General features: G+C 40.7%; 1 long non-coding RNA gene across 1 annotated transcript; it reads right to left on the reverse strand.

Annotated features, from left to right (window-relative positions):
* Positions 1-27,736: 27,736 nt before the first annotated feature.
* LOC118722871 lies at positions 27,737-48,335 on the reverse strand. Its single transcript, XR_004989156.1, has 3 exons — positions 48,324-48,335; positions 40,959-40,966; positions 27,737-27,836 (listed from the first exon to the last, which is right to left on the reverse strand). It is a non-coding gene; the product is annotated as an uncharacterized LOC118722871 (long non-coding RNA).
* Between the last annotated feature and the right edge of the window lie 23,754 nt (positions 48,336-72,089).

A 72,089-nucleotide genomic window follows, 5' to 3' on the forward strand; every position in this document is an offset into this window, starting at 1 on the left:
TTGTCTTAACTGATTTAGTTTCATATTCTATGGACTTGGTTATTCACTTTCTATTTGGCCAGGAGAAGAAACAGATCATTTTGTATCTTGCCAAGGTACAAAAAGTGTGAGTAATGATGATTCCAATAAGCTTATGTCATTCTCTGCTGCTAATATATTTGAAAGCACCTTTTCTGCACCTGCAAATGTGGATTGGTTTCTGTTTACTGTTGCAAGAGACACCTTTTATTAAGATGTAAGCAGAGTGGAAATAAAATTATAGACGGAGTCTTCAGTTTTGACCCTCTTGACTTTGTTGCTAATAAACTGTCAAGATAACACATTACCTTATACAGAACACCTTAAAATATTCAAGACTTGAATGGTCAGATTCCTTAACCAAAGGAAAGATAAATCTATGTATAAACAGGTAGATTACCAATTTATATTGTCTGTTTCTTGTTTATCAGTCTTTGAAGTTCAAGGCCACAGTAGCTTGAATTTTTCTTGTCTAAAAGGCTAACTTGGTGTTTTAGGATAAGGACACTTAGCTTTTCAGTCTTCTGACCTTGGAATGTCATTCAAACTATAGAGTTTCCCTCTAATGTGGCCTCAATTATTGAAAATGCCTTTAATCTTACAAATTAACCAAGTCCCTTCTACTGCCCTTGCCCAGAGGCTCAGGGTAGACCTTTATCAATTAATGAAATTTGACTTGAAAAATTTTGAAGTTTTTATCATTTATGTTTAATTTTAAACTTCCCCCTCACCCCCTTTATTACAGGAATTAAAGCTACAATGAAGAGCAGTCTTCCCCAGAAGTCTGGCAGCATTATTTTAAAAACAATGGATTTTATTCAAATCCTAAGGAATAGAATAAAATGGTTCTATCACACTTAGGCTGGCTTGGATATAGCATTTATTCTTCTGGTATTTGACCTTAATTTAGAAGCTCTGTCTCCTCTCTCCCTTTTCCTCCCTTCTTTCCCACCCCCCTCTCTCTCCTTGCTTTCCTCTCCCACCTACTTCCTTTCTCCTGGACCAGTGGTCGGCAAACTCATTAGTCAACAGAGTCAAATATCAACAGTACAACGATTGAAATTTCTTTTGAGAGCCAAATTTTTTTAAACTTAAACTTCTTCTAATGCCACTTCTTCAAAATAGAGTTGCCCAGGCCGTGGTATTTTGTGGAAGAGCCACACTCAAGGGGCCAAAGAGCTGCATGTGGTTTGAGAGCTGCAGTTTGCCAACCATGGTCCTGGGCTATAAGGCAGACTTTTGTCCTTCTCAGCCAGCATTGCTTGATTAAGGGCCTGCTCCACAGGTTACTGGCTACCATGTAATTTTACTCATGAGACAAACTTTGCTATCCTGCGTTTTATGACTTAGATGGGCTTGGGGGCTGGGGCATAGCACTCACTCCCATTCCCTGCATCATAGCCTCAAATCCACATAATGCCTTCACCCCCCTCTTCTGACTTTACTTAGAGCTGTAATTTATCTTTGGGGTTCACATTAAGCCCTTCTGGAACTTCTCTCCCTGCTGCCACACAATAGTGAAACCTTTAGGATTGGTCTTTACTGAAGCATTGGGGCTGCCTGGTGTGGCCAAGTATAAACAGGTGATGTTAAAGGTCATCCCACCCTTCCCTTCCCTACCTTCACCCCCTTCTTCCTGGAAGCTCTCATTTCTTAAAGACGCCACCAGATTTCTTTAAAAATCACTCCAGGCTTGCCGAGACCAGTTTGGCTCAGTGGATAGAGCGCCGGCCTGTGGACTGAAAGGTCCCAGGTTCGATTCCGGTCAAGGGCATGTACCTTGGTTGTGGGCACATCCCCAGTAGGGAGTGTGCAAGAGGCAGCTGGTCAATGATTCTCTCTCCTCAATGTTTCTAACTCTCTATCCCTCTCTCTTTCTCTCTGTAAAAAATCAATAAAATATATTTTTTTAAAAATCACTCAGGGCTGGTCAGTTTTGGCCATCAAATTCCAACCTGGAGAAATCTCTTTTCCATGATTTAATTACTACCCAGGAGCTTTTGCCTCTGGATTGCCAAGGGCTGCTGCAACCAGGCAGGCTTCCATCAGGGTGCCCATGGCCTGATGTGACTGTGGCCTTGACCTCCACTGCTGGCCTTGAGCTGCATACTCCCGCTCTGCAGGAGGCCTTGGCCAAGGACCTAGAAGGAACCTCTTGTCCTGGACATCGGCACAGAGAATACCACGGTCTCCCTAGGTGCTGGCATACATCCCTCTGGCCACTGCCACTCAGCTCGACTAGGTGGGTCCCTGGACAGGATTTCTAGTTCTTTTTCTGTCTCAGGCAGAACTTGCAAATTGAAATGAAAGGATTATGCTTGTTAAACTGACCCCAGGAGGGGCAATTGATGGTTGCAGCATTCATAACCTACCTTCCCACTGAGCTTTGCTGGCTCACGGTTAACCTGCCCTCTGCTCCTCTATTACATCTGTGTTCCCAGAGCGGGCAATATTTTCTGTGCTCAGACTGTCTGTGTTCAGATTCTGGCCTTCTATCAGTGTGCCTGAGTCAAGTGGTTAGTTTTCCTGGTCTTTAGTTTCTTAGGTTATAAAGCTGAGTCTAAACTGGTATCTATCTCATAGGGCTCCTAGAATGGGTAGACACCCTAATGTCTCTGAAGCACTTAGTCTAAGGCCTGGCATATTGTAAGTGCTCAATAAACCCCAGTACTAGTTATAATCAGACCTTGGAGTATCTGTCAGTGTTTTCACAATTATCTAACTACCCCCCCCACCCCCAGCAATTCTGGGAAGCAGGAATTATTGTATCTCTTTTACATATGCAGAAACCAGGGCCCTGGGGGATGAAGCATCTGTCCACAGTCATGCAGCTAAACATGAGAACCTGGCTCATTTGGACATTGTTCTGTGTAAATTCCAGAGCATCCACTCTTCTAGCTGTTCCCTAGATGAGGTGGCTCAGCCAAGTTCCTAGTGTCACCTCCAGACACTTCTCCCTTAGGAAGGCCCTACACCTGTCTACCCATCTTAACTTGGCATCTCCCATTTCTGAGAGACCTCCTTCCCCTAGGTAAGGGACTGCTGGGCACTAATAACCATCCCCTCCCCTTCTTCCTGGTGGGCAGCCACTCCCAGTCATCCCTGGGCTGTCTGCTCCCATTCACTACTTCCTCTTGGCCATGCCAGGGGGTTCTTCTTGCCAGAGCACAGGGGCCCTCCTGTGCAGGCTGTGGCCTCATAGTAGGAAAGGGCAGCTGAGCAGGGCAGGGCTCCTGAAAGCCAGGTTCAGGCTTAGGAGCTCTGGCACCTGAGCCTGAAAAATACCTAACCTCAGCATTGCTTCCTGTTATCTTCCCTTGGGGACAGTGAAATGCCTTCAAAGTGAGCCCTGCCAGCTGCTTAAAAAGTCATTTAAAGGTTTCCAAATGTGGATAAACATGGCAAAGGCACCAAGACTTGTGTGAATATATGAAAAATTCAGATGTAACCTTTGAATTGGGATTAACTTACCCCTCTCTCTCCTATAGCTCATGCTTTGTATGAGGCCTGGGGGTACTAATAGGTGTTACAAAGTTCTGTGGGATGGTGAAACTCTAGATCAACTATGTTTGAGAAATGCTGGGTTAGATAGGTTTCTCTGATGGAAGGCTTTTCATGGCCTTAATATAACGTGCACTACAACTCTCTAGAGAGAATGTTGCTTGCAGGATTTCCAAACATGTTGGACCCTAGAGCTGCTTTTTGTCCTCTTCCCCAATCCCCCTCAGAGTGCCCACTGAACCAAGTATCTCAATGCACTAGGAGGTAGGAGACTGGGGCTTAATCCCCATTGCCACCAGCAAGCCTGTGACCTGAATAAGTAACTTCCCCTGCATGGCCTGCAGCATCCTCAGCCACATAATAAGAAGTGTGGCCACTAAATGATTTCCTCCAAATATACCATTCTATCCTTGGGTTACATGTGTTTGATGGGAGATGGAGAGGTGGAAGGGTCATGAAAAGAAAGGAAAATGGGCCCAGTGTGATCATTTTTAGGCAAAGGCAGCCTGCTTATTATCTTTTACTAGAGGCCCGGTGCACGAATTTGTGCACAGGTGGGGTTCCTCAGCCTGGCAGGTGATCTAGGCCTATGGGAAGAGGGCCAGGTGGCAGAGGGGGAGAGACCTTGGGAGGTTGGCTGGCCAAGGGGAGGAGCTACAGGAGGTTGGCTGTGGGAGCACACTAACCACCAGGAGGCAGCTTCTGCATTGAGCATCTGCCCCTGGTGGTCAGTGAATGTCATAGTGACTGGTCTACCAGTCGTTCCTGTTGTTTGGTCATAATCGTCACTTAGGCTTTTATATATATAGATTGTATTGTTTGCTTTACTTGGCACCCAGTATATTTGTGAATCCAAATTTCACCTGTGTTATTCCTTTCCTAATGACTCATTTGTACCTCACACCATTCCATCTACAACCAGTCACAAGTCTTGTTGGCTCAGTCTCTAAAATCCATTCTTCAATTAACTCCTTTTCCCACTGCTTTCAGTTTAGTTCCTGCCATCATCTCTCCTGGGCCCCATCTGGTGTTCCAGCTTCTGTCCTTCTCCCTAAAATCCAGTCTTTACTCCTAATCCAGTTTAGAACTCCTTCATTGGATACAAAAGTCATGGAAGAGTTTTCTTTTTAAAAAATATTTACTTAAAAATTTTTTAAAATTTTATTTGAGAAAGGAGAGAGAGAGAGAGAGAGAGAGAGAGAGAGAGAGAGAGAGAGAGAGAGAGGAGTCTGATTTGTTGTTATACTTATTCATTGGTTGATTCTTGTATGTGCCCTGACCAGGGATCAAATCTGAAACTTGGCCAGAGCTTTCATGTGAGAGTTCCCTTTCAAATAGAACTTTTGCTACTGTTCTAGTGGCTGTAGGTTGGGATTCTGGTTGGGACATGGGAATTGTTTTAGCCATATGTGACTTAATTTATCAATAGATAAATACTTAAAAACTTTACCAGATGTCTACTACTAGTTATGCACTATTCTAGTGCAGGGAACACAATGTCAGACAAGACACACCTGATCTCTTCTCCCCTGTGGTCACGGTCCAGGGTAGTGGTTCTCAGCCTTCAGCACCCAACAATTCATGGGAAGAGCTGCTAACATGGTCTAGACTGTTCCCTCAGTGTTTCTCAGGAGATGTTGTGCAGCTTTTCCACACTTTGAGGACTCAAGGTATAATGGAAGAGAAAGAAAAGTACATTGAGTAAACAAGTGAATCAACTGCCAGCTATAATGCATATAAAGGAACAACGGGAGGCCAGAGAGGGACACATATAAGGTGAGGTGGGCAGAGAGTTCTCTCTCTGAGAAGCTGATAGTTAGGCCTAGACCTAAAGGAGGAGTGGGTCTGTATGGAAAAGAAAATTCAACAAGAAGTGAGCATGAGAGAGCTTGGTATGTTTAAGAAACACAGAGAAGGCCAGTGCAGCTGGAGCACAGAGAGGAAAAGATGGGGTTCAAGAGGGACGGAGGGGTGAGATCACATAGGGCATTTCAGGCTTCATTGTTCTGAATGCAGTGTGGAGCTTCTGAAGGAGTTTTAGGCCAACTGTGGAAGAGGGAAGAATGCCAGGGAGCTGGATGGTAGTTGAGACATCAGCTGGGATACTTGTTCTAGCCCAGGTGAGAGAAGCTAGAGGGTGGGACTGTGATGTAGCAGTGGAAAAGGAGAGAAGGAGATGGATGAGGATGGATCTTAGAGGCTGAGCTGGTAGGACTTGGAAACTGGACTGGAGAGAAGGGTGTGAAGGAAAGTGCAGAGTTAAAGATGAGTCTCCAAATGGTTCCATTGGCTAGGAGACTAATGGAATTTTTAAAAATCTGCTCAGGAAGATGTAGCCCTTAGGGTGACTGTGCCTGCCCTAAAGCATGTAGTCTGTGTCCCAAAGAGAGAGATCCTGGCCCTGTTTCCTGTTGGTAGACTCACTGCTAAACTCCTGGGTGACAGCCACTTCCTACCTCCTCGCACTACTCTTGATTCTGACAGTCAACCTGCTGTCATATAGTCATTTCTATAGAGAACTCCATGTTACAAATTATCGTACTTTGTCTGACTTGTGGCAGAGTAGGCATAAAAATCAACAGGGGAGTTTGATAAACATGCAAATTAGCAGGCATCATCCCTGGAGATGTGTGTGTGGGTAGGTGCTTCTGAGCTATATCTAGGTACTGAATGATGTTGATGCAGGTGAGAAAAACACTGCTTTCCATTCCATGGTCCCTGGAACAAAGCATCAGCCTCACTTCAGAGCTAAAAATGCACATCATCAGGCCCACCCAGACCTTCTAAATTGCCATCTGTATTTTCATAAGGTCCCCTGGGGTTCAGTTGCCATGGCTGATTCCAGAAGCCCTGTTCTTAGTAGTTGCCACTATCTCTCACAACGAACTTTAGAGAATCCAGGGCCTGTCGCTGCTCCTTGAGGACTCTGGCTGTTCTTCCTTAAAATTTTTTTTTAAATTGATTTTATAGAGGAAGGGAGAGGGAGAGATAGATAGAAACATCAACAGTGGGAGAGAATCATGGATTGGCTGCCTTCTGCATGCCCCCCCCCCCCCCCCCACACACACACACACTCACACACACTGGGGACTGAGCCTGCAATCCAGACCTGTGCTCTGACCAGAAATCAAACTGTGACCTCCAAGTTCATAGGTTGATGCTCAACCACTGAGCCATGCTGGCTGGGCCTGGCTATTCCCCTTTTAATAACTGTTCAGTCTTACTCACGTAAGCCAGCCAGACTCTGCCTCTACTCTCTGCTGTGCTCCTGGCAGCATGAGGCACTTTCTGGCCCTGGGGGAGTGGCTGTGGGCCGGGACCTGGCCGTGGCCTGAGGATGAACTTGTTGGACTTCTCTTCCTCTGGGTGGTGAGTACATTTCTGCATGTCTCTACTTCTCTCTGCCCCTGAGGAGACCCCTCCGCCTGCCGCAGTTTTATTGCTTTTAAAATCTATTTTATATTCCATTATGTGATTCCACTGTCCTCCCTCTCATTCAGCTGTAGTACATGCTCCATTCTAATCTGGGTTCCGACCATTTCATCAGATGGGCTCCGATTAAAATCCAATAAAATTTAAAGCAGGGGAAAGTCCAGAATAAAGGAGATGCCATATAACAAATGTGGTTGGAGTGAAACTCCACTGCAACCTTCGGAACACGTTTTGGGGACTGCCTCTTTGGCCTGTATTAAAAAGGAAACAAAACAACAATGAAAACTCCCTCCCGGGCCTCCTGCCACACAACCTGCTTTGTGTCTTTAACCTTAGGAACCAGATACTGTCTCTGAGGACCTTGAGGTGTTAGTATATTTATTAGGCTCTTGTAGGCGAGGGGTGGGCACCAAATAGTTTTCTTTCTATCTGTGTATTTATCTAAGCAGTTGTTTGCATATCTATCAATTGTCTGTCTTTCTGTTTATCTGCCTGTCTGTCCATCCAGGCAGTGGAAAAGGAGAGAAGGAGATGGACGAGGATGTTCTCTTATGATGCTTAGTGCAAATAATTTTTTGCTTTATGCAGCAATTTCCCCCCTAAGAACTTAAGGAATTGTCCCTCCCTCCCTCCCTCCCTCCATCCATCCATCCATCCATCCATCCATCCATCCATCCATCCATCCATCCATCTTCATCATCATCAATCTTTTGTTTTCTATCACAGCTGCAGTTCCAGGCCCTTGGAGCCAGCCTTCCCGGGCCATATACTGTCTGTACTCCAACCACCTTTCCCCCGGCCTGATCTGCTCAGGGCGCCCTCCTTCCCACACGTGACTTTTGGCCTCCTTAGATGGTGCTTTCTCTGAGCAGCACCATTTGCCTCCTCCCAAAGGCAGCATTTCCTTTCAGGGCAAAAGCTGACAGTAGGAAGTGAGAAGAACTCTACTCCCTTTATCCCCAACCAAGTGCCTATTATAGAAAATGGATTCTCAACCCATTTCCAGTATATGTTTTCTTGTCACGTTTCTCAAAATATGTAATTAGATGCACCCAACTTTGTATTTACTCTCTGCCCCTCCATAATGATGCTCCTTCCTATTCTGCAAAAGGAAATGTTTCCTCTGCATAATTCCCCTCACTAAATAGCAAAGCTGCAGCCAGATCCGTAGCAATGCACATGCTGACATCACTCACCACCTCCCTTATGATGCTTAGTGTAAATATTTTTTTTTTGCTTTATGCAGCAATTTTCCCCCTAGGAACTTAAGGAATTGTCATAATTGCCCAGGACAAGGCATGGGCAATGTGATGGGAGAGACAGAGTGCAATTAATTTTGTCATTGATTTGGAGATGGTCCCTCTGACCTGGTAAAACAGGCTCACTCCTACCTCGGTTTTGCTCTAACAAGCATTAAGAGATGGGGTGCGGGAGGGAAGGAGGAGGGGGTGGGGAGAGGGACTGTGTGCTCATGAATATGATCTTATTGTTGATGTGTAATTATTTTCCATTAGAATACCAGAGTGGGAGTGAGAGAAGGGAGCTGAGCTAAAACTCAAGTCAGTTGTTTTGTTGTTAAACTGGGGGAGGAAAAGAACTTCAGGGAGGTTCTGTATTATCTTTTATTCAGTTTTAAATATTTCAATTATGCTTCTCCATTGGTATGGAAAATTGAGAGTTGGCTATAAAAAATGCTTGTAAAAATAACCATACTTGAAGCAGTTTAATTACTTTAATGAAATGGAGACAAATATTTGTAAGTGAAGAGCGTACTCATAGATAATGCAAGTAGAGTATATGTATTATTCAGCAAATGACTTAATTAGTTTTTAATTAGTAGAAATTGCAATAATGTTTCAGCATATCTTTTATTGGAATGTTTTTAATAATAAAATAGCATGTGGATATCCCTTGTAGAAAGCCATTTACTGTAAAGCAGGATAACAGATTTGTTGTTTCAACCAGAAGAATTTCGGTTCTATTATAAGCTAATTATGGCTCAATTGTCTTAGCAATGCTCAACATAGTGCTTCTGGTGTGTCATCTGCTGTAATAGGCATTGAAATATGAGAAGCAACTTGAGGAGGACTTCCTTTCTACATTGTTTCACCTTTTGAAAATCTGTGGGTTTCTAACCTGTCTCTCATCCACCCACCCATTCATTCATCTATCCATCCACCCACCCACCCACCCACCCACCCGTCCTTCCTTCCATTCTTCCATTTATCGTTCATTCATCCATATATTTAATATTTATGACATGCCAGGAATGGCACTAGATATTAGAGATTTAAAGGTTTCTAAGACCTAGGACCTTTGAAATGTTCAAAGTTCAACAGAGGATACAGACAAATAAATGAATAATTAGAATTAAATTGGTAAATGGCTTCCTATGACCAAGCACCCAGTGGTTTTAAAATAAAGATACAGGAGAAACTAATTCTCACAGAGAATGTCATGAGAAGTGACTTTCAAATTCTTATAAGGATTTGCAAGCACTAGGGACTTCAGAGAAGAAAGCAGGGATTGTGGAAATGCCTGCTGTGTTTAAGAAGCAATCAAGGCTAGGTGAAGGAGCTGGAACAGACTCTTTCCAAGGCCTTGAGTGCAAGCTATGGCATATACTTATTTATTTTTCTTATTTCTTTTAATGAAATTTATTAGGGCAACAATGGTTATTAACATTATAAAAATTTCTGGTGAACAACTTTATAACACGACATATATACTCTATTGTGTGCTTGCCACCCAAGTCTAGTCTCCTTCCATCACCTTGTATTTGACCACTTTAAATATTTTCTCTGCCTGGATGGTGTGGTTCAGGGGTTGAGCATCAATCTATGAACCCGGAGGTCATGGTTAGACTCCCAGTCAGGGCACAAGCCTGGGTTTTGGGCTCCATCCCCCTAGGGGGGCGAACAGGAGGCAGCTGATCAATGATTCTCTCTCATCATTGATGCTTCTATATCTCCCTCTCCATTCCTCTCTGAAATAAATAAAAATATATTTTAAAAACAAACATTTTCTCTAATTGTTTAAGTATTACATGTTCACTCTAGAAAATTTGGAAGAAACAAAGAAGTATCATAGGAATAAAATAGAAATAACTTGTAATCTTACACATTGTTCATGCTTTGGTACTTTCTTTTTTTCTGCATACAAATGTATTTTAAAAAACAATGATGGAATTATGCTATATGAACAGCTTTATATACTGTTTCTTTCACTTTGTGCATTGTATTTCCCCACGTTGTTCAAAAATTCTTTTTAAATGTAATTTTTAATGGTTGTGTAACAATTCACAATATGGATGTTTGTATGGCCTGCAATTTATTTTAGCAGGCCTCTAATGTTGGGCATTTTTTATCAATCCCATTTATTACTGTAATAAATAATGCTATAATAAACATATATGCACATAAATTTGTCTATATTTCTAATTATTTCCTTAGGGTTGTTATCTAGAATGAAATTACTAGGTCAAAAGCTATAACAATTTTGGGACTTTTGATGCATATTTTCTTAGCATTTTCATAATGGAAGAGAATTAGCAGTATGAAAGGTATAAGTCCTACTGGACAGTAGGGAGTTTTTATAATGTTTTTAATCTTTTCTAGCTCAATAGAGAGAAAATAGTATCTTGTTGCTGAGGCAATTTACATTTCCTTATTTATAGTTATTTTTATTTACATATATTTTAAACAGCTGATGGGCTCCATAGTATTAGCAGTCATTAATGCTTTCTCTTGGAACTGCATAATCCTTTGCCTATTTTTCTATACTGCTTTAATATTTTTATTATTGATTTGTTGTTTTATTGCTAGGTAAAATATAGGCCAATCTATCAAAAATATCCTCAAGATTTTTTCCATTCCTTAATGATATCATTTGGCCTGTTCTCGGGGATCCCCAGGCAACCTGCTGCCACATGCCAATGGTTTCTCTGAAAATGCACCCTTCATCTGCGAACAGTGTGGTCTAGTTATTATCATGTTATTTATAATGGAAAAGAGAATAAACACTTAAGGTATTCGTTGTTTGCTGCTTTATAATATATTTTTTAGAGCATGGGAAGCTCACTTCTTGGAGTTTTGATGAAAAAAGGAAAGTTGTAATTGGATGTCATTATTGTCAATCATGCTTGGTTATAATATAAAAGGCTGTGACCTACAGACTGATTCATTTGTCACTCAGCACAACCATTATGGCTTGTTGAAGTTTAGGTTCTTACAAGGGTATTTCTTGGATCACATGATCTCACACATCTAGAGGAAATAATGAACAATATAAACAGACCCAGAGAAAGAGAACCAGCGATCAGACTCTCAAACCTCAGAGGGAAAGTAAGGGGGGATGGGGGTAAGGGGAAGAGATCAACCAAAGGACTTGTGTGCATACATATGGGCCTAGCCAGTGGCCATGGACAACTGGGGTTGGGGGGGGGCATATCTAGGGAGGGGTTTGGGATGGGAATGGGGGAATAAGGACAATTATGTGAGACCATAATCAATAAAATAATAATAATAATAAAAAAAGGTTGTGACCTCTTAAGGGAGAGAAAGCGGAACCACGTCTTAACTGGGATTAACCTAAGCCCGTGGTTGGCAAACAGCGGCTCTCGAGCCACATGCGGCTCTTTGGCCCCTTGCGTGTGGCTCTTCCACAAAATACTATGGCCTGGGCGAGTTTATTTTGAAGAAGTGGCGTTAGAAGAAGTTTAAGATTAAAAATTTGGCTCTCAAAAGAAATTTCAATTGTTGTTCTGTTGATATTTGGCTCTGTTGACTAATGAGTTTGCCTACCACTGACCTAAGCCAGTGAATGTGGTGTCCGTGTGTCCAGCTTGGCTCAGGCCTTGGAAACATTTCAAGGAGAATTGGTATCTGGTAATTTCTTAATGTTAACTGGAGTAGAAAATAAAGGGACTTTGTTAAAAAAAAAATCTGTTTGATATCTGGTCTACTCACCCACAGCCTTTAAAAAGAAAACTATTAATTAACTTGGCACTAAGTAAGGAGAGAAAAAAAATACTTACCTTTGGTCAAAAATTCTTCTAAATCTTCTAATTCTTGTAATCTATTTCAAATAACGCCATCATCTAATTAAAAGGCAAACAGAAGAAAAAGGGAAAATACCTGAAATAATATAATATACTGGTGAGAGTTTCCCATTCCTATTTTTAAGGTATTTAAAAATTATATTCTTGTCTGTTCATTTTCCCAAATGGACTTTAGAATAACTTTGTCAAGCTCTGTGCCTCTCTATTCCAAAAATATCCAATAAAAATAATTAGAAATGCAGACACAGATTAATGTATACACATTGTGGTAGCATGTTTATTCACAGACTTGATGAATTGGCATTTGAGATAAATAAGTTTAATCCTGAACACACATATGACCAAATGAATCATAACATTATACAGAAATAAGAAATCAAGTAAACCCCCTTCCAGAAGGGACAGGTGAACACTCCACCCCAACACAGGCCCCACTAAGCATAGTCCAAAAAAGATGACTGCTGTGTGCCTTGCTAAGTGGAGTTTCTTGGCTCAATCCAAACAGATGGATGATGTTCAGTGGACAAGAAAGAATGAGCAGGTTTTGGATCACTTGGAGATGGTTTGGTTAAGAAGATGTAATTATTTTGACAGCGGTTTGATGAAGCCAGCTTGGTAGAAATGTCTTTCCATGTGAGGATGTTGACCCTGAAGGACTTCAGTGATGGACCAGCACATGGGGCTGCCCAGCGTTCCAGCTAATTAGGGCTGCTTATTCCAGGGAGCATTTGTTGCCGTGGTTCTGTTCATTTTTCAGACTTGTGGAAGGCATCTTTGCTGAGAAATCAGCTCTTTAGAAGTCATCTAAAAGTGAACGGAACATTTACTTCACTGAGTCTTTTTTCAGCTTTTTTAGTTCCTATGTAGGCTTATTCACTTCTTAGTTATCTCTGGAAGCTTCACAAATAACTTCACAGCGAATGCAACACAAATTAACCTCAATTTCCTCAGCTGTAAAAAGGGATAAATATATTGTCTGCCTAGCTCACTATTGTTTTGATAATAAAATAAACATTATGCATGGGAAAGTGCTATATAAATGTGTGAGGTATTACCATATCTCAACATTAGGGCTTAGCATTCATCAGTAGATTCTCATGATATGTATGAAGATAGATATCTTTGAAAATATAAGGACTAACCTTGTTTTGAATTTTGCCCTATCTGGGATAAAACAAGATTTCCACTAAGCAGGATATTTGGTCAAAGAGCTGTCATCACGTAGTGAGTGAAATTCTGGAGCCCTGTGTTTTGTATCCAACATTGTTTTAACCCCATAGCTAAATGAAGCATGTTTTATTAGTTCAGAACAGGTAGAACCTTGCGAGTTCTTCCTCTTCACCACAAGGTGGTGCTAGTGTATCCAATAAAAACAGTTTACCCAGCAATTGAATAAAAAAACCTCTTCTTTCAGTCCTAATTTATGATCAAGATTTACAACCCCTTGTCATGCCTTTACCTGTCCTAAGCCATCAATTCTTGTTTCTCTTTTAAGAATTCTCCTCCTATGAAATTACAATGTTTTCGGGTTTTTTTTTTTGTGTGTGTGTGTGTGTGTGTGTGTGTGTTTTTGAGAGTTGTTTGCTTTTGTGATAAATCCATGTTTCCATTTTGAATTATTGACTAGATTTCCTTAGGGGCCAGTGCTGGTCTTTCTTCAGTAGGATACTGCGAGACCCAGTCTTGGGCTTATTTGCAGAATGTCACCTTCATGTTCTGACTTTAAATGTTTGATGATGGATAGTCAAATAGGAGGAAGGAGTGAAGGCATTTTGTGTGTTGCTGAGATGGTGCTCTGTGAGGGAGCTTTGCTTTCCATCCACATTGGAGACCTGTGTGACCCATGCGCAAGCTACTTGACCTTTCTGAGTCTCAGTTTGTCTTCTCGAAAATGGTAATAATGTAACAGCAATAACTTTGGGTTGTTATGAGGAATATAGGTAGATGACAAAGTAGTTTTCAATTTTTCTGTAAAATGAGGGTTGTCATTTACTTAGGGTTGTAAGTAAATTAGAGGAAACTTAAAATTCATAAGCACAGTGCTTGGGACTTCGAGGATGGGGTTCACAATGGAGTGAACATTAGTGATGGTCATGATCGTTGAGGATGCCATAGAGTCTGTGCACCGGGCTGGGGGTTGGGCCGGAGGACCCTGCTCTCCCATTCCTTGACTCTTCACGATGGCTCATTACTGTTGCTCGGCTCATTACTGTTGCTCGGCTCATGCACTACATTTGAAGTGGTAGGTTGTTGCTCCTTTCCTTTTTCTACCCCTTTTTGTTTTCCATTTTAGTTAAAGGGAGAATAAATTATTTCCATTTAAATCTTCCGTCCCCCCACCTTTAGGGTTTGCATTTGCGTTTCTATAAAAAGACCAGGATAAGAAGATAGGAGACCTAGTTTTCCTCCTCACAATGCTGGGAAGGAGCCACATGAGATTAAAGAGAGCTGGCCTGGAAGCCAGGGGACTCTAGATCTAGAGACTTGGAAATATAATTTCTTAAAATTTAGTTCTCTGATGTGGTGACTCTTTAAAAATGGGAATGATAGCATTTTTTTCCCTTTCGATCAGACAAGGTTATGAAGGTAAAAGTGAATATGAATAATAGGAATGAACACGTGTTCCAGATGTCAATATTAAAAACAGAGGTTATTAGGTAGATGATGATGCTTATGAGTATATTGGGTGGAAAAGAATGCTGGTTGGATAAAATATGATTGACCTAGCAGTTTTCAACTATAAAATCAGGAAGCGAGGGTATGATATGTTTCTCTCATATTCTCTCTCACTCACACACGTGCATACTGCCCCCATCACACACACCCTAGTTCCAGTTTAAAATATAGGACAATTATTTGTCCCAGTGGAGTTGAAAATGGAACAAACAGTAAAATATGGGTCACTCCCAACTGTGTTTGGGATATCTAGTGATTTTGCCTTTGGGGGAACACGAACATCATTTTCTAGGGCAGGGTCCAACCCCTGGCCTCTCCTTAAAAACTCTAGTGGAGCTAAACCTGCCTGTACATCAGTGGGGACAGGGCCTATGCAGGGAAGAAGGTAAAGAGCATGACACTGAACATGCAAGGAGGGGGGAAAGAGAGAAAGAGAAGAGAAAGGCAGAGAAGGGATAAAGAAGGAGTCCTCCGTTGTTGAGAGGGAAGGCAATTACCAGCTATGTGTTTAGAGAAAAAATTGGAAGTCTTGGGGAGTTAGGAAAACCAGGGCTGGAATTCCAGCTGTACTGCTAGCTGACTCTGTATCCCTAAATCATTGATTTAACTACTGTCAGTTTCCTTAATTCTAAGGTGGGGTTAACTTTATATTTCTGTGCATGGTTGTAGTTAATTGAGCAGGACAAAATGTGTGTGTGTGTGTGTGTGTGTGTGTGTGTGTGTTCCTTTTTTAATGGAAAACTTTAATGCTGACATTATTACAGGTGTCCTCCCCCCCTCCCCACTTTGCCCACCCTGCACCCACTCCTACATCCCCCCTCCCTTGGCTCTCACTAAACTGTTGTCCTAGTCCATGAGGTATGCATACATGTTCTTTAGCTAATCCCTTCACCTTCTTTATTCAGCCACCCCTTCCCTAAGGAGATGCCTGCCTGCCCCTTCAAAGCCTTCTCTGTTAAGGCCTAGCTGATTGCTCCGTGTTGTCATATGCAAACATTCCATTGAGAGCATTCATCATTGTCAAAACTGTGTAACAGAATGGCTCCAAGGACAATATTCTTCAGACCCCCTTTCAAGCTAACTTTGAAACATAATCAATACTACCTGAGGGAAGGTTTTCAAGCAGACACAAATAGAATCACATACCCATTAGTCCCCATTTCACCATCCAGATCTCAGGAAGGTTGAAATCAAAGCATACCAGGTTTGCAATATCCCTAAAGTTTTTCAGCTTGGTAAGTAATTCTAAAACATACATTGTGTTATAAATATTTAAAGTATTTTGTTATAAAATATGTTCTAAGTTTTTAAAGAATTGACAGGGAATGTGTTGGTCTGTGGCTGGCCTAGGAACTCTTCTTTTTCCTCCTTTAAAAAGTCCCATGCTCAGTCTCCTAAGGCAGTCTATTTTTTCCGACTTTGTCAGGCTAGCATAGTGTAACCCTGAGATATAGATGCAATTCCTACAGTACCTGAGATATAATTAATCTGAGTTCTGCTACATTTTTTTTCTTTTAAAAATAAAATAACTCTGTTTTAGGTCAGGTTCCTATAACAGAATACTGTAGACTGAGGGGCTTAAAAAACAGAAACTTATTTCTCTCAGTTCTGGAGGTTGGGAAGTCCATAATGAAGGCACCCACAATTTCTGTGTGTGGCAAGAGTCCACTTCCTGTTTTACAGATAACCATCTTCTCACTGACCTCACCTGGATGAAGGGAGCTCTGTGGAGTCACTTTTATATTGCCACTGACCTGGTACATGAGGGTCCCCACTTTTATGACCTAATCACCTCCCCAAAGTCTTGCCTCCAAATACTATCACATTGGAGATGAGGTTTCAACATATGAATTTGGGGACACAAACATTCAGTTTATAACATGACTAGAGGCCCAGAGCATGAATTTGTGCACAGGTGGGGTCCTTCTGGGTGGCCTTCAGTCCATAGTCCAACTCTGCCTGCAGCTCCTATCTGTTGCTCCTGCTCATCCCAGCCCCACTGTGCCTGCCCTGGGCACGTGCTCAATCGGGGCCAATCAGTTCCAATCATGAGAGGCTTGTGCTGCCATAGCAGCTGCCAGACATGAGCCCTGTGTCTGGCGCCCTCCCAAGGGGAGTGGCCTGCAGGATGGGGCTAAAACCAGCTCTCAGACATCCTCTGAGAGGTCCTGGATTGCAAAAGGGCCAGGCTGAGGGACCCCACTGGTGCATGATCAGGTCGAGGAGAGACTGCAGGAAGGCTGCAGGGGGTGTCTGGCCCATCTTGCTCAGTCCTGATGGGCCTGGACCCCAGGAGCAAGCTAACCTACCATGGTGCATCTGCCCCCTGGTGGTCAGTGCACATCATAGAGATCAGTTGAGCAGCCTTAGCATATCATTAGCATATTACTCTTTGATTGGTTGTTTGGCTGTTCTGTTGTTTGGTCTGTTTGCATATTACACTTTTATTAAATGGGATTCTTTATTAGTACTGGAATAACAATAGCTAAATTCAGGTGTCACCTTAGAAATTTGAAAGTACTTCTACATGCATTATCTTAAGTGATCATTATAACCACTTGAGAGGTTGGTAGGACAGGTGTCATTATTATACCCATATGAAAGATGAGGAAACTGAGGCTCAAAAGATTAAAAAACTTGTTCAAAATCCCAATGTCATCTCTTTGCAGAGGTTGGTTCTACAAAGCATGGAATTTCTAGCTTGATTCTTTAATGTCTTGTTATATATGTTTTCTATTGTATATATGCTATCTTTGGAAGAAAGTAAGCTACAAATAAGAATACACACATATCTACATATGTAATGCAGACATAGAACATTTTCATTATCACAGAATATTCTATTGGACTATATATACAAGGTGTCCCCAAAATATATATACATTTGAGTAACTAAAAAGTCGGTGTTTATTAACATACAGTTCATTTTAAAAATTGAAAAAGAATCAATGGGAATGAATAATTTTTTTTTTTTAATCAATGCCTGTTTTCAAATTGATGACCATTCTGTTCCAGACACTGCTGATAACACAAAGCAAGGAATCTCCAATATCAAGAATCATTTTCTTTGGTATTCATGCGCCCTCAATTCAAACTTTATCTTTTCTGTATCCCCATAAAAAAGTCTAGTGGCACTTTAGGATTAATTTTCTTTGTTCAAAGCTTAGTCTGGCTTCACCCATTATTTCAAATCAGTTAAACTTGAAAAGGAGTGAAAATTAAATGAGTAATCGGCTGTTAAATTGTGTGTACATTTTTGGGGATACCTTCTGTGTGTGTGGGGGTGTGTACTGTCTAATAGAATATTTTGTGACAATAGAAATGTTCTATATTTGTACTACCTGAGTCTGGTAGCTATTAACCACAGATGTCTGTGGAAAACTTAAAACGTGGCAAGTTTATCAATAATATAAAACTTAAATTTAAAAAAGTGGCACCGAAACCGGTTTGGCTCAATGGATAGAGCGTCGGCTTGTGGATTGTAGGGTCCCGGGTTTAATTCCAGTCAGCGGCATGTATCTTGGTTGTGAGTATATCCCCACTAGGGGGTGTGCAGGAGGCAGCTGATCGATGTTTCTAAATCTCTATCCCTCTCTCTTCCTCTTCGTAAAAAGTCAATAAAATATTTTTTTAAAAGTGGCAAGTTTGAGTGAGAAACTGAATCTTTAAATTTATTTATTTTTTGAAATAGCCACACGCCAGGTGGAGGGGGACAGGACCCCAGAAGCTTTCCCAGGGCTGGGCAGTGGGGAAGTCGCCCTCTGTGGACTCTAATGGGGTGAATCCTGAATGTGCTGACACCAAGGAGACTGTCTCAGCCACAGGGGATCGCCTGGAAACCTGGTAGGGGCAGGCAAAGCGGGTGAGGGCTCCAGAGCATGGGAATTAAAACTCCATTTCTGCACATCTGAGTCTTAGTGTGTAAATATTAATTCGCTTCCTGACCAGCGTCAGGCCCCTTGGGCTTTTGCCTATTGAATTATTCTCACAGGTCATGCCTTCCTGTGTGTGAGGCTTTGCTTATCTGTGCCGCTTTTTAATTCTGTGCATTTCAAAGTGTGGCTCTCCACATTGGTAACTGGTCATGTTGGTTTTGATCCTGTGCAGCAAGAACAGGGCATCCGCTGACCACCTCCCTCGGAGCCCCGCAGCAGGGGCCTCTGAGCAGAGGATACATCGTTTAGAGTGTGGACCGTGGCGCAAACCTGCCCAGGTTTGGATTCCTGCTGAGCCACTTCTTAGCTGCATGCGTGACCCTAGACCAGCACTTAAGTACTCTGTGCCTCAGGCTCCTCATCTGTGAAGAGGAGGTGATAACAATGGTGCCTACTTCCTAAGACCATGTTTAACAGTGTGTGCCATATTGGTGTTTGTAGTTGATACTCCTGTAGGCTCAGCCCCACTCTGGTCTCAGTGTCAGTTGAGACCCAGGAGAGTCTGCCAGGGGTCCTCAGACTTTTTAAAGTGGGGGCCAGATCACGGTCCCTCAGAGAGCTGGAGGGCCGGACTATATGAACTACTAATTCCTACTGTAACACCTCGGCTGCGCTCACTGCCCCAAAAACCTGGCGGACCGGATCAGACTCCTCTGCGGGCCGCATGTGGCCCGCGGGCCGTAGTTTGAAGACGCCTGGTAGACAACTGAGACAGATTTAAGGAACACCAGGCTTCCTTTCAGCAGCTGAGCAATGAGAGCTTTCCCGCTGACTTTGCATAAACAGTGGGTGCTTAGCTAGTTCCTAGAGGTCCTACCTGTGATCCCCAGACCCCCAAAATCAGTCTCATCTGCAGCTAAACTTTCCTAGGGCTGAACCCTGTCAGCCTGTAGGTGGCCTTTTACTTCGGATGTTCAGACCACGTGGCTATACTTGTGCTGACAAATCCTAAAGCTGGAGGGACCGCTGCCCTGCGCTGGTGGATTTGTCCATTTCCCAGGTTCCAACCCCTCAGTTGCCTGGCCCCTTCTGCTTCTTATCATGTCTCTTGTTTTTTATTTCCTATCAGACATTGTTTTGGGGGTCAACTAAAACTTTTTGATTTTTTTTCTTTTGTAATTTCCTACTTCTATCTTTTTTTGAGCAATGGACTAAACTAACCTTTTTGGTTAAAATTTGAAATCTTTTTTACAATCTAAGCCAAGTGATCATTCAGTCATTCATTCATTCAACAAACTTTATTTACTGAGTCTCTTCTATGCACATGGCACTGTGCTAAGTGCTGGAGAGACAAAGTTTTGCATGATTCGAGGCCTATAGGAGGGTCTTCAAGGGATGGTTGCCTAATTACAATAACATCATAACTAAGTCATTCTGTTCTGTGGCTTTGTCCACCTGAGGAGACAAATCCCTAATCTTGTCTACAGCAGTCCACCCATGGAAATGGCAAGATGTATCAGCACCTCCACATTTTGGAGAGGGGATTGGGCCTGTAAATTTGAATTCACAGGTTACATCTTGCTTCAGATCGAGACTCTGCTGGTCCCAGATCTAATCAGTTATTCAGGAGAAATTTACAGAGCAGAGTGCTGAGACGCAGACTCACAAACATGCCATTTTGGTTTATTTGTTTTTTCAAGTACAAGCAGTTTAACCTGGGCGCTGTTTACCGGGGACTGTCATAGAGGAAAGAGATGTAAGTCTTCTGTCATGTTTATCGGCTCAGGAAGTCAGGTCCCTCCTGGAGGAGCCCAGGAGGGCTCCCCCGGCAGCGGCAGAGGCTCGAGGTTGGAAGGTGGTGGTGAGTGCAAGAACATGTAAACTCGACGTGATATTAGGCAAGCAAGGCATGACCGATGCTTGGAACTGAGAAGAGAAACAGCGCAGAGGCGCAAGAATAAGAAAAACCCTGCTTGTTACTATGCATATTTTACATGGCATCTTTGAAGATGGAGCTGCTGCTTATGCTACTTTACTCCAATTCAGTGAGTTTTACAAGACCACAGGGGGACGCGTTCCAGTGTGAGCAAGCCGAAAACGTCTCAGGGCTGACAGAATAATGAGTGTTTTTTCTTTGTTTAATATTTTTGATCCAGATCGGATAACTGCGATTTCTGTCACTTCTACCCAGCTAAACTTCTTTCACTTACTGGAGGACTTTCTTTCTCGTGTGTATAATAAGAAAGCCCAATCAAGGCAATCGTTTCTAGTTATTGTGAAGAATTTTGTGAAATTATGTAATGAGTGTTTGATTCTCTGGTTAGCTAGCTAATTTTAAAACCAATGGTTTTGACAGATGTGTTGTTTTATCTTTTGTTCTAGTTGTTGCATTTCTATGCTTGACTTGGTAATTAAATTGTGACTTGAGTTTGGCTTTCTATTCCTGGATAATCGGGAAGGGATAGAAGGGGAATTTTATAGGACGAAGGTGTATTATCCAGGTAAGCCCACCTGGGGTTAGATTTATAATTGGCAGGTGAATAAATGCTTAGAAGAAAAACTTGGTACTGGCCCTGAGATTGACTGTTTCTCAGAGAGAGCTTAATTAACATCTGTCTTGAAAATATTATTACTCAGGGCTCTGATGGACTGATTTCCTCACCTGTGCTGGGAGCCTGAGGTTTGGAGAGGTAAGGTCCCTCCACTGCTGTTTGTCTCCACAGCTTGTTCTCACTTCACAGCATACTTTCTTTCGTTAAGCCTCAGGATTCACAAACTCCCTAAAGCCCTAGGCCAGTGGTCAGCAAACTCATTAGTCAACAGAGCCAAATATCAACAGCACAACGATTGAAATTTCTTTTGAGAGCCAAATTTTTTAAACTTAAACTTCCTCTAAAGCCACTTCTTCAAAAATAGACTGGCTCAGGCCATGGTATTTTGTGGAAGAGCCACACTCAAGGAGCCAAAGAGCCGCATATGGCTTTTGAGCCGTGGTTTGTCGACCACGGCCCTAGGTGATTTTTGCCCCTGAGGTTGTAGTGACTGTGATGCTAGAAGAAACAGTAGGAGCTCAGCCTCCTTTATAATGCGTATACAAGTTCACATGTCTGACTTCATTTTTCACGTGGATCCCTTTTACAGATAAGGGCACAGAAGCTAGAAGCAATTGCCTAGAAATCTATTGCACCTCCTGCCTCCCTCAATGCAAGAATGCATGGGTCAGACTTTGTATTTTGTACCTGTTCATGGACCAGGAGAGAAACGAGAGGGTCTCTGCCCTGGGCCAGGCTCTGAGGATATCTCTGGCACCCCCGTGCCGGCCTGCTTGGCCCTGGCTGTGCCTGTTGTTGTGGATTGCCTGCGTCGATTCCCTCTGAGCCAGGACCTGTGCTGCAGGTCTGCTCACCGTCTCCTGCGTGTGCATCCGTTTTCCACGCTCGTCCAGGGCCCGGGCTTTATTCCCATCCCGTTAGACTTCTTTCTGTTTCCTTTATCGATTGTTAGTTGCTGCAGCAGCTCCCAGTCCTGCTGTGCTCTGTGGCATTCAGGGCAAGGTGAGGTGCGTTGGGAGCAGACCTGAATTCAGCTGGGACACTGGAGCTCCGGTCTGATCGGCTGTGGGGCTCTGCGAGGCCCTCTTGCCTGTTTGTGCACCACTGTTCCAACGGGTGTGGACTAGATGGTCACTGACATGTTTCTAATACACAGGTTCCAAAAGCAGTGTTCATGGAACATGAGAGGCCTATCTCCTCAACTTTCTGGGAAATGGAGAAGCTTACTTTGCTGCTCAGAACAGTGAGTACTAATAAGAATAGTTCGGGGTTTTGTGTTATAATTATTTTTTTTTTCTGACAAAAACAAAACAAAATGTGAAAGTACATTTCTCTAACGTGTGGACACACCCAAGGGCTGCTGCACTTACCCGTGCTGCCATCTGCACTGCAGGAAACAGCAGAACTGAGAAGCCCCCAGAATGCAGTGCGGTGTGCTGCTGATGCCTAAAGCAGAAGTTAGCGAAATACACCCCAAAGCGCCAATTCTATGAGCTCAAACTTGATTAGGAAGAAGGAAAAGCTGGGAGACAGGGCCAACTCTCTAGAGAATGTTATTGCCATTTTTTGTAAAAGCTCCGAGGAACAGAATCCTATTTTTCACCCAGAGGACGGCAGAAAGACTGAACAATAAAGCCTTTGGGTGTAATAAATGTGTAAATATGGCTCAAGAATTCTATATAAAGTGCTGACAATTTTTCTCCTTGAGGTTGCAGGCTTGATTTGGATTTTTGTCATTTTGTTCTTCTTTCTCTACTCTCATTCTTCTAGGAGAGGGTGAGAATGCCCTATTTTATTGGGCTTTTGCTTTATTAGTTTTTTTCACGTTTCCTAGGAGATGCCAATGCACAGGCATGTTTGCAATTCAGTGTTACAGACCCATGGTTCTCAAACTTGAGCGTGTTGCCACCATCACCCGGAGGGCTGGTTAGACACAGATTCTGGGCTCCGCCCACAGATCTTCTCAGTAACTGCGCTTCAAGTGGGGCTTGAGAAATTGCATTTCTACCAACTTCCCAGGTGATTCAGATGCCAATGGTCTAGGGATCACATTTAGAGAACCATTGTAGAGTTTTCAGGTATGTTAATATTATTAGAGTGGATGGGATAAAAATCTCCAAGCTCTAAAGACAAATCTGGGTAAGCTTGACAAAACCAGGTGATGTGACAGGCCTTGGGAAATACCTGTGCAACCAGGCTCTTCTGCTACCCACCCGTGTTTGAATTTGATTGACAACATGTTTGCTTTCAGTAGGATTTTACCCAGGTCTTGGAGACCTAGCAGTCTGTTTTCCATGGGTTAATACCATTTCATACATGCAAATGAAGAAATGTGTCTGTCTGCTATTGTTGCTTACCATAGAAGTCCTGTGAGATGTCATGGTGCACTGTGGATGTAATCCCATTACTCTCAGAGTTTGGGGGTTGTCGGGTGTGCTGCGATGCTGTAGAGGTCTTCAGAGGAGTGATAAATGTCCTTCCTCCAGGAGGGCTGCAGTTCTTTCTCTACTGGGCTTAGCAGTGCCTAGCAAGCTCTTGCTTCAGCTTACTGCGTAGTTTCTTTTTCTTCTATTATAAATACTATCTGCACAACTCTCTTAGCTTTACTTGTCCCATTAAAAGGTCATTAGGCTTCCCATTAGCTGCTACTGTTGATGGTTTCCCGCAGAGGCCTCAGCATGGGCCTCCTTGCCATGAATTTGAGCTGGGGAAGAGCTAGAGAAAGGAGGGAAATGTGGAGACTCCACTGATATCTGCCGCCCAACTTCACAACACAAAAGCTGGGCTGGAACCAACGTCTCCCTCTTCGTCAGAGTGGGCAGCAGGGAAAACAAAGTTTATGTATTTGTTCCTATTATCTCCAATAGCAAGTTCCACTTAATTTCTTTGCTTCTTTTTATGTCTTTTGAATATCTATAATAATAATAAAAGCATAATATGCTGATTAGACTGGACATCCTTTCAGATGGCCTCTGGACCACCTTCTGGATGAAGCGAGGGGAAGCCTGGGTCCCGAGTGCCAGAGGGAAGCTGGTGCAGGCAGACAGGGGAAGGAGGGCCTACTCTTGCATGAATTGTGTGTGCATCAGGCCTCAAGTCAGTAAATAATGAACAAATGAAAAAAAAAATAAAACAAATATAAAAGCAAAGGAGTCTGTCAGTTCAGTTTGTTACCTTTTATGTTCCCGCCTCCTGCCAGTTGCCAATACTTGATAGTATTCAGTTTGATGCCGGTTTGTCCCCATTTCTAGATCTTGCATTAACTTCCTTATTTGTATAGTTTTATTGTTGACGAGAGGCCCAGTGCATGAAATTCGTGCATGACTAGTGTCCTAGGCCTGGCCAGTGATCAGGGCTGATTGGGGCCTTCCTTCCTCTGACTGCTAGCTGCTGGCTGGGACCTTTCTTTCCTTGGCTGCTGGCTGCCAGCCAGGGCCTTCCTTTGTTCCGTGCCACCCCCTGGTGGTCAGCACACATCATATCGAGCAGTTGAACTTCTGGTCGGTTGAACTCCCAAGGGGACAATTTGCATATTAGCCTTTAATTATGTAGAATAGTATTACAGACGTCTTGTTTACACCCCACTTTTACTCCCCTCCTCTCAGTCCCTACCCACCACCCACCCTCAGGTCTTCACCATCCCATTGCCTGTGTCCATAGGCTATGCATATAAGTATATAAATTCTTCTCACATATTTAACCCCACATCAAGGTATTTTATTGGTCAATTCATTTTGTTCCTTAGATTCCACAAATAAGTGAAATCATGTGATATTTGTCTTTCTCAGATTGGCTTATTTCACTTAGAATAATACTCTCCAGAGCCATCCATGCTGTCCCAAAGGGTAAGAGATCCCCCCCGCCCCCTTTTTTTAATAGCTGCATAGTATTTCAATGTGTAAATGTCCCACAGCTTTTTTTTTTTAATCTACTCATCTACTTTTGGGAACTTGGGCTGTTTCCAAATCTTAGTTATTGTAAATAATGCTGCTATGAACATAGGGGTTCTTATATTCTTTCTGATTGGTGTTTCAGCATTTGGGGATATATTCCCAGAAGTGAGATTGATGGGCCAAACAAAGTTCCATTTTAAGTTTTTGAGGAAACTCCATACTCTTTTCCATACTGGCTTCATCAATTTGCCTTCCCACCAGCAGTGAACTAATGTTTCCTTTTTCCTGCATTCTTGCCATCCCTTGTTTGTTGATTTGTTGATGGTAGCCATTTTGACTGGTGTAAGGTGATATCTCATTGTGGTTCTAATTTGCATTTCTCTGATGATTAGTGACTTTGAGCATTTTTTCATATGTCTCTTGGCCATTTGTATGTCCTCTTTGGAGAAATGTCTATGCAGCCCTTTTGCCCAATTTTCAATTGGATTGTTTGTCTTCCTTCTATTGACTTGTATGAGTGCTTTATATATTTTGGATATTAACCCCTTATCAGATGTATCATTGGCAAATATGTTCTCCAATACAGTGGGTTCCCTTTTCATTTTGATGGTGGTTTCTTTTGCTATGCAGAAGTTTTTTATTTTGATGTAGTCCTATTTGTTTATTTTCTTCTTAGTTTCCTTTGCTAGGGGCTTAATCACAAGGAACAACAATGGCCTGCAATTATTGGAATTGATAGTCTAGGTCAGTGGTGGGCAAACTCATTAGTCAACAGAGTGGCAAACCACAGCTCACAAGCCGCAGTTTGTTGACCACTGCCCTAGGAGATGTCTGCTCCTTGAGATGTCTGAGATTTTACTGCCTCTCATTAATTTAACTGCTTCATCTGTGGATTTCCAACTGGACCACTGGTGAGGCTGAGCCCCAGAGACAATGGTACATATTTTTTTTTTCTTTGTACTAAATGTCCCATCATGAAGACTATATAAACAGAGTAAAATTAAAGATAATTTAAAGTAAGTTTATATATTTTTATTTATTTCAGAGAGGAATGGAAAGGGAGAGAAATAGAAACATAAATGATAAGAGAGAATAATTGATTGGCTGTCTCTTGCATGCTCCCTACTGGGGATCAAGCCTGCAACCTGGGCATGTGGCCCTGACCAGAATCAAACCTGAGGCTCTTCAGTCCGCAAGCCAATGTTTTATCCACTGAGCCAAACCAGCTAGGCCTAAAGTAAATTTAAACACAAAACCTAGATGTACCATTTAATAATGGTGCATTTTGTAATCAAAGAAAACACAATACTTTCAAGAGAAACATCAAAAGGGCTTTATTCAAAGTAATGTCCAACACTAGCTACACATTTCCCCATCTTTCAGGTAATTTGTCAGTATCATCCCAATAGAACTTTTCTTGTTTTGAGGCAAACCATTCAGAGACCCAATTTTCCACTTCTTCGTACATTTTGAAGTGCTTCTCAGAAAGTGTGCCATCGATTGGAACAAGTGGTAATCTGAAGGAGCAAGGTCTGGTGAATACAGTGGATAGGTGAATACTTTCCAGGCAAGATCGTTTAACGTGTCTTTAACTGGTTTTGAAGTGTGTGATGGTGTGTTATCATGAAACAAAATTACTTTATTGTGTCTTCTGGAACATTCTGGTCATTTCACCATCAAAGTGTGGTTCAAATTGATTATTTGTTGTCAGTAGTGATCAGTATTAATGGTTTAACCTGGTTTTAGAAGCTCATAATACACCTCACCTTCTTTATCCTACCAAATGCAGAGTGTTGCCTTCTTTCCAAAGCGATTTGGCCTTGCAGTCAATGTTGATGGTTGACCTGGGTCAACCCAGGATTTTGTGCATTTGGGATTTTCAAATTTACTTTTCATCACTGGTCACAATTCAATGCAAAAAGGACTTTTTTTGTGTGTGCCATTGAAGCAACATTTTACTGATGACTTTTCGGTTTTCCATTTGTCTTTTGTTCAGTTGATGTGGCACCCATTTTCCTTCATTTAAAATCTTTCCCATTGCTTGTAAATGATTGGAAATTGTTTGCTGAACAACGTTTAATTTTTCTGCATGTTGTTTTTGAGTTTGACACCCATATTCATCCAATAATGCTTGTAATTGTTGGTCTTCAAACTTTTTCAGTTGACTTGGATGTTCTTTGTCTTTCATATTGAAATAATCACTTTTAAAGTATTTAAACCAGTGTTCACAGTTGAGATGAAGCATGTTCACCATAAGCTTCCCAAAGTATATGATAACTTTTTCTTCAAAATAAAGTAATGTGCTGGAAAACAAATCAGTTTCACTAAAAAGAGATTTTGACAGGAAGCCAGGAAGGCTGGTCAACAACCTTAATTGCTCTAACCACTCACCCTTTAGTTGAGACATTGTTAGCTGAAGCAGCCTCCACCTTGTTTGTCCTGTGTAAGTTTCTGTTATTTCCTGCCTAAGAGCTACATGTAAATTTCTGTTTATGTTGCCTAAGATGTTTTCCCAAAGCCTTAATAAAAGAGGATGGCAGGGCCAGAGCAGTGAGTAGTTCTCCCACTAGAGTTGGACTACAGCCTGGCCCCCATATTGCCAAGTTGAATTTCTTCAAGTCTCAAGTTTCTTCATTTGTGTGCGGTCCTTCTCCAGAATCCGAACCCTGAATTGGAACTCTTCCCACGTGGGCTGTGAAAGAGTTTACTATAGTAATGAATTAAAACTTCTCATAAATGCTTTTTTTTTGGCACCAAATTGGACATTTTAAGCATAAAAATATCTATGATGCTAACATCTTCAGCAAATTGGACATATGAAGCTTTGAAGCTTGCCGTCAGTCAATACAACAAAAGAGCAAACATATCAAATCACATACATATTAACATATGTGTAACTCCATCTATTGAAAAAAATCCACATTATTAACTGGTACACTAGTAGTTAGAAATCTTGCTTATTATCTACTTATGGTGATTGATTTTAATCTTTTAAAAAATCTATAACTTTAAAGAATGCTATCATCACTTAAGAATTTCTGACATCAGAAGCCCTTTAGTTCACATACTTCCTCAGGCTGATATCCTCAGCTCTTTACCAGGACAGTTATCAAGGCTAACCTGCCTCTGCAGATGACTAAGGAAGTCATCTCCCAGAAGTTTTTAACTTCTTCCCCTCACATGCCAACCTTTCCTTCTTCACACTTTGGAGGAAAAGAAAAAAGATCCTAATTATACACATGAGTTCATTTACCTGCTCCACTGCACTCTGACTGTGCTCCTCTGATTAGGAGGAAATGTGCTTTCTCCGGCTGCAGCTTAGATTTAGCTCTTTGCCCTTTCCAGCTGAAGAGAGTCCTAATTTACATTGAATACACGTGTTTAGTCATTACCACTAAATGTTTCTTCTTGCTGAGAATCTCCTGGAGCTGTTCTGTCCAGCCTTGGGTGCAGCTTGGCTTCTTTTAAGGGGCTTCACTAAAGGTTGAGCCTATATGAGAGCCCACCACACCCTATGATTGTTCAGTTAGGAATGGGAGTGATTATTTTCCCCATTTGGGGAAGTGGGTCCCTGGTCTCTGGGCCAGGTTTAACCACTGAATGCAGCTCTCGGGTTGGCAGTGATGCAGTCACTGCAGGGAAGAAAGCATGGCTATAGTTCCCATATGCTGTGCATTGACAAGCTGTTGAACTCTTCAGGAAAATTTTGTATAAACTAAAAAGAAGCTTTTAAAATCACCTCCACTTACCAAGCTTCTTGGAATGGTAGAGCTCTCCCTTTCCTCTGAAATCACAGACACTTCCCAGAGTCATGGCAAATTGAGAGCTCTCATACACCAACCACGCCTGCTCCCATGGATGACTTCTATACCTCGCAAGAGTCAGCTGCATTTGTTGCAAATGTGTTTGTGCTAATTGTATTTGTTTTCATAATTATGTAATTTTATTAAATCTTAAATTAGTAGGCCATTACTGCAAGAAGAAAACACATCCATGAAAGCTAAGTTACTTTGGAAAGAATTGATAAAACAAGTTGCTAAGAAAAATTGTCGTCAAATTAGGGACGGGTAAACCTCTGTAAAAAATTAGAAAAATATCATAGACATCTAGGAGTGCTTCTTCTAAAAAAATTAGAGTCTCTTCTAATGAAATTAGATTCTGCATTATTCTGGATGTGGTTTATGCAAGAAAGACAATAGAGAACTCCAGTGGACAGACTCATGGATGAAGGAACAGCTTTGGCTCCACATGAATACATTGGAGAATAAATGTACATGTGTAGGTTTAAGACTTTATAAAGTGTTTAAGAAACTTTAACTGACTTTTCTGATTAATCAAACAAATGTCAATTCCTATTGCACTCACTTATTATGCAGCCCCAGTGTGAACTGTGTTTGTGCTCTGTGAGAATTGCAGGACATTGTCCCAAAACTTCCATACTTGACTCTGTGGGTTTTGAGAATTTCTGGAGAGCTTACATGTTCAAGGTCACTTCTAACTCTAAACTTCTGGTCCTCTGTATTTTGGCTTTGCATTATCACCTGTCCTTTGTGTGTTCTCTTTGTTCTGTGTATCTTAGCTATGAAACTTCCTTCCTTAATTTCTATAAACACACACACAACAACAACAACAACATCAACAACAACAACACCTTACATCAAGCATTTACATGTATAGTAGACTTGACTGAAGTGGTGGAAAGAAGGGCAAGGCAAGGTTTTACATCTTAGGAATAAAAATAATTTCAAATCGGAAACCAGGCATCTTGTCCTAAAGTTACCTTGCAACTGGAGATTTGGGAGTTAACTCCACACAGTGTCCCAGCCACACATTATTTGCCTAGCTTCTTATAACTCTACTCCTCTTTTTTCTTCTGGCTCTTTTTTGCATTCTTACTTATGTCAAATGCTTAACAGTTTGACGAACAATTGACTGCCTGCTAACCCTTGCTCTTGCATAGGATCTCACCTCCCTCCCTCCCTGCCTCCTTTCAGGTAGCTTATATGTAGTAGCAAACATATCTCAATATGGTGACCACATCTAAGAACTGGAACATCTCTGGAGGTAAAAGTGAGCAATGTTAATTATTTCTCTAAGACAAAAGGAAAACATTGGGATTATGCTGGGCAAACCAGGATCTGCTATTTATCAAAGTATTTTCCTAACCACAGATAGTTTTTTCCTTAGAAGAATTCTGGTGTTAACAGATAAAACATTTTTCATTCTATCACATATAATCTCCAAAGTTGATTACTCAAATAGCCAATTCTTTTTCTATTTAGGTGGGAGGTGTTATTCACTGAAGTAAAGTATGCTCTTCATTGGTCCCCACCATCTACAGTTCTGTGTTCCTCACCCTTTCCAAGCTCAGTTTTTCTATCTATGAAATGCCTGCTAAAGGACTCAAATGAAAAGCATAGACTGAAAGCATTTTGCAGGGAATTAAGCTATAGAAATAAAAGGTTTATGGTAATCACTGTTGTTATGCATATTTTTAATGAAATGAAGAGTCAGAAGTCACAGGGTGAGGCAAATGATAGGGTGCTGCATCAGCCTGATGGCTTGTCTAGGTTAGAGCCTCTGGGTGCCCTTTATTCTTGCTCCATGACAATATACCTGGTCCTTTGAAACAACTGTACCAGTAATTGTGAATCCTGACCTCCAGCCTCATTATTTCGGTCTTGGACCTCTACTCAGCAATTTCATCCAATCACCCTGAATTGTATATCCTTGAGTCAGGTTATTGTGATGCTGATAAATGAGAACTGAATTGAAGCCATCAGCCTTATGCACTTTACTCACCTACTTCCAGATATGGAAGTTAATGGACTTGGATTGGCTGCTAACTGGGAGTTTCATCCAAGACCATTTTCCCTAAGGGCATTAACTGCAATTTATTGATTGGGTAGAGGGCTGAAGTCTTTTGGGGACTGGGTTTGTTCTATGGCCTAGGACAGTGGTCAGCAAACTCATTGGTCAACAGTGCCAAATATCAGTAGTATCTACAATGATTGAAATTTTTTTTGAGAGCCAAATTTTTTAAACTTAAACTTCTTCTAACGCCACTTCTTTGAAATAGACTCGCCCAGGCCTTGGTATTTTGTGGAAAAACTACACTCAAGGGGCCAAAGAACTGCATGTGGCTTGAGAGCTGCAGTTTGCCAGCCATGGGCCTAGGAACATGGAACTGAATCCAAGCATGTCACCTGAGCTTTTCAAATTGAACAGGAACACTGTGACTTTTGATTCAGAAGCTGGGTAGGCTGACAAAATGAGCAGTTAAAAAATGTCTCACCTTATTACAAAGTGATGAGCAGTTTTTTCCTTCCTCTGAGAACAGGAATATGAGCCCATTTTATATATACTGAGTTCTACTTAATTGGGGGGGGGTGGTGGCTATGTCTGTTTAGTTCTTCATTGTCTCTTGCAGTCAGTGATGGCTACTTGGATTGTCTATACCTGCTCTTTCCATTTACTTTGCTCCTGTTTTGAGTTCATTCTGTGCAAGATTTTCACCTCCTCTACTCCAACTAAGCTACTCATACAATGACCATCAGTGCCCACCCCATTGCTAAGCACAAAGGTCAGGTCTCAGCCAGCTTCTAATCGTTCTGTCATGGGATTTAACATGTCCAGTTTTACACTTACTTGAAACAATTTCTTCCCTGGGCTTCCAGGACAGCACACTCTCTGGTTTCCTCACACGTCAATAGTCAGTGACAACTCCATCTTATTCTCTTTGATGGTGCTTGTTGTTTTTCTTGACCTCCAAATATTGAGTTCTCCAGGGTTCAGTCCTCAGATGCCTTCCTTATTTTGTCAACACTCATGCTCACCCAGACTCATGGATTTAAATACTTTCTGTCTGCTGAAGATTCCCACATTTATATCTCTGGCCTGCAACTCTCAGGTAGACTTGAAATACACACAATCTTGTGCTTGACTCAGCACTTTAATTTGTAATAGGCATGTTGAAAAATTAATGTCTCATGCTGAACTTCTGTTTTCCCTCACACATGCTCATCTTTCCTTACCAATAAAGGGCAACTCTTCCCTTTCAGTTGCTTGGGCCCATACCCTTGAAACCATCCTTAACTTATCTCTTAACCTCATATTCTACTTTCAGTGCAACAGAGAATAGCTTATTGGTTTCCTCTTCAAAATACCTGAAAATCCAGCCGAAACCGGTTTGGCTCAGCAGATAGAGCATTGGCCTGTGGACTGACAGGTCCCAGGTTTGATTCTGGTCAAGGGCATGTACCTTGGTTGCAGGCACATCCCCAGTAGGGGGTGTGCAAGAGGCAGCTGATTGATGTTTTACTCTCATTGACATTTCTAACTCTCTATCCCTCTCTCTTCCTCTCTATAAAAAATCATAAAAAAAAATATATATATATATAAAAATACCTGAAAATCCAGAATTTGACCACATCTAATTACCTCTCCTGCTATCACCCTGGTTTTGAACACAGTCTTTTCTCACCCGGTTTATTGCAGTGTCCTTCCTGAATGGTCTTCCTGCTTCTGCTCTGGCCCTGGGCTCCTGAGTTTCAATATAGCAGGCTGAATGATCCTTTAAAAACCAAAGTCAGATGTGGTATTTCTCTGCTCAAAACCTGGGAGGGGGATCCCCAGTTCACTGGGTCCTTATAAAGGCCTACAGGGCTCGTCACCTGTTTCTGAGCTAATGTCCTAATAGTCTCCTCCTCTCTCACTACCTGTTGTCAGTGCCCACACTGGCTTCTAATATTCCAGTCATATTCTTGCCCGTGAGATTTTCACTGTAGTTCCCTCTGCCTGGCACTTTCTCTCTCCAGATATGTTCATAGTTCCTTCATTCCTTAGGGTCTTTGCTCAAATGTCACCATCTAAGGGAGGCCTTCCCTGATCATCCTATTTAAAATTGAAAATCCCATTCACCCCAGAGCTTCCTACCCCTATTCCTGCTATATTATAGAATTTACTATAAATTATCAAAATAAGAAAAGACAATGGTCTTAAAAATAAATTTTGAGGGCTGTGAGTTTATTAAAAAATGCCAGGTAAGGTTTTTATTTTTGAAGGTAATGTCTTCAGTTTTTTAAGCTGTTTTACCAAGTATATAGGAAATCACCCCTAATTGTTCTTTTTAAACATATAGCTTAAAAAAATCAGTTCAAACATACTTGCCTCTGTTTGAACCAACCTTTTGTCACTGCATTCTAGAATTTCTGAGTACTGATTGTGGGCATGGCATTGTGCCTTCCCACCTCCAACTTTATGTGCTGGAAATTAATTATCTTTGTCTCACTGTGTTTTTAAGACCTTATATTTTAATGATATGATAAATTTATTCCATCATTATGTTCTCTCCTAAGAATGTGAATGTAAATGAGTAGAATTCTCAGTCATTGGGAGCCACAGGTAGTGGCAACCAAACACTGAACAGACTCAGGTGCCAAAATAAGGAACACAGAAGGCAAGTGAAGGGTAACCTGAACTAAGAAGCTATTGGATGGAATTTGCCTCTAGTTATTGGATTGAAGGAAACTTTAATGCCCATCCGGTCTCTGTTTTTATAGATGAGTAGCTGACTGGTTTATTTTATCTAGAAGACCAACACTCCAAGCCACTTTTCAACCTATTAAAAAGTGATAACATGTTCTTTAAATATATCTTACCCTGCTTTCAAATGTGGCATATTTAAAATACAGCTAGAATATAAGTGAATAATTCATTTACTAAAGAGCAGACTTTTACAAAAATAGTTCATGATAAAAAGCAGCATATGAAATTATCTGATTGTCACCTACTTGCATTCTAACAACCATATGTACTCTCCCATTCCCATTCGCTATTTCCAATCTTCGGGCTGAGAGGTCTCAAAACAAAATTTGAGGTTTGAGAATTCTGAGGCCTTTGATTAAATCCATACCTACTGGTGATCCAAATGCTGGGGATTCTATATCAGGACACTTCAGGAGAAGAACTTTGCATGTTTGGACAGCCAATACTTTTTACAAAGTGAAAATTTAATTATTTAGATTTTTGCAAACTAAAAACTAAGATAATGATAATGTGCTTTTATATAGCTCGCTCTCTCTCTCTCTCTCTCTCTCTCTCTCTCTCTCTCTCTCTCTCTCTCTTGCTCCCCCCCCCCTCTTGCCCCCTTCCCCTCATTCTCTCTTTCTGCCTGTCTTTCTCAATTTTCTCTTTCTGTTTGGAATATTGCCTTATATGCCTCATTAGTTTAACCAGTGTTAGAGAATGTGTAATGGATTGGGCAGTCAGTCAAAATTGGAGTGTTTTGAATGGAAGTGCTCATTTCCTCAGATGTTGAATCAGAGTCTAAGTTTGAAGTAACAGTTGCACATCAGAATCATCTGGAGAGTGTTTTAAAATGCTGATGCTTTAGCCCAGCAATTTTCAATCTTTTTCATCTCATGGCACACATAAATTAATTACTAAAATTCTGTGGCACACCCAAAAATATCTTTTTTGCCTATTTGACACACACACACACACACAAAAGGTATAATTTTGATTCATTCACACCATACAGCTATTATTGTGTTAGCTGCTTTTTTTTTTAATTTGAAAATTTTAGAGAAAAGAGGTCAGTTCCTGGACTAAATAGTCGGGTATTGCATGTTTTAAAAATTCTGGCAGCATGTTAGGTGAAAATCGCTACCTTAGACCAATTGAAACAAATTTTCCAGTGATGGTGCCTAGGTAGCTGTATTAAAACAAAACAAAACAAAACAAAACAAAACAAAATAAACCCTAAGTGATTTTAATATGCAGCCAGGATTGAGAGCCACGGTCAACATAAAACCACTTGATACTTAAATCTCCTCTGCATCATTGTCAGTGCCCAAAATTTGGCTGGTCTCCATTAGATACCTCCCAGGAAGAACTCTCTAAAGAAGAGCTCTAGAGGAAGTTCTTCCTTATATTAACAGAAAAGCTACTCCTTATGGCTTTTACCCATTGTTCTCAATTTTGTAATTTGGGAGCACAAAGAACAAACCTCACCTTTCCACATGGTTGAAATTTGATGGTAATTATTAGTCATTCACTTTTTAACCATATATTTACTGAGAACTTATTATAGGCACAGACCTGCCCTGAGACCCCAACACAAATAAAATAAGGTCATTGCACCCAGGATGCTGACAGTCTGGTGGGGAAGATGGATATACCACTGACATTGGTGCAGCTCAACTGCATTGTTGCTTTCCTATTTCTCCACACTCCACCCCACCCCATCTTGCTCTTCTTTAAGAGGATACCCCCAATTCCTTCAACTTGTCTTCATATGACATTGTTTTGAGGGCTTCTGTTCTACTAAGGTTTAAACTCACTTCAGGTTGTCTACATCCCTTATAAATGGCTCCTAGGGTGGACTGCAGATGTCAGATGTGTGGTCTAAATATAGTGAGAAGAGAGAGGGACTGCCATCTACTTTCTTTTACTTCTAGATGATACATTATAAGTTTATTATGAAATTTTTGACAGTTAAAGCCATTAGGACTTCATATATCCAGGGCCACTTGTAATGAACTCATCTCTCTTTTGGATAGACAGGAGTGTAGGGATGGCAAGGCTGAGAATATCAGAGCAAGGGGGTGGAGGAGTTTAACTTCCTTCTCTCTTGTCTATCTTCTCCCTGGGCTTCATTATGGATTCCTAAAGTCGTATGTGAACATTCCGACAACTGACCACTTATGTCACTGGTCCTAAAGGGCCATGGATGGGCTTGTTTAGAAATGGGCACATTTGCCAAGTGAACTGGACCTAAATGGGAGAGATGGGGTGAGTGGCAGTAACAGTGACTTAGAACTCTTTTCAGTAACAAGATTTTAATATAACTGATAATCAATACCTGGAGGAAGTAGTTTTTCTAGTGGCCAATTCCATTTTTTTTTTCAGCTCTCTCTTTTTTTTTTTTCTGAGCACTAAGCTAGATGGTAAGGTACATATCTATTTTTTTAAATATATTTTATTGATTTTGTACAGAGAGGAAGGGAGAGAGATAGAGAGTTAGAAACATCGATGAGAGAGAGTCATCGATCAGCTGCCTCTTGCACACCCCCTACTGGGGATATGCCCGCAACCAAGGTACATGCCCTTGACCGGAATCGAACTCGGGACTCTTCAGTCCCCAAGCCGACGCTCTATCCATTGAGCCAAACCGGTCTCGGTGTTAAGGTACATATGCTGATTTCTGGTATTAACTTATGGTTTTATGAAAACTCAAATAAGCAACCTCTGATCTTTATCTTTCTCATTGTTTACTCATTTTAGGGTGTCAGGATTATAACAGACAAATATAAACCTTCACCAACTGACATTTTCAGTGTTTGCCCCCAACCGCTCTCTGGTTATGTTTGTCAATTAGCATCTCAAGAAGAAATGTCGATATATATTTGGATTTTTGCATTTACACTTCATGAAATATTTCACAGATATTTATAACACTACCAATTCTGCTCTGCTGAAATGAAAATGTGTACAGTGCAGATAAATCAAAGGCCATAAATAACTTCACCATCAGGGTCAGTAAACATCCATTGAGGATATGTGACATAATTGGTTCAGATTACTATCAATTTGGGTTCTAATCTGGGAAAATTTTGGGTAAAGCTCTTTCATTGTTGGTGACGTCTTTAGTATCTCTTAATAAGAACAAAATGTCTTTATCCATAAGGGCATAGGAAAGCAAGGTGAATAATCATGCCTGAGTATATAGTGTGTGCAGGTCAGCAAGTATTCAGAATAGATGCTCATGAACATGAGAGTAGATCTGAAGTGTCTGAGGAGGAAACTGTGTTTCATTTGCCACCCCAAGAGCCTTTAACCTGCCTAGTGCTGGGCACAATGACCTAACCCAGATGCTGGGGTTACATTTGCAGATGTACAGGGGGAGGTGTTTGGAAATGGGCTTTTACTTATCTTCCCGATTCTCTTACCCATCCTTCATGGTAAGGTTTTGAGTGCTCAGCTCTTCAAGGAATAAACTTGTGCCAATACCAGTGGCTTGTTCAATCCTCATCATCCCTGTGTTCTCCACAGTTGTTGACGTTTTTGATAGTTCCTATCTGGAAAATCCCTCCCTGGTCCTCTGTTTCATTACACCAGGCTGGTTGGTCATGTCCTCCAGTCCATCTTTCTCTCATTTGGCCCTCCCACCCCCATGGGCGTTGGTGACTTCTTTAGTGTCTCTTAATAAGAACAAAATGTCACCATCCATAAAGCTCTCTGATATTTGGTTTTCTGATATGTTTATATGTACTTTTGCATTTGAATTTCTCAGGATTTAACTATCTCTTATATAATTATATGTTCCAAGTCTTTATTTTCAGCCCTAGAGTGAGCACAACATACATTATCAATTGTCTATTAAGTTAAATGTCGTTGTGATTTTTATTATCTTTACTTAAGTCCACCTGCTTTTGTTGATATCAACCAGCATCAATGTTTGAAATGAAATACTTCATTTTATTTTCCTTTCTTGATTTCCATGCTTCTTCATGGTACTCTCATTATCTTACTCATCCAAGTATATTGCCCCCTCCTACTGCCAGAAAACCAAGTAGTTATTATATTTCAGACACTGTTGTTCTAGTTGTTTGGTAGATTATGGTCCTTCCTTAGTGGAGTTTGCATCCCAAAGGGAGAGTTAGACATTAATCACACACTCACAAAAATAGACCTTACTGCATGCAGGAAAAGAACAGCACAGGAAAAGTGCAGGGAGTATGAAGACCTGACTTAGAATGGGAGGAGAGGGATGTTTGACCTGAGATTTGAATGATGATTCAGGGCCAGAGAGGGGCATCCAAGCATAAAAAAATAGCGTTCCTTAAAGTCTTGGACCTGGGGGTGGCAGTGGGAGGAAACTGTGTAATGCGAAGCAATGAAGAAAGCTATGTAGTATGAAAGTGACCTGGAAGAGAAAGTAGCAAAAGAGGAGGTGGAGGCAGATCATGAAGGGCCTTGATGTCATATTAAAGACTTTGATCTCTACCCTAAGAATTATTGCAGCATACTAAGTAAGGGAATAACACAGTTGGGATTTTATTTTCAGATGATTGCAGTCTGCAGGGAAGAGAATGGATTGGCAGGGAATGGGCAAAAATGGACATATAGACACTGGCCTGGAGGCCATTCCCATAGTTCAGATAAGGAAACGGTGATGGTTATGCAGAAAATGCTGGCTCCAGTACACAAAAACCTCAGAATCATTATGTCTGAACATATTTAATATTTAACTGTATGTATTTAACCAATCCATTCCATTAAATGTTCCTGTGTAGTATCTTTTGCATGTGATTTTCCTTTCTATTACTGTTCTTGCCACTAATTCCAGAGCTGTGAACTCATGTCTGAATGATATCCCTCTCCCGTTAGGGATTGCTCATGGAGAACAGCTGCTCCCCTGCCCCCAAATTTCCCACCTGAACCCGGGTCTCAGAGGTCCCAGTGGCTTGTCCCTCCTCCAGGATCTGCAACAACAGTGCTGAGACTGGCTTCTACTCGGACAAAACATTATGAAGGTACATGTCTTTAAGGCCTTGGTTCCAAACACGAATAAGCTCTCTCACCTGGTGCACTTTGAAAATATACAGATTCCTTGCTCATTACCAGAGGTTTGGATTCAGCAGGGTTGTTTTTTTTGGGGGGGGGAGGGAGAGGGAGGGCAAGAGACTGTATTTCACAAAGTCCAGGTTTCTAAGGATCAGATAGGCTTTGTTTGTTCTAAAGCACCACTCAGTGCATCTCATTTTGTCCTGAAAAAGTCAGTTGTGTTTTTCCAGATTGGGTCTGTTTTTTCTGTGCTGTCTTCCCAACCTCCTTCCTCCCTTCACTAAACATCCTTCCTTACTTAGATTTTCCCTTGACCTTAGCCTTCTGTTTTGTGGCTTTTCCTCCCACTGTGGAATCTCTGATGTCTTCTCGGTGGGCGTAGCCACCTGTGAGGGGCCGTGCCATGCCATAGAGGACTGCTCCCTGGAAGGCGGAGTGACAGGGAGGATTTCATTAGAAAGCAAACTCTACATTTGCAAAGATGAGGTGTTACATAGAGCAAGGGAGGAAAGTTAGCACAAGAAAATAATCTTTTTGAGAATGCAGCTCTGTTTCATGTATCTATCAATTAGATTTGCTTCCTTTTGGTCTTTAGATAAAAAAATTTTCAAATAAACATGACTGCGGTGCATCTGTTTTAATGCTTCTAATCTTCTGACTACTAGAGCAAAAAATTAATATCTTCCTTCCTCAGTAACAGTAAAAACTCAGATACCAGTGGAAGGAGGGGAATGAAGAACAGAGGCGGTTTATCTCTGGGTGGGGAATTTGCATGGTGCGAATGAGCATGCAGTCACATACATATGTGATTAGCATCAATTTCTTATTTTTATGAAACTGTAGCAATAGATCATGTTAGATATGTGAAAAATATCAAAATTGGATCCCTGACCAGTTACTACATTTAACTTTCTAGAAGTACATTATCAGATATCCATGAGCCAAAAAGAGAAAAAAAATAACAAGAAGGGTTTACTTGGTGTCCAAATATGGTTTTATCATTTTTTAATCTTCTCTAATGTTTATTCTTAGAATCACAGGTATTTTCAGATGTCCTTTAATTTCATCTACAGTTAGTATACTGATAAGTGACTGCTGAGCTAGGGAAGGTAGCAAGGAACATGTATTTGCATTTCCTAAAATTGAGCCACTGAAACCCAAATGGAAGGAGGATACATATGAATTATAAATTCAAATTGTAACATGCGTGTTGAAATGGGGGAGGAGGTGAAACTGGAAGGAGGCGGGAAAATGATTTGCTTCCACTCATAGCACAGAGGAAGATAATTCACGGGAGATTAAAAAATATAAAAAGCTTTTCCCACTTGCCTCGTTTCCTCATGGTGTCTTTGAATGTGTTTGGCAGCAGTGGGCTATGTCAGGCCACCTGTGCAGTCAGCAAATGGCTCATGGTATTCAAAAGACCCCTTTTATTAATCTCCTCAAGCAGCCCTTTGGGAAATTGGATGCTTGCTTTAGAATGGCCACCGTATTTTTACCCCGCTTGAGGTGTTACTGTATTTTCTTCTGTTCATGACAATTTTCTTTATCCCTGCAATCAACAATAAGCTCCTTCCTCACTTTGGTGTCATTCAGAATTCCTTGCCCAATGGCAGACAGATTCTATAAGTTGTGAAGCTCCAGGGCACCAGTTCTTGTTGTGCAGGGAGGAAGAGGCGAATGTGGGGTACATTGTGGCTGGTGCCCCCTGAAGTTGTGCAACAGGTTGTAAGTACTCAATAAGAGCATAAATAATAATCAATGAATGAGCAACTGAATGATTGAACAAACACCTTTCTTTTTATTTTGCAGAGTCAGTTTAGTGTAGTTAATGCTGAGTCCAGATGAAATAGAAATAGATAGACTCAGAATTAAGAGTGATTTGGGTTCAATCCTGGATTCCCTCATTTACTTCCTTGGGCAAATTACTTAATTTCTTTGAATCTCAATTTGCCTATCTGTAAAATAGGTAGAGTAAACCTACCTTGTAGAGTTATAAAGAGAATTATATGTAATATAAACAGAAAACACCTAATATAGTCCCTGGCATAGAGTAGATACTGAATATTAAAAATGAAAATTGTGGTTTCATGTTTTTTGTTTTATTTCAATCCACCTTTAGTTGTATTAGCATCAGTGAGTGGAGAAAGTAGAGCATGGACATAGGACTGAACTAACACCTGTACCTACTGAAAGCAGGGCTCATGTCTCTCCTTTTTAAAAATATATTTTATTGATTTTTTTACAGAGAGGAAAGGAGAGGGATATGGAGTTAGAAACATTGATAAGAGTGAAGCATCGATCAGCTGCCTCCTGCACACAGCCTAATGGGGTTGTGCATGCTACCGAGGTACATGCCCTTGACCGGAATCGAACCTGGGACCCTTCAGTCTGCAGGCTGATGCTCTATCCACTGAGCCAAACTGGTTAGGGCAGGGTCATGTCTCTTATCCAGAAGTGCAGTTCCCAATATGTGTCTATCATGGGGATCAACAGTGTATTAATTATCATATCAGCTGCTAGTATGAGCTTGCAATATATTTTTTTTGTTGAGACATAAAACAATTAGTTAAGAATCACTGCTTTTACATTGTGCAATATGCAGGATGTACATTTGATCATACATTGACTTTGCCCTGTGGCTATACAACCAATTAGAAAGAATACTCAGTGGGGTTCTGGTACCAAAGTGTGAGAGCTTCACACAGCATGGCTGAGAGAACAGGCCCGGATTCCTCTTCCAGGGCCTGTGGATACTCTACCATGTTCTACTTTCTTTTCTACTGTAATGAATTACTTATCAAGCCTGCAGCCTGCCCTGCAGAACTTCTCAGACTTATTCCTTTTTTAGTATTATTGCTTCCTTCTTGCTGCTTTTTTTTTTCATTATCTGTGCCTTTGCTCTTTCTATGCATTTATTAACTGAATTAGCACATTTCCAATGTTTGTTCACATTTAATGAGGTATTGGTATTTTGGTGGCAGAAATGAAGAAGTGAGACCCATGGGTGAGAATTTTATTGAACTTCGGTGTATGTTATTTTTCAAGATGTGTGATTCGCAGTCATAATCTATTATGAAACACAAAGTGATATGTATACCTAAAGTATCTGATATTTTATTGGCTGAAAATATGACACAGATAAAGAAAGTTCCTTATACAAAGTGGCTATCCCCTAAATAATTCAACTTCATTGGACAGAAAATGAAAAAAAAAGTTTTATCAGCTACAAAATCCTTCAAATGTATTTAAAAGTTATTAGAAATACAAAATTAAATTGGAAATGCCTCTGATTAATTGGATTAAATAGTCTTAGTCAAGGTTATCTTGTTACAAATAACAGATAGCTACCCAAACTGGCTGCAGTGGGAAGGGAGAGTTTATGATAAGGATACATGGTGTCTCCAATTCCCAAAGGCAGAAAGTGGGGCTGCAGTTTGGAGACATGTTTCAGCCTCAGGCTTTCTCTCTGGTTGCATTTGGTATTTGTGCTTCCTTCTGTCCCTTTGAAGTTGTCTGTTCCAGGAGGGCAACCTCACCTCCTGAGTCAAGTGAAGAGTTCAAACTACCCAGCATCTCTGGGTCCCAAGTCCAGATTCTTAGGAGAAAGACTGTTATTGGTCAAGGATATAGGAGTTTTGTAGTGAATACATAGCTGCCTGAACAGCCTAATTGGAGAGAGGTGGGATGGGACTGGGGAGAGAAGTTCTCAAGGAAATGCTTTGCAGGATAAGCATTGTCTACTGCACAAACTTTGTCTTGCTTGATCCTTTTACAGAAAGCAGTTCAATGTGGGCATAAAACAGTTGTAGCTGAACTATTTTATGACATTTGGTTATTATTAAAAGGCTGAATCGATGTATGCATGCCAGAATGATCTATTAAAGACACATTTCTTAGAAATTAAATTCTAATATCGATATCTGAAATAAGTAGGAAATTTTAGGAGATATTGCTGTGATTTTAAAAATTATATTTTATTGATTTTTTTTTAACAGAGGGGATGGGAGAGGGATAGAGAGGTAGAAAAATTGGTCAGCTGCCTCCTGTACACTGCCTACTGGGGATATGCCTGCAACCAAGGTACATGCCCTTGACCAGAATTGAACCTGAGACCCTTCAGTCCAGAGGCTATCACCCTATCTACTGAGCCAAAATGGCTAGGGCAGCATTTATGTGATTTTATATTTATTTTGCTTTCATTGCATATAGAATTGATTGTATTTATAATCATCACCATAAACTCATTACAATGGTTCCTTTTGTTTATTCAAATATTTATTATTGCTTTGATATTTTCTCATCCTTATTACCTCCTTTGTTATATTTTCTCCTCTACCTCATTCTATCTTATGTTTTCTTCCCCCCCCCTCCCTTTTTTTTTTTATCACTCTCTTTCTTCTGAGGGCTGAAAAGATGTGTGTGGGTGTTGTTGCAAGTGGGAGAGAGGAAAAATTGAGCAATGACAAGTGGAAAGTAGCAAAATTATTTTAGTAACTCACTGTCTTGGGAGGATACATATTGATGTATAATTTATACACAAATGCAAATAGTCATGTAAATTGAGTGCGTTTTTTTAGCTCTTAGAAAATGACTGCCCACACTGTGCTCTGCAGTCCTTCTTATGCTCTGGCTTCAGATGACTGCCCTGGAGTCCTTAGGAGTCAGAATCAAGAGAGTCTGGTGTAACTTGGATGAAATGTGTGGCTTTTATAGTTCCATAAAATGGCCAAGGCATGGGATAGGAGAGTAGAGAGAAGAATAAATGGAAGAGTAAGATCTGTAAGAAGACATTGGGGTTATTGGGGGAAGGGAGGACAAGCAAAAAAAGAGAACTGGGGGCAAGCAGTTGCTGAACTTGACAGTGTGTAGGCACTTTCTAGAGGGCATTAATGTGGTCAGAAGAATTGGCACATGTAGTGTATGTATTGTAATTTAGGAAAAGACACGACCTTGTAGTTATGTGGCTGAAGAGGAGGAGTACCTTCCTCTGCTGGGCTGGGCCCTTCTATGTGAGACTGACTTATGTAATGTTATGCAAAATTTCTGAGGGGTAAGAAACATGAGCACTGGATAGCCAGGATGAAAATCTAAGGTTTACCAAGAGCCCTTTCCTAGCTTATGACCCCTAGGTCAGGAGTTGTGTAGGTCAGAGGTACACTTTGGGGAATTATTGCTTGAAGACCCCAGAGCAGGGAGAGTCAATGGGATACTAATCAGAGAAAACAGGACTAGGGTGTGGGCCATGCCTCCAAATGAAGGTGATATAGGAGCATGTGTGGCTATTAACAGAAGGTTGCCTTGGGGTGGAAAAGGCCAGAGGCAGACACCTATTTCATTACTGTGTTAGGTAAAGTTGGCAGACAAGATTCAATTGTAAGGAGAGCCCCTCCTGGTTCCATTTCATCCCAAGTGGAGGAGGAAGAGCTCTTAGATGGGCTGATATTAGCCCCTGCAGAAGGCAGAAGTGGTAGAGATGGAATTAGAATTTCAATTTGTCTGGCTGCAAAGCCCATATGCTGTGTGTCCTGCCTGGCCACCTGTATCCTCTCTCCCGCCCTCCCTAAGGGTGATGCTGATGACCTTCAGTTTTCAGCCAATATGCTGCACAGCACTTGAAACCACACAGCCAATGTTCCTAGAGCAGCCTCAGCGTAGGGAAATTATTGCAGCAAATGTTAGGACTTCCAAATTGTCATACTCCTGAATCTGGTATTCAGATTTTCTGAAACAAAAATTGTGTGTGACACATGGTTTAACAAAATAATTTTGTGCTGCTTCCTCCTGTCAGATCAGACTGAGAGACAGAGAGAGGTAAGAGAAGAAATATTCAAACTTCAGGGACTCTGCAGGTTGGAGAACAGCACAAGCGAGTGTCTGAGATAAAAACTGTGTTGGGCCGAAACCAGTTTGGCTCAATGGATAGAGCATCAGCTTGGGGACTGAAAGGTCCCAGGTTCAATTCTAGTGAAGGGCATGTACCTTGGTTGCGGGCATGTCCCCAGTAGGGGGTGTGCAAGAGGCAGCTGATCGATTACTCTCATCGATGTTTCTAACTCTCTATCTCTCTCCCTTCCTCTCTGTACAAAATCAATAAAATATATTTAAAAAAAAAACTGTCTTGGGAAATTCTGGATGTAAGCATATGCTGCCTATGGAATCCAATAAAATAGGTATATCATATCTAACAGGTTCTAAGGGGCAACCAAGAATGTATTAGAATTGATAGCATGTTTTTGCCCTAACACACACATAAGTAGGAAACTATTCAAACAGTTGTGATACAATAGTAACTTAGGAGTCTATGAAGGAGAGAGCTGGCATTTGGGAAAATTAGACAGAGAGATCTTTGAAGGACCAATTACAACAAAGAGGCATAAGGGAGACAAGAAGTAACTCAATGGTAAAACAGACAAAGACATCAAGAGAAAAACAAAACAAAACAAGATGGTGAACTATACATAAAATAAATTAAGTCTTCTCTCCTCCTGATAATCTGAGAGAAGGCTTTTGTGAATGGCCTGTGTTTGCTTGAAATTGGTTCTTGAATGTACAGAGTTCTTCTTCCCCTCTGTATCTTAAACTCGCAGGCAGGTTCCACATCAGAAGCTGATTCCATCCATCCTCCTTGAAGGCCCAGTGTCCATATCTTCTCCTCATTTATGAAGCCTTTATCGATTTGCTCCTTCAACTCCCACCACAGTGGAGCAGATCACTCAACAATTTAGTAACACATATTCGTTGTGTGTCTAATGTTAGGGGGCTCCGTTCAAGGCACTGGTGATAAGACAGCAATCAAAACACACCCAATTGCTGCTCTTGTGCAGCACTCTCCACTCGGTGCCACTGCCCAGCCTTCTTAAACATGTGTGCTACTATTATTTAAAATACCTAATTGTCTTGAAATTATGTGTTTATGTTCTCTATCAGATTGTGAGTCCTTGAGGGCAAGCACTATGTCTTAATCAAGTTTTCATCCTCAAGACTTACTGGAGTGCCTGGGATATAATAGTAACCGGCAGGCATATGTATAATGAATGGACACTCTTTGTATTTTTACCTTTTATAAATTTGCAGACTTTGAACATGTTCTCATTCATCTTTTATCTTCCAATGATTCCATTTTCATAAAGAAGAGCCTCCCAGGAGAATTGAGTCCCCTTTACAGACAATGTTTGAGATATAATATCCAACTCAAGGAGACCAACCCAAACTGGGGCAGAATGATTGTGGTGACGTTAAAACGAGTTTGTTTTATTTTACATGGCTATTTTCTGAAACTTCAGATTTATAAAAACACGCATTATTGGAAATTGCTTAATTTTTCATCATAGATTCCTTTATCTAGCAAGTTCTAGTACACTTGAAATATGGTTTAGTTTACAGAACATTGATTTACAAATAGCTTTATCAGCAATTTATCTATTGTTTGAAATATGCAACAGCAATATATGGGAGCAGAATGAATGATAAGTTAATTAAGAACAGGGAACACAAAACTTTTTAATCAATAGATGTAACAAATAAAATGTCCTTCAAATAAATAGTATGGTAGGTAAGTGGTAGGGAGGGGGACAGATAAAAATGGATGGGCCTGTGAAGTGAGGGGCTGGGAGGGAGAGGTACAAAGAAGAAAAGGGGTAACAGGGAATGAGAAACAGAGGGAGTCAGGTAAAACAGAGTCGTGAGTTGGAGAGAGAAGAAAAATTGAGAGAATAGGAGTAGAGAAGCAAGAGAGATGAGGAGCAGAGAGAGTTGAGGGAATTGACACAGAAGTAGATAAAACTGATGCAGGTAAAACAGAGTCATGAGTTGGAGAGAGAAGAAAAATTGAGAGAATAGGAGTAGAGAAGCAAGAGAGATGAGGAGCAGAGAGAGTTGGGGGAATTGACACAGAAGTAGATAAAACTGATGTAGATAAGCAAAAGGGCAAAGGGAAAGAGAGAGTGAGCCAAAAGAGAGAGCATGGGGCTAAGTGAGTGTCTACTTGTTTGGCAAAGGCTTATGCTTGTAGGTTCATCTTGGAACTTGGTCCTTCAGTCATTCATTCATTTGGTGGACCTGTATGGAACATGAACCAAATACTGGGCATTGTTCTAGGTGTGGGGATACAATGATTAACAGAAGGATAAGATCTCTGTCTTCACTGAGTTAAAGTTTAGGTATGGCGATGAGATTGCCTTCTAACACCTCTGGTGTCACAGCTATAGCAGTAGGAATTAGGTTTGCACTTGAAGTAGGGGGCATTGGCACAGACATCTGTCATACTGTAGGCCCTCCTGGAGTTTTCTTTTAAGGCCCTTTGAAACCCTCAGCATCTATGACTCTAACCTTTGAGCTGGACCCTTTATTTGTAGCTCCACAGTGGACCCAGAAGAAAAAATGAGCAGTCACCAAATGCAACTTCTCTTTAATTCTTGCTGTTTATGCTTCTAAGATTTACATGTGTGCATGCATGTGTTGGCAGGAATGCATACAGATTATGTGATTGAGACTGTGCTTTTTATTGGCTACTCTTTCTGTGCTTTATCTCCCCATAAAAAGACTGCTGAGAATACCCAACTTTTGTTGAATTCCCCATCATGGGAAGTTGTGATGAACTTGGTAGGGATGCCAGTCAAGTAGACCGGTGCTGGGGTTGGGTAATAATGACCAGGGGTCGGCCAGGCATGAGAGTTACCCAGCATAGGCGTAAGTAGATGGGCCCAGGGAGAGACCTATTACGAAGGGGGCACTAAAGCTAATTAGAAAGAATAGATCTATTAAGTCTAAAGAAAGATGTGAGGGTTATAAAGAAAAAATGAGGCCAGGAAGTGTGAAGCTGAGAAAATGCAGGGTTAAGGCTGAATATGGAATGAAATGAGGATGAGGGAAGTCTTTTGAGGAGATTGGGAGGCCTGGAGTTTCTTCTTTAAAAAAAATACACACACACACACACACACACACACACACACACACATATATATATATATATATATATATATATATATATATATATATATATATGTATTATTGATTTTTTCACAGAGAGGGATGAAGAGTTAGAAATATCATTGAGCAAGAAGCATATGTCAGTTGCTTCCTGCACACCTCCTACTGGGGATGTGCCCACAACCAAGGTACATGCCCTTGACCAGAATTGAACCTGGGACCTTTCAGTCCACAGGCCGATGCTCTACTCACTGAGCCAAACTGGTTAGGGCTGGAGTTTCTTATTAATGGTTGGTGGCAGGGTGGGTAAATGGACAGTCTGCTAGGATGAAAGACAGCATCAGACATAAACATTCCAATTTGGTATGTGGCGACCTATGTAAAGAAGTGACAAAATAAACAAGTGAGACTTCCAGGGTGTAATCTGAAGGTAACTACGCTTCTTGTGCTGCCCATCAATTCCCACACTTTGGGGCTAATGGCTACCTTCCTTTCTTGATAACCAGGGCACCAGAGCAGTTTACACACATACATACCATAAACACAATTCCAAGTAACAATAAAAACTAATCCTTATGTAAAGTTATGATTTCCCTCCTCTCCAGCTAGTTCTGGCCTTAAGCTGACCCCTTGCAAAGAGAAGGAGCGTATGGTCAGCTATTCCCCCCTGTTTTCTTCTTTTCCCCACCGAGTAATTTGACCAATCCTCTCTCATCTTGTTAATCTTCGTTTCAACTGGAGTTGTAGTGTGTGTACAACTCCCTGGAATTGTAGTGTGTGTATATTAGTTTTATATTGATGTGAAGCAAATTCTTACAACTTGAGTAATTCATGAGCTCACAGTGCAGGCATAGCTGGGCCCTTCACTCAGAGTCTTATAAGTGGATCCAGAAGAACAAGAGGATGTATAGCAGTCACCAAATGAAAAGTCCAGTTGTCTGTTGGGTTGTGATCTCATCTGAGGTGTGGGATCCTCCTCCAAGCTTAAATGGATACAGGCAGAATTCAGTTCCTTGCTCTTGTGGAACTCCTTGCTTCTTCAAGACCAGCAGGAGAGAGCATCACTAATCTTGAAGCCTCTTTCCAAGGGCTCCTTGACCAAGTCAGGCCAATCCAGGACAGTCTCCCTTTTGATTACTTCAAGTCAGCTGATTAGGGACTTTACTCACATTTATAAAACTCCTTCCCTTTTTGTTGTATTCCACTGGTTAGAAGCAAATCACAGTTTTTCCCCACACTCAAGGAATGGCAGGGGGTGGAGGGTAGTTGGGGGAAGAGGCACAAAGGCTTGAAGGCTTGGCCTACCGGGAGCAGGAATCTTGGAGGCCAGCTTAGATATCTGCCTACTACAGGTTGGGAGAACATTTCTCCCTTGATAAACATTGCCATTAGCTGGCCTCAGTGCTTTTTGGACTTGACAAGTGTTTGCAGCTGACTCAATTCCCTTTCCTGCCCTCACCACCATAGGAGTTCTTTTACCTCAGGTTTGCTAGACACATCTGAATGTACTTGTATTACAGCTGTAATTTATAATGCTGTTCAGTCCCCTGGCTTACAGCTGGCCACCTGCCCAGCTTCTGTTGGCAGAGTCCCTTGCCCCTGCAGGGGGCTCTCTTGTTCAGACTCATGAGAATTCCTTGTTGGCACAGGGGTGCCAGCACCTGGCTTACCAGAAACACTGCCACATGTATTTCCCTCAAAAATACCGGGAGTGCTGGTTGCCTCCACAGGACAGTCTCTCTTTTCTCATGCTATGAGAGGCCAGCCATAACTTCTCTTAATTTTTTGGATTTCACAGGAATGAGCTATTCGCTATTCCCTGCTCACCAAACTGCAGAGGGCATGTTCAGTTCTCTAAGAGGTTCTGTTTCAGTTCCTTGCCCTTGGCTTGATCGGAGGGGACAGAATCACCTTACTGAGGTTGACATTCTCGATCAAACTACTCTTGAAAAATATTTGCCTAACTTCCAACTCCCTGTTTTATACATTCCAGTGGTGTTTATATATATATATATATATTTATAATATTCAGAAGTGAATTATATATATATGTGAATATATATATTTATAAAATTCAGAAGTGAATTATATGTGTGTGTGTGTGTGTGTGTGTGTGTATATATATATATATATATATATATATATATATATATATATATATATATAATTCAGAAGTGAGCACAGCATATAGCATCAGTGAAAGGCAGGTGCAGAGTAGGACCCCAGAACCATGAAGAGGCAGAAGCACATTGAGGTGCGTGGGGGTGAGGAGTATAGGATGGCGGGTCTGTCTGCAGCAACGAAGGCCATTCAGAGACCAGACAGATCAAAGCTATCACACTGAGAACAAGCAGTGGAAAGGCAGATGTGCAGGAAGATGCAGACATTGCCAGGCGGGCCCAGAGAAGGGCTATGAGTTTAGGAAAGCAGTCAAGAAACAGGGAGCCAAGGGCAAAGGAGTGCCAGACAGGCAGCAGATGGCACCGAGGAGACCTTGGCTCCCAGCCAGTATCCTAACTAGATGATATTACACAAATAAAGTGATTGGTGGAAGTTGAAAATTAGTAAGAAACATCAATAATTGTGCTTTTTATTTCTTTAAAAAAATACTTTATGGATTAAGGTATCACATATTTGTCATCATCCCCCCATTCCCATCCCAAACCTCTCCCCACGCATGCCCCCACCCCCTGTTGTCCATGACCACTGGTTAGGCTCATATGCATGCACACAAGTCCTTTGGTTGATATCTCTCTCTTATCCTCACCCTCCCCTACCTTCCCTCTGAGGTTTGACAGTCTGATAGATGCTGTTCTTGTTCATCAGTCTATGTTGTTCATCATTTCCCCTAGATGAGTGAGCTCATGTGATACTAGAAATACACTTATCAGAACCAAAAATGAGACAAGCAGCAATGGTTCTACTGAGAGGCAAATGAATCAGTCTATAGTGAGTTCCTTTCTGGGCCACCAGTTCTTTTGAGTCCCAATTTCTATGTCAAACAGTTCCTTATGTGTACATGTCAGCAATAATATTTCAGTTCTGGATGGTGGACAAATGGTGGTAATGCAGGTCTGACCCTCTCTGGTTTGGTCTTGGGCAACTTGCAGTGACGCACAGCTGCTGACTGCTCGTATGGCAAGGCATCGTCAGCATCTTCCATCTCTGGACTGTTTTTTCTTCTGTCTTCATGGCTGGAGCACTCCTGTCAATTCCTCTCTGTTGCAGGAATCCACATGGTCTCGGAGTTGTTTCTATTTCTTTTAAGATTTTTGTACAAGGTGGGGCAAAAGTAGATTTACAGTTGCAAGTACATGAAACAGTTTATTCTTGTATAATAAATATCTAGAAGCCTGGTGCATGAATTTGTGCACAGGTGGTGTCCCTTGGCCTGACCAGAGATCAGATGATTGGGCCGTCTCACCCAGTTCCAATTGGGGCAGGAGGGTAGGCTCTGGAAATGTACAGATGACAGGGATTGGGGGGGATGGAGAGGAGCTCCTGCATTGAGCATCTGCCCCCTGGTGGTTAGTGCATGTCATACTACTGGCTGGTTATCCTGTCATCCATTTGTCCCATTGTCTGGTCAAAACAGTCTCATAGGCTTTTATATATACAGATTATTGTATTATTTTCTACATGAACAACTACTTTTTAAAAAAATATATATTTTATTGATTTTGTACAGAGAGGAAGGGAGAGAGATAGAGAGTTAGAAACATCGATGAGAGAGAGAGTCATCGACCAGCTGCCTCTTGCACACCCCCTACTGGGGATATGCCCGCATCCAAGGTACATGCCCTTCACCGGAATCGAACCCGGGACCTTTCAGTCCCCAAGCCGACGCTCTATCCATTGAGCCAAACCGGTCTCAGCAACAACTACTTTTGATCCACCCTGTAAATAACCTTTTAAATTAAACATAAGGCTGAAAGTTCTGTGTTGATCACAATAAGGATATATACAGATAAGCTTTCAAAGAGTTTGTGGGGGTAAGATAAATAGATAAATAACCATAGTAAGGATCAGATATACTTGTAAAAAATTCTCCATTCTATTTTACTATATTACTTCATACTTATTCTCAGGTTAAGTATATTATTAAAGTAATCATAATGAAAATGTTTTGAACCACACAAAGGGGTTGACCACTTACTCCACAGGCAGCTGTGGAGTAAATTCATATGTGCTCACTGTAGTAACACCTGCTTCCATTTTTAACTTTCTTTTTAAACTTTTATATTTTATATTTTAAATCCATGTATTACATATGGTATTACATATGTCTCCTTTTTTCCCATTGGCCACCCCTACCCCCCAACACATGCCCCATCCCCCTAGTGTCTATGTCCATTGGTTATGCTTATATGCATGCATGTAAGTCCTTTGGTTGATCTCTGAACTCTCACGTTCACCCTCCCTGCCTTTTGTCTGAAGAGTGATAGAATGTTTGATGCTTCTATGTCTTTTAATCTATTTGACTAATAGTCTCTTTTAGAGCAGTTTTAAGTTTACAGAAAAACCTACTCCCAGTAACTACTAGTTTCTGACTTTTAGTTTTTCTGATGCTCATTATTATAAACTTTAAATTATTACCAACATTTTCTCTTTTTTCTTTTTATTTTAAAAACTATATTTTATTGATTTTTTTTACAGAAAGGAAGAAAGAGGGATAGAGAGTTAGAAATATCGATGTGAGAGAAACATCGATCAGCTGCCTCCTACACCCCCTATTGGGGATGTGCCTGCAATCAAGGTGTATGCCCTTGACCGGAATCGAACCTGGGATCTTTCAGTCCATAGGCCGATGCTCTATCCACGGAGCCAAACCAGTTTTGGCTCTTTTCTTGATTTATTAAAGCTAGATTGTATTTGTTGATTCCCTGACATGAAAGGTGAAGCATTTATTTTATTACATTTTCTCTCAATCTTTCATCTCCTTTTTCTCTCAATTTCTGTTACATTTGTATTTTTTCATTTGTATTTCTATTTCCTGTAATAACATTTTCCCCTTGCTTTGATGATAGGTTTATTATAAAAATTAACACCCCCATCCAGCATTTGCAGTTCTATGATTATGCATAGAGTATCCATTGTCATACCAAACTTAGTGCCTGGCCACAGATAAGGCAATATCATCCTATGTTACTAAACCACACATGCTCAAAAGAATATCGGAAGTCAAGGTCCATTGGATTATTGTTTAATTTCTTGTCAACTCTTTTCGGTTCTTCCAGGTCATATTCAGCAGCTTATTATATCTCATATTGTCTTTTTGTATCTCTTAAATTTTGTTGGAATAGCTGTTACTGGTTTTTAGTTTTCACTTGGGGCATGTGAATTTTCTAATCTTAAATGTCAAAGAATGACTTTATTTTGCCCATACATAGTTCAAATATGTATGGGATTTTGAGCTTGAATATTTTTTCTTAAAACTTTGAAGATATTATTTGATTGTGTTTTAGTACTCAAGCTTGTTGATGAAAAGGACTGTGATACTACAAACTACTGAATGAGTTATTGTTTTTAAAGTGTCTTGAAAAGGGCCTGTCATAAAATGAGAGCTATGTAAGTGGTTGATAAATAAAACACTGGAACTGTGTTCTGATTTTTCTTTTATAAGTGGTTATTTTCTCTCTGAAAACATTTAAGATTTTCTTTTCTTCATCCTTGGAATTCTTAAATTGTATCAAGCTATATTGCTAATTCTATTTGGCACTTGGTAGGAACTTTTTGTTTGAATATTCTTGTGTTTTAAGCTTTGAGAAATTTCATTTCTCTCTCTATGTATAGTAATCCTTACCAGAGGATATTTTTTCCATTGATTTTTAGAATGGAAGAGAGGGAAGGAGGGAGAGGCGGTGAGAGAGAGAAGAAAAAAAAACCACATCAGAATGAGAAAGACACATCAATTGGTAGTCTCCCCTATGTGCCCTGACCAGGGACTGGTGCTCCAACTTGCAACCCAGGTATCTGTCCTTGACTGGGATTCAAACCCATGACCCTTCAGTACAAGGGCCAACACCCTAACCACTGAGCGTACCTACCAGTGTGTTGTTTCATTATATTTATTTACTCACATCCATTGTTTCTGTTTTCTACTTTCAGAGCTTTCATTAAATAGATGTTGAATTTCTTTAATCTATTCTCCATGTTACTTAACTTTTCTCTCCCCTTTTTTATTTCTTTGTCTCTTTGTTTCATCTTTTGGATCCACACCAGCCTTGTTTTATAAGAAATCAAACCTTTTTGGATATCTCAGAGTAGACTAATTAGATTTTCAAAAAAAATTCATATGTGCTCACTGTAGTAACACCTGCTTCCATTTTTAACTTTCTTTTTAAACTTTTATATTTTTTATTTTAAATTCATGTATTACATATGGTATTACATATGTCTCCTTTTTTCCCATTGGCCACCCCTACCCCCCAACACATGCCCCATCCCCCTAGTGTCTGTGTCCATTGGTTATGCTTATATGCATGCATGTAAGTCCTTTGGTTGATCTCTGAACCCTCACCTTCACCCTCCCTGCCTTTTGTCTGAAGAGTGATGGAATGTTTGATGCTTCTATGTCTTTTAATCTATTTTTGTTCATCAGTTTATGTTGTTCATTATATTCCACAATTGAATGAGACCATGTGATAGTTTTCTTTCTCCCACTGGCTTATTTCGCTTAGCATAATGCTCTCGAGGTCCATCCATGCTGTTGTGAATGGTAAGAGTTCTTTCTTTTTTATAGCAGTGTAATATTCCATTGTGTAGATGTATCACATTTTTTTAATCCACTCATCTGCTGATGGGCACTTAGGTTGTCTCCAAATCTTGGCTATTGTAAATTGTGCTCCTATGAACATAGGGATGCATATGCCCTTTCTGATTGGTGTTTCTGATTTCTTGGGATATATTTCTAGAAGTGGGATTACTGGGTCAAATGGGAGGTACAATTTAAATTTTTTGAGGAAACTCCATACTGTTTTCCATAGAAGCTGTACCAGTCTGCATTCCCACTAGCAGTGCACGAGGGTTCCTTTTTCTCTGCATCCTCACCAGCACTTGTCATTTGTTATTTTGTTGATAATAGCCATTCTGACAGGTATGAGATAGTACCGCATTGTTGTTTTGATTTGCATCTCTCCGATGATTAGTGATTTTGAACATGTTTTCATATGTCTCATGGCCTTCTGAACCTCCACTTTTGAAAAGTGTCTACTTAAGTCCTTTGCCCACTCTTCATTGGATTATTTATTTTCTTTTTGTTAAGATGTCTGAATTCCCTATAAATTTTGGAGAGTAGGCCTTTAACAGATATAACATTGCCAAATATGTTCTCCCATGTAGTGGGCTTTCTTGTTGTTTTGTTGATGGCTTAACACCTGCTTCTTATTGAGTCTGTTATTTTGTTCAGTTACTGTAGTAGAGCTTCTTTTTCTCTTGGTTTAACTCACATGTCTAGTGAGTCCTGGTTATTGGTTAAGACACATGGATGAAGGGCTAGATTAATTGGTATATATTCCTGATGCAATTTTCTGTATGGTTTTGCTGGTGTCTGTCAACAGGAGCTTCTCTTATGAGAGGAAATCATGTGAGTGGATGGGCCAGGTGATGGGCACCTTGAGGTGAAGCAGACAGTCAGTCTGCAGCTGTCATGCAGCTGAAGGTGCTTCCGGGGAGGACATTCAGAAGGAGAGCTCTCTCCTCCTGTCCTCTACCTACTTCTCCTCCATTTCTTCTTTTCTTGTTCTTCCTTCTTATCCTCCTCCTATTCCTTTCTTTTAGGGTCTGATGTGGAGAACAGAAATTTATGTACTAGTAACTTTCTTTCTTTGTTTCTTTTTAAAAAAAATATTTTATTGATTTTATACAGAGAGGAAGGGGGAGAGATAGAGAGTTAGAAACATCAATGAGAGAGAGTCATCGATCAGCCACTTCTTGCACACCCCCTACTGGGGATATGCCCTCAACCAAGGTACATGCCCTTGACCGGAATCGAACCCAGGGCCCTTCAGTCCCCAAGCCGATGCTCTATCCATTGAACCAAACCAGTTTCGGCTATTCTCGTTCTCTCTCTGCTTCAGGCACCCACACAGTGACCCTTATCCAGATGATTGCCTGTTTTTGTTAGAGAGTGGTTGTGAAGCTTCATCCCATCAGGTCAGATTTATGTATCTATGTTCTGTATACTTTGAAGAGGAATCAGCACTTTGCTGGCTCAGTTGATATAAAAAGAGCTCTTCAGTTAACTCATCCAGCTGCCTCAGAGCCTATTCCTGTGCTTTGTCATTTGTTGACCCCAAGTTGCTTGGCTTGTCTCCAGCTTTTCCTGGGAGCATGTCTTATTTATGGTGCTTTGGGTTGTAATATCCCACCTTCTTCTTCTTCTTTTTTTTTTTTTTTTAAATATATTTTATTGGCTTTTCACAGAGAGGAAGGGAGAGGGATAGAGAGTTAGAAACAACAATGAGAGAGAATCATCGACCAGCTGCCTCCTGCACACCCCCTACCGGAGATGTGCTCGCAACCAATGTACATGCCCTTGACCGGAATCGAACCTGGAACCCTTCAGTCCACAGAATGACACTCTATCCATTGAGCCAAACCGGTTTTGGCATAATATCCCACATTCTATCTGCCAGGATTTCCTTAAACTTTCTGATGCCCTGATCTCTCTCTTAGGTGCTATCACTGTTACAATTTTATTTTTTAAACAATATAATTTTAATCATTTTACTGGGGACTTGGGTTTGAAGAGAGGTAACTGATTATTCTCATGAAAGCTTCTTGAACTGGAAGTTTTCTTTTTAAAGTACTTGTATTAGTTGGGAAATTTGGATGGAGGTTTGTGCTAATTGCTGCTCCTCACTTGACCACACTGATGGGAAACAGAGCTCCTCTGACTCCAACGCTTTAAGAAAGGCAGCACTTGGTGACCTAATGGAATTGTGGTCAAGTCCTTATGAGGAACTGGGAGGCTTCGTTATTAGTAGCCCTGAAAACCCAGGTGTCTGTAAAGGGATAACGGATGCCACTGCTACTCACTGTCACTGACAGCTTCCTCCCCTTGCTGGAAAATGCCCCCATCACTTCCAACATACTGATTGGGCTGCTCAGGAAGTATTAGGAGACCACGAGGGCTACAGACCTTCATACCCTAAAGTGGGAATGGTTCTAAACCTGAGGAGAAAGCCTACTTTGTCAGGCCTTTAGGAAATGTCCCCTTTCTTCATGACTTACTGTAAGATACATATCTATGCCCAATGTGTTCAGCCAATGGATGATAGGGAACAGCGATGTTCTGAAGATTCATGGAAATTTCAACAGAGCAAGCACTATTTCAAGTCTCTGTGAAAACATTTTGATTATCAACTTGTGCTTGGAGCCATCCCTGAAAAAAAAAATCCAATTTGGTATATTTTATGGATTTTATTATAGTGCCATCTATTCTCCTTCCCAATAGCTAACACCAGCGTTAAATAATGCAGGCTTTGTAGCTCAGAGGCTCTAATAGAGACTGGGTCTGTGTGTTCTGCTTTCAGAGAATCCACGGGGGAGGGGAAGGCAGCTGTAGAAGCCGATGCACAGCCCTCCAGTGCTGCAGGGAGCATGGTCCAAAGGGACACCGGGAAAAGCCAGCCTGGAAGTCTGAACACCTGGGGCTTCTGACTCAGCTCCAAAACTAGAATTGATTTGTGAACCTTGGGCAAATCGCTGAACCCCTCTGGACCTCAGTTTCCTCCTTTAGAAAATGTTTAGTTTACTGGCACCTCCTCAGGCAACTTCATGCTAGATGATCTCTCAGGTTTCTGTTGCATATTATGAGTCTCCTTTAGAAAGCTTACCTGTAACAACACAACAAGCATTTCCATGAGCAAAAGAAATGCATGGAAATAGGATACAGGTTAGTCTACTTAAGAGACAATATTCCCCAGGCCACAAGTTTCTGCAACCTCAGAAGGGGAATGTCTATCAATGGTCAATGATTGAAATGAAGTATTGTCATTACAACTAAAGACCTTACCGATGGATAACTATATTGGGAATCTAGGATCATATGCCCCATAAAACACAAAGTGGGGTAAAAGGAGGTTTACAGTTATGAGTACACCGAACACGGAGTTTATTCTTGTATTATTATTTATTAGTTATTGTATTATTTTCTGTATGAACAACTGTAAACCTACTTTTGCCCCATCCTGTCTATCTCCAGTACTCTGTGTATTTATAATGTATCAGATGATATTCAGTTTTGGGTGACTTGGTTTAAAGGGTATATGGATAAAGAGGAATATGTAAAAATAGGATTATATGGGTAGCAGGAAGACTTGGGGATGTAGGAGAGATGGGAAGAGGTATGGAGAAACTGGCATTGGAGGAAAAAAAAAAAGAGGTACATAGAGCAACACATACAGCTCTTAGAAGCCTTGGGTTTGATGAAAAAAATAAGAAACAGAATGAAATACTGCATGCTCCCATTCACATGAACTAAAAATAATATTATGCCAGACAAGATACAAACATAATTTTAAGATAATTTAATAATAATAAAATTTAAAGGACATGGTCTTGAGTGGCATGTGGTGTATTTTTATAGGTATTAAAGTCAGTCCTGTGAAAGAGAGACTGGCTCCTTGTGATAAAAGACCATTTGTTCTGTATTTTGGGGAGCAGGTTTTGGTTCAATGACAAGAACCTTTAGTGTGCCAGTGAAACCTTATAAAATAGGCAAATAGGGCTCATTTAGGGTAGTTAAGGGGGACTGACTAATCTTGGGTCATGTGGAAGTGACCCCTGAATTGGGCATTTTTAAAAGTCATATAATGTCTAAGGCCCTTTTGGTGGCTAATGTTCTACATGTGTAGATCCATATCCAAGTTACTCTAGAGTAGATAGGAAAGAGAGTGGTATGAAGATATGTGTTGTTGGGTGGGCAGCTATAGCTAATCAGCCACCAAAACATCCCGAGGATGGCCTTAGCTTGGATTTGCCACTAACACTGGGATGGAACTGTATCAACTATCTGAACAGCTGTTTTCAAACTTTAATGCAGCGTTTTTCAACTGCTGTTCCGCGGCACACTAGTGTGCCGCGAGATGTTGCCTGGTGTGCCGTAGGTGCAGACAAGACAAGAATTTTATAATTTTTCACTATTTTGTTTACTTAATATTTCATAATAAAGTAATTATAAAATACTTTCTTTGTGTTTATTTGATTCCTATTCAAGAGAATTACTTTATATATAGTCAATATAGGCACAGAGTTAAATTTTTTAACATTTTCTAACGGTGGTGTGCCTCGAGATTTTTTTCATGAAACAAGTGTGCCTTTGCCCAAAAAAGGTTGAAAAACACTGCTTTAATGAACCTAAGAATCCCTTTGTTTGTGTTTTGCTTGTTTGTTTTTAAAGCACCACCCTCAGGGGATGCTGTTCTGATAGGTGGGATTATTATTTAATGCTGGGCTGGCTTTAGAAATTGCTGCCCTTTGAAGCAAGCATCCAGGTAATTCATAAGAAGGTGGTGGTCACCAGATAAGCTATCAAAAACTTGGTATCAGGGCCAGATTCTATAGGCAAGGTCAGGTTTTGAAACAGAGTTTTAATTCTTGACCTCTAGGCACTTTTTAACTCTGAGACTCCAGACTCATCTGCCACCAGCTCGTAAAAGACAACCCAGGAACTTGTGTGCATGCAAATAAGCATAACCAATGGATGCAAGACACTGGGGGGAAGAGAAAGGTGAGGGCATGTGCCAGGGGGGTAAGGGAAGCCAGGGGAAGGTCAATGGGGGAAAAAAGAAGACATATGTACTACTATTTGTAATACTTTAAACAATAAAAAAATTTTTTGAAAAAAAACCAACCTCCTGGCTCCTCACTTTCTCCCCATGGCCTCCTTCCCATACCCTGGAGCAGGGGTCTTCAAACTACGGCCCGTGGGCCACATGCGGCCCGCAGAGAAGTCTGATCTGGCCCGCCAGGTTTTTTGGGCAGTGAGCGCAGTAGGAATTAGTAGTTCATATAGTCCGGCCCTCCAGCTCTCTGAGGGACCGTGATCTGGCCCCCACTTTAAAAAGTTTGAGGATGCCTGCCCTGGAGGGACCCTAGCTCCCCAGCTTCCATGGCTGTTAAAAAGAGCACCACTCTCTCTCTTAACATGAACCCTTAACAAAGGTTCTAGAATAATTTCTAGTGAATATCATTAGTCTTGGAGATAAAAAAAATGTTGATTTGGAAACAGATGTAAATATTTAGTACCGACTTTTGCTTTTGGTTGCTAATGAGTCTTTGATAAGTTTTTACAGTTTTATTAACAAAACATGCACCGGTGATCCCGAGCACTAATTGCATTTTTTCACACACAGAGCTGGTTGATTAGGTTTGCCGTAGAAATAAAATTAGCTTCTTGAAATTCCATATTTTTGTTTGTTTGATCATGGGGCACTTTTTCCTCACCTGCACCCAGGGGCACCAGCAGGTGTGAAGCGGGGTTCCCACACTGGCTGAGCAGCAGGGTCACCTGGGAGTGTTTGAAAACAGTTCTCCATTGGTTTTACATTTTGTTGAGTGAGCCCCACTCCAAGAGATTCTGATTTCATTCATCTTAGAGGTAGCCTGGTCATCAGGATTTTTAAAAAGCTCCCCAACATGGTGCTTCTGTGTAGCCTCATGTAAGAACCACTGTTTCTACATATACAGATTTTCAAGCCCCAACCTGTTTTCAAGCCCAACAGATTTTGGTTTGATGTGTCTGGGGTTGGGGCCCAGGATTCTGCATTAAAAAAATAAATAAATAAATCCTGTTATTTCTGATACTCACTCTTATTTGAAAACTGGTGCAAATGAAAACAATTTAGATTTGGGGTGAGGAAGATTTGCTTCTTGTTTTATCACTTATTAGCTGGTAGCTTATTAAGATCTATGCTCATATTTTACCCTCTCTGAGCTGTTCCTACATCTGTAAGTTGGGTAAATACACATTGATTTCACAGCCCACACTTGGGTGCAGGGGTTCTCAACTCACTCCGGGATCAGGCTGCCAGAATTTAGGTCCCAGTTTCCCCATTGGACATCTGCGATTCACTGAACAGATTCTCTAATCCTGGGCTTCAAACTTTAATGTGGACCTGGGCTTGTATCACCTGGGGTTCCTGTTCCAGATCTGAGAAGTGCCCTGGGGTTCTGCATTTCTAACCAGCTTCCAGTGCACACTGATGCCACGGGCAGGGTGGGCACTGTGGAGTCCAGTGCAAAATGAAAATGTGGGGCCCTTTGTTCTAAAATCAGGAAGAAAGTATGGTTAAAGGCATTAAAATATGAAGCTTTTCCCTTTCTTTCATGATCTCACATTTTGCTCGTCATGGTATATTTTGTTATTTAATGTCATACTAAGTAAAGAGAAGCTAAACTTTTAAGTTATTAGTATAGACCTTATCATTTATCTTCAAACTGTGCAATGTCATATTTCAATGCATTAAATGCAAATATAAGAGCATTGAACTCATATGTATTCACCGAAATGATGCAGTTCGCATTTCATTGCTAGTGTGTGCATCCATATGTATTCTGTTCGTTAGGATAGTGGTATCGCTGAACAAAACCAACTCAACTGTTGTTTTCACTTCTTGATGCACTAATAGTCTACGACATTCTCTCTTCCAGTTATTGATGAGTAAGGAGGGACTGGGAAGGAGAGACTGGGAGTAGAAGAAGCTACGGTTGCCCAATCTTTTATTTTTCCTTTTCCGTTAATGTCATCATTTTTAGCATAAGCGGCTGGCTAACACAGGGATGTGAAAGGAATAAAAAGAATTATGAAAGGGTTTCTTGATAGTTTGTGTTTCTTAGAGAATGATTTCCTTCTTTCTGTGTTAAAAGAAAATTCTGATGGGAAAGGAGAGTATAGTTTTGGGGGCTGCCAGGACTCTCACTCAGTCATGGACTTAACATGCTTAGCTTGCCCTTGCTTTGAGTTTGTTGAACTCCCACACATCACGGATCCACTGAAATTCTGTGCTTATGGGCATCACAGGTGCCATATGTAAAGGGGCATCACAGTAAATATGCATGTTGCCCGCATCAACTTTGTTTATGTGCATTCTCCATGACCTATTGGATTTCATTTGCAAAACACAAGGTGAAAGATAAAATTATTATGAATTCAAGACAGCAGAGCATTTAACCATGTATGGCCATCCTGAGCCAAGGATCGTGTGTGACTGCCAAGTCTCACATTCATGAATCCAACCCTGGCCAGGCTATGAGTAGGATCTATGCTCTCTACATTACTATAAAATATAGGCTAATCCTATCTCCATGGAAGGCAGCTATTGCAATGTACTAAGGCGGAGCAAATGTTAATTCTGTATTTTCTTGTTTCACCAACTCTCCCCTCAAAAAAAAAAAAAATAGCAGTTCAATGGAAAACCTTTAGGGTGCTGTAGGAGACAGTGAAAGGACCATTTCCTTTGAACATAATAAAATCTTCTGATGAAAGAATGAGTGACCCTGGGCTGAGCTAAGCTTGATTTCCAGTCCTAGAAAGAGCTATGTGACTGATCACAGCCAAGTGCGGCCACTGGCTTAGGAATTCAGTCTCCCTTCCAGGGAGGAGAGAGAGGGCCAGTTTCCCAATCACTGAGTGGGAGGACTGCAGCACTTGCTTCTATTTGTCCCTTGTCTTCCTGCTGCTTTTGTTCTCTGAGCTAATTTGTGTTTGAAGAGCTGATATTTAATTCAACAGCCCCCCATGGAGCCTTGTGCCTGTGATAGAAGTTTCTAAAAATCTCTCAGTCAACAAAATGATAACAGCTGGTCTTTGAAACTCTGGGCGCTCTAGCCTGGAATGGTGCTGGGAGAGGGAGAACTAAGGGAGCCACGGATTGGGGCTGGGGAATGCACTATTTGTTAAGGATAATGAGGCAAAAATGTGACAGAGGTTTTTATTATAAATAATAGGCAGAAGTCTTCAAACAACAGCAGAGAGTCATTTAAAAAAAAAAAAGAAACAGAGTTAAATAATTGTCTAATTAGCAGGCACCAAGAAGACAAAATTTATTCCGTTATAACTTATTAAGGGAGAGTCAATAAATTCACAGCTGGGTGTTCACTTTCTCAGAAATACAGAGAATGTAGATTTTTCTGGTGCCAAGTTGTTTTTCGATCCCTTTGCCAAACTTCTTTTCTGATTAACTCAAGGCGAGTCTTGCATCGGAGAACTGCTAGGCTCAGTTGCTTTACTCAACCATGTCATTAAGTTCAGGCCCGAGTATTGAGCCTGCAAGAAATCAGAAGCTGCAGGGACCACTACCATTAACATTGCTATCGGCTAACACTCATAGAGTTCTCCACAGCTTAAAGCATGTTGACATACACGATTTCATTGAATTCTTACAGCTACTCACTAAGAGAAGCTGAGTGTGTGTAAGTGAATTTTTATGAGTATGGATGGTGTATTTGTTAGATGGGTTGACGTTAACAAACTATCATAGATTGGATGGCTTAAGCAACAGAAATTTATTTGTTCACAGTTGTGGAGATGAAGTAAGAGACCAGGGTGCCATTGCGGGGGGTTAGATCTCTCTTCCTGGCTTGCAGATGCCACCTTCTCTCTGTATGCTTACTTGGCCTTTCCTCAGTGCACATGGAGAGAAATGTGGGGAGAGAAAGGGGAAGAGAGAGAGGAAGGCAGAGTTTGGAGGGGAAAGAAAAAGAGGAAGAGGGAGAGAAAAAATTGCTCTTTTCCTCTTTTTATAAAACCTCCAATTCTCTGATCAGGGCTCCACCCATATGACTTCATTTGACCTTAATGACCTTCTATTTACTCTGTCTCCATATACAGTTGTATTGGGGGGTCAGGGCTTAACATATGGGCCTTGAAGGGGGACACAATTCAGTCATACCAGATGGCAACCACGTGCCACCTGGTGGGAACAGAAGCCATCTTCAGCCACACAGCTCCCTCTCTGTATTAACATGACCTTATTTTACGACACTCTTGCCCATGAATATGATATTGCAGATGTTATTTGGTTAAGGAACTTCCTGAAAATCCATTTATCTAAATAAAGATTATTCAGCTATCCCTCATCAGAGGAAATAACCTTTTTTCAGGACAGTGAATCCCTTTACCAGATCCATCAAGCTACTGTTTGCTCTTTAGGACTCTTGGAACACTTTCCTTGCTGTGTCAACTAATCCCAAACTACTGTGCCAGGAAGTTGGCTCAATCTGAATCAAGCTCTGCATTGAAATATCTTTCTTAAACTAGACCCTAAACTTCATAAATCTCTCTTCTAGAAAATAAGATGCTGTCAAGGACGTTTTCTTCTTTACTGCAGTAAGTAATGAACTTCAACTTTGCTTTATCATGTAGTCAGCAATCAACATTGGTTTGAACCTTGGCTGGCCCCAGTACTTCATAGCTGTTTGTATAATATTGGGAACATTTTCTGAACCTCTTTGTGCCTCATTTTCCTCATCTGTAAAATGAATACTAATCACAGAGGGTCATTATAAGATTTACATGAGTTTATACAAACACCTGGCAGTAATTTCAATAAATACAAGTTTGTATTGTATTTATATTATTGAAACCTACATTTTTTCCTCTGGATGTACTTCCCTGAAATGATGCTGCCTAAGAGAAATAATATGTCACATGTTTTTATTTACAGTGGATATTACCTAGTTTCCTTCATTTGTAAAATGCCACCACTGTTAAATATGAATTTAAGCACAGTTGGCAGCAAAAAAATGGAACACTGCCATACTAAGTGTACACATTGATCATAATGTGCACACCAATTTCAGAAATGATAAAAAATGTAGGAAGAATTGACTTAAGAATTATGTGCATTTAATTTTCTCCTGAAGCAGTCAGAGCTTTGTGGGCAGGATAGACTTTCCCCTAAGGTGTTTCAAACCCATCAATACAGCTGCATTATTTCTAATTCCTTTCTGGGGGCAGGCCAGGCCAACTTGGGGGAAAGGCAGTGAGCCTAAAGTCATTTCACATATGTTGGTGTTCCTCATGGATTTGGGCATGGGACCCTATGTTTGTAGACACTCGGGCAGTGTTTGTTGAAGGCTGGAGATGGTGTTTGCTTGAGGGAGGCTTGAGAGAGGGTCCTCCTCTCACCAGGCTGGCATTCTGTTTGGCTGTGCTGACAGAAAATATTGGCTCAGCCATCATTTCTCCTCCCATAGAGAACTTTTGCTCTGTCTCCACTCATTGGTCTTTTCTTTTTCCTTAATCTCATCTGATGGCATATTCGTGCCCATTGAATATGATTCACATGGTCAAGGCCATGGTCTATACAGTGCTTTCCATAGAAACATCTGTAGGTCAGGGCCACCATGCAACTGTTTCCAGTCTCTGATGAGAAAAGTGCAGAAATTGAGAGCATTTTATAGCAATTTGACATTATCATGATATCCAAGCAGATGATTCATGACCTCCTCTCATGGAATAGGGCCAGATGAGGTGTTGTGTTATGCCCTTGTTAAATAGAACTTAGAACAATATACATTTGATTATGTGCAATAGGACTATGTACTGATCTGTAGTGGGGCTGAACATTAAAAACACAAACAATAAAAAGACTGCCCTATAACCAGAGATTTGCTGAGAAATACTGTTCTAAAAACTATTTTTTTGTCTAGAAGCTATACCTGGCATGTCAGCAGCTGCCACCATATCATGCAGGATCTTGGGACACTGACCAAGAGTTCTCAGCCCAGCTGGTTAAGAATTACTAAAGTTTACAGTTCGTTTGACATTGTTCTGTATTAAAATAATGATTCTATATTAAAAATGGTCTAGATGTGTACAGATACAGATTGCCTATTTCTCCAATTTATGAAAATATAATTTGAGGCAAGTTTTGAAGAGACATTAGACATAGATCAGCATATTCAGCACAGATAGCTTCAGTGTTGGTCATAACGTGATCCTGGATGATAGTGTCACTGTCCTCGCTATCGGAGGGAGAGGTCTTTCTGGACTAACCGCCCTAGTAGTTAGGGGTACTTTTGGAATTACCAAAATAAGCACTTCCTGCCACAGGCTGTTCTCTAGCTGTTTCTCTTTATCAAAGAAAGGGATATAAGATGTTCTCCTAAAGAGACAAGAGTCATTCGTTTCAGCTACTTGGCCCTCTTCTGTGGAAGAGACACAAACCATAACAATGTCCCCTTTGTTAAAACAACATTTTACTTGATTTAGACTGAGCATTCATATCAAAGGTCTCCCCCTTTTTTCTCTCTCCAGAGATTCTTTAGCATTCCTTAAGTTTCTAACTATAATTGACAAAATTGTTTTCTTATGTAAAATTGAACATTTTCCTGATGGAATCACTTAAATACATTTTGAGTAGATTCAAACTGCTTTTAAAAAATGATTTACAGAATAATTTCCTTATATCTCACTTGCAGTATTTGTTTTTCCTTTCACCCCTCCTAGCTATCATATCTACCTTGGAAGTTTCTGCTGATCCTTCAAAATACTTTTTAGGTTGTATAATGTAATGGTTAAAAGCCCAGATATATCTTGTTTTCACATTTACTAGTTGAGTGACTTGTACAAATTACTTTGTTTCCCTTAGTCTCTGTTTACTTATTTTTTTAAAAATATATCTTATTGATTTTTAAGAGAGAAAGGGAGACAGATAGAGAGCTATAAATGTCAATGAGAGAGAAACATCGACCAGCTGCCTCTTGCACACCCCCCACCGGGGATGTGCCCACAACCAAGGTACATGCCCTTGACCGGAATTGAACCTGGGACCTTTCAGTCTGCAGACCGATGCTCTACCACTGAGCCAAACCCAAACCGGCTTCAGCTCTGTTTACTTATTTGTAAAATAGAAAAATAATAGTATCATAAAGGGGGTTATGATAAGGATTAAATTAGATAGTTTTTCTAACCTAATAGATATTAAGGGCATACTAAATGTCATTTTTATTTTTAGGAAACACATGTTATGGGCAGACTTTCCAATACTTTTCTCTAAAACTGAGCTCACTGAGCCACCTTGGACTACCCTATGCCCTGTGATCCCTTCTAATGTTCTGCCCACATGCCTTTCTCCCAAGATATTTTTGGGGTCATTCAAGGAAGACTTTTTTTTTTTTTTTTTTTTAAATCTTAGACGTCATAGTATCTCATCACATGCCCAATGAATATTTGATGAGCTGAATTCAATTGAATTCCTCTCTTTCCCTATCCTTCTAGCATTTCCTAGTGCAGGGTAATGAGAGTTCTAACTTAAATATAGATCCCTTGACCTTCACATAATCAAAATTTAGAAGGATTACTGAGAATTTTCATCTTTAACAAGCTTCTCAGGGATTGTTAAGCTTAATAAACCATTGACCCACACCTCCTCAACATGTCCATTTTTGACAACTTCTATATGTCTTAGACCTGTGCCCAGCCTCTGCTTATAGATTCTGTAGTGATGCTTCCTAATCAGTCATTGATATCCATGGCCTCTGCCCAGTTCCAAGCTTTATCACCTCTTGGCCACAATCTTGAAGTAGCATAACAATGCTGATAGACTCTTGGGGTGGTCCTCATGATCCCTGCTTCTTAGTATCCACTTTGTTTGTGGGCAGGATTTGAGACTTGCTTTTAACCAATAGAATATAGCAAAGGTGATGGAATGTATGTGTTTATATTGTATAAAAGACTCTTTCTCCTCTGAGTCTTCTGGCTCTGAGGATGCAAGTGGCCATGTTGGGAAACCACATGTATCAAATAACTCTGAGCAGTTTCAGGAGCTGAGAATGACCTACAGGTGACAGCCATCAAGAAACTGAAGCCCTCAGTTCTACCCTGTAAAGGAATTCTTCCAGCAACCCAAGCGAGGTTGGGAGCAGATTCTTTGCCAGTTATGCCTCAGATAATACCATATGTCCAGTGACACCTTGATTACAAGCAAATGAGGCTAAATAGAGGACCCATCTGAGGCTAGAATTCTGACTTGCAGAAACTGAGATAATGCGTGTGTGTCGATGTAAATTGTTAGGTGGTGATAATTTGTTCCACAGCAGTAGAAAACAAATACGCATTCTGATTAGTGTTCTTGATTCCTTTTTCTCTTATTTTGTTGCCTTTTCTGTTTATTCTCAGATTCAAAGTGAGTTGTGCCTCTGTGGGGCCTCCGTAGACATTTTTTATACCTCAGACCAACACTTGTTTCATTCTTTCATGTTTTCCAGTTGGTCATTTGTGAGATGGTCCTCACAAAATTATAAGCTCGTTGAAAGCAGGGAGAGTGTTGCCTTCACCACTTCTGGGAAAAGCCTTTCACATGTTCTCTGACCTCAGTGTGGAGTTTCTATATGCTCTTTGACTGACATTTACTCAATGTACTAGTTCAAGTTTTACAAGCATATTTTCAAATGCTTTAAAAGGTCCAAAGTTTTCTAAAACTGAGAAAGGGACTTAAGAGAAATCAGGACCAGATCTAAGAAAAGCATTTTTATGAATTTAATGCTAGAAGAAGCAATCAATTATTTTTAAAAGCTCATGTCGTTGATATTCTCAGAAAGAATCAGGGTACCCATTCCATCATAGTGGTGTTCATACCACTTACATAAATTCTCCAAATCTTTGTCATTCCAAATTAAAAACAAATTCTATACCTTTTTAGTCAAGTCCCCCTTCTTTCCTTTGTTTGAAGTATTAAGAAAAGAGGGATGTCAGGGAAGTAGCATCTAGTGTGATAACAAATAGACTATCAACCTAGGTCTTTATCTGTGTCATTAGGGAGTGTGACACATTAATTTTATGTGTCAGTTTGACTGTATGCCCAGATAGTTAGTTAAACATTATTCCGGTTGTGCCTGTGAGGGTGTTTCTGGATGAGATGAACTTTTGAATTGGTATACTGAGTAAAGCAGGTTATTCTTCTCAATGTGGGTGGACTTCATTCAACCCTTTGAAGGTCTGAATAGAACAAATGTCTGATTAAAGAAGAATTTGTTCTTTCTGCCTATGTTCTAGCTACAACATTGGTCTTCTACTGCCTTCACAGATGGGAGCTATACCATCAGCACTCCTGGGTCTTCACCTTCCCACCTTCTCAGCTTCTATAACTGTTTGAGCCGCTTCCTTAGAATAAATCTCTTGGTGTTGTTAACTGTATTCTAGTATCCATATCTATATCTCCTATTGGTTCTGTTTCTATGGAGAAACCCTGCAGTCAAGGGGAATGTTTTAGAGGCTACAGAAACTATTATTTTGATGAATCAATTCAGTTCACCACTATTTATTAAACATCTGTTAGATTCAAAGCAATGAAATGTAGTAAGTGCTATGAGGACTATAAAGATGAAGAAGTTTCAAACCTTCTTGTAAGTCCTTAAAGTTTCTCTTAAATTACCGTAAGAGAGGGAATTTTAAGAGCCACAAGAGAGGTGCTGTGAGGTTTCAATGGAAGGAAGGTCACTTTGGCCAGGTAGTTAGGGGATGGCTTTTAAAACAGGCAACACTAAGTCAGGCTCAGTTCTCTATTTAATGTCATTCAATTTTCCAACTATTGTCCTTCTCTCATTTATATTGGAACAACCTTGAACTCCTCTGGTTGTTGTTGTAGGACATGCCAAAATTATGGAGGCACTATTCTTAATGAAGATTTAATAGTCATTCAATCAAATAACAGCATCAAAATAAATAGAGCAGAAACTATCAATTGAAATACATTAGTACAAGTAGACTTTAATAACTTTTGCTCAGTTTCCTGACAAATTAAGTAGACAAATGAGTACATAAGTATGTAGAAGACCTAGAAAATATAATTAACAAGACAGACATAACTGATACAGCTGCATCAGTCTATAATGAACCATCCTCCAAAACCAGAAAAAATACATTCTAAACAAGTGCTGTGGAATATTTACAAAAGTGGATCTATTGATATGTTAGACTCTAAAAAAGAATTCTAAAAATTTTCAGAACCATAGACAATATTCACAGAATTCAATGTAGTAACAATAAAGATTAATTACAAAATAGAAAACAAAGATTTCTAACCTGTACACTAAAACCTCTTTCTTAAATCATTCTTAGGTTAAATGTGAATTCAAAATTGGAATTGGAGACTACCCAAAAAATTAAACATATGAAGAAATTACCTATCAGAGTATGAGGGCTATAACTAAAGCCAAGTGTACACACACACAAAAAATGGTGTGGCCTTAACTTTATTAATAAAGAAGAAAGAACAAAAGGATATGTAGTAGCCATCTATGAGAATAGAAAAATAACAAAATTACAAAAAAAAACACCTAACAACTCCTAAGTAAAAGAAAGGAGTTAATAGAAATAAATTCAGAAGTTAATGAAGTCAAAACCATAAAAATGATGGAACTAAATTTAAAAACTGTGTTATAAATAAACATTAAAATCAACACTCAACTAGTCTAATAAAAATGTGCAATAAAAAAAACAAACATCCATTTGCCAGCATTTTCTTCACTAAATGCAAAAGAAAGTCCTGCAAAGAGTGATGCTGCAGGCTCTGTTTCTCTGGTCTGTTTGTCTAGATGTCCTTTAATTTGGTTCCTTGTGTTGACTTCCAGCTCCTGGTAGGCTCTTCCTGGGTAAGCGTGTAGTAAGAGTGGGCCCTATTCCCCTTATGAAAGAAGACACTGTATTACAGAGACTAGATTGTGGGTCCCAGTCTCTGGAGGTATCAGGAGCCTTGCATACTCTCGTGTCAGCCTTTTCCACTTCTCCGACCCTTGATGTGTTACTTAGGGAGAAGACCCTGGATGGGGCTCATGCTGCCTGAGTTCTAGTTACATTTTTTGCTATTACCTTAGATATTCTCAGGGGAGAGTCTCAAACAATTGGAACTCTAGTTTCCTCTTCTGCAAAATGATGGATATTGAATTTGATAATTTCTGAAGCATCATATGGAGATAATGTGGTTGCATTCATTACCTTTCGATACTTGGGGTCCTATTCTCTATAACTCAGCGCTTACCAGTAACTTGGTTGCCCAGACTCTCCTCCACCTTAGGGGACTGTCAAGTAATCAGCCAGAGGACATGGTGACCTCAGATTTATTTGCAGACTTTACTGAAATTGGTTCTGCAAATTTCATCAATGATTTTTTTTCTCCCTTGAACTTTTGTACAAAAACACTTTTTATTGGGTTTGTAGTGTGATTGACAGTGAGTTCAGTAGGAACTAAGTCAAACTGTAAATGCTTCATTTACAAACTAGAAAAATGCATCCCTCCCCCCAATGAATCCTGCTTTATTCTGCCCATTTTCATCTGAGTTCAGACCTACCATAATTGATCAGAATGACCATCTAGTCCAGATTGTGTTTCTGCCATATATAAAGAAAAGTAATAAGTATGTTATTTATTTGGGCCTTCCTCATTGTTTAGTCTGCCAAAAAGATTTTAAAAAAATTTCCCAAAGCAACTTTCGCCCCCATACTCATGAAGTTTGAGTAATTTTTAGAGGAAGCAAATTTCTCAGACACTGCCCTACAAAGGAAGTAATCCTTTATGAGAACAGAATATGCACAACATGTAACAACACCTCCTCCCGGATCAGGTCTGTTTACTTGGATACTTATCAGACTGACTGTGCTAAGCAGCCTGTACCCACTTCCTAATATTATTACTGATACTAATTGTTCTCTACTGAACATGGGTCAGAACCAGGAAAGAACACCAGCTCCAATCTGCAAGGCATCACCTTCTGTGAGCCTTTAATGAACATTCCTGCAATGAAAGCAGAGCAAAGGGGTTGAGGGAAGGGACTTAATTTGCATTCGGAGAGTGAGATAGTGAATAGAGGATAGAAGAGAAGTCACTTCCATAAAAAGAAATTATAAAATTCATTCAGACTTATGTGCTGAAACCTTTCCTTGCTGCCCTTTCTGACTAGAGAGAATGTCAGGGAGTGAGTGATGAGCCAGCAGGCTTTGGGGTGAGGTGTTGCTTGCTCAGGGGTGGGACTGCATTTTCCGTGGTTTTTTTCTTTCTTTCTTCCTACACAAGTGCAGTAACATAACGACTTAGTGTGAGTGGGAGGGGATGGAGAGACTTCCAAATCAGTAATGTCTGTGAGATTGTTGGTATTGATTTTCCCTCCCGAGTGACACAATTTAAGTGACTCTTGACAGGAATTTTCTTCTTGATGACAATCGCCTTCTGATTGCCTGGACATCTCATAGCCAGGAACAGGAGAGGCAGGGTCACTCAGAGTGTCACCTACAAGAGGGAGCCCAGAGTTTCTCCAGCTTCTTTTTAGTTTTCCCTGGTAAGAGGCCCCCAAACTGCTCCCAGGAAGGGCTTTGTGCAGCAAAGGTGAAGTATAACAATGGACACAGGCCTGTCTGCTCTGGACACTCATTCTGATCCCTTGGCCAATTCTGATAATTCTTGACATGTCTATATCAGGCTGTCATCGCTATCATCATAATACTTTAGGGTAGGCATGCACAGTCTCAAAGATATACTCATGGGAAGTGAAAATATTTTCAATTATTGGAATAATTAGCCTGCAGTTCACTAAACATAAGAATGCCTGTGAATCTTGCTAAACATAAGAATGCCTGTGA

Source organism: Pipistrellus kuhlii, unplaced genomic scaffold, assembly GCF_014108245.1.
Source record: "Pipistrellus kuhlii isolate mPipKuh1 unplaced genomic scaffold, mPipKuh1.p scaffold_m20_p_2, whole genome shotgun sequence".
In the NCBI taxonomy this organism is placed as follows: Eukaryota; Metazoa; Chordata; class Mammalia; order Chiroptera; family Vespertilionidae; genus Pipistrellus; species Pipistrellus kuhlii.